Source organism: Amblyomma mixtum, chromosome 10 (genome assembly GCF_055824585.1).
Source record: "Amblyomma mixtum isolate Tamu chromosome 10, ASM5582458v1, whole genome shotgun sequence".
NCBI classification, from domain to species: domain Eukaryota; kingdom Metazoa; phylum Arthropoda; class Arachnida; order Ixodida; family Ixodidae; genus Amblyomma; species Amblyomma mixtum.
Genome location: NC_143021.1, coordinates 134,274,860 through 134,346,948, shown reverse-complemented (window position 1 = coordinate 134,346,948; position 72,089 = coordinate 134,274,860). Strand labels below are relative to the sequence as shown.

The following is a 72,089-nucleotide window of genomic DNA, read 5'->3' as shown; positions in this document are numbered from 1 at the left end:
AAACCAAAAGCCTCAGCTTGAAGCGAACAAAACACAAAACTGCCAAATTTTCATTTCCCAGAAAACACAAAACCCACTACTAACATCTGCCTATGCTAGTGCAGTCTGGCGAAACGAATGGCAAACATCGGGCAATAACCCTGCCGAGATAGGGAAGCGCACCTGAAGTTTGCTGCCACTGCACCAGCGCCACTTCTCCCCTGCCGGTCATTTTGGCGTTTCCGTCCGGGCACGTCGCGGGCGGAGCGCATTGAGCCAGCAGCCTGTCGACTGGTATGCGCGTGCTACTCGCGCAGCTGTCACTCTCTCTTTCATTGTGAGCACGCGCCGTCCTGCTCGCGGGCGCACAAAAGTGTTGTTGCCGCTCGCTGTGAATTCCGCGACGTTCTAAGAGTGGAGAAACTTGTAGTGTCTGGGGCTGTCACAATAGTTCTCTGAACATCGACGGCCAAGGACTGCCCGTGGAATTCTACAGATTTCCTGGAGATGTCCTACATTCTTGGGGGAAAAAATTTAATATTGGAAAATTGTAACGTACAGTAACGGAAATATTGAAGGTAATGGTCCACCCTTTCTATATGCAGCAAAATCTTAAATATTTTTCATCGCTCGTATCGAGCAGTTGACGATAGGAAAAACGTTAAAACGAAAAAAAAAATGCAAACCTAAAGATGGGAGATTGCTATAGTGAAATCTTCCAGTATATGAAAAAAAAAATGCGTTCATACACTTTTTCCTATTAAAAACTGTTTTTGTCCGGTGTATGAAATGGATGAGAACGAGAAACGGCAGGCCTCGATAACTGCTATGGGCAGGGTGAAGTAAGCTTTTGCCTGTTGCTAAACACGTTTGGCATGTTGCACGCGTAATATTATTTCTGAGCAGTTTTTGTTGTAATTCACTAAGCATGCAGTGTTTAGTAAAGTTCGCGCTAACGAAACTCATTTCTTTTGCCATTTTTTATTTTGGAGACTGACAACAGCTAGCGGCATTATGCAGACGCGTGTGAGGCAAGGTCAGTGATCGCCTCAATGTTCCGACTTGTGACGCCTGGCTCAATTTTCGAAGTTGCTTTACATGTAAAAAATTTCTAAAAACAAAAATAATCAAAATGTTTGCTTGCACATGAATGAGCGTTTGCATATGAGCGATGGCTCTGCAAATAAATTGGGGATGCGCGTGCGCTGTAATCGGCAATAAAATAAATATACCAACCGCTTATCTCCGTTGTAGCGATTGACCAAACTAGAGCATTTTTTCTCTTTGCCGTATATAGCAAGAAGCTGGTAGGCGCATTTCGTGAGTGTTTTCGTTTTTCTCCTCAGCCTCGCGTGTCGCCTTAAGGCCATTTTATTTTAAGTTAAAATAAAAATTATTTCCATTATTTTTCATCGAAACACGTAACAAATTCCTTATTATTTGGCCAACAAACCTGCATGTATCTAACTGCTCAGCCACCCAACGAAATTAAGCATCTTGCGAAGATGGCTGCGCCAAAAAAAAATGGTATTTACCTCGAATTCCACGTCTTAAATGACCTCGTCATTTACTTGCGATACACATTTCGCCGTTACGGTACCGGCTTTTTCGTCAACAATCTGCTTCACGTAGTGGGTCTGATCCACTAGCAGTTCATTTTTCAAGTTTGCGCAGCGAAAAAAAAAATTCACTGTCCACTATCTGAGAGCGTACTGCCGCGACAGAAACAAATGCGAACAGCGCAGTGCCTAGGCGCTCCGCTGTTGGAATTTATTTTCGTCACGCTTATACTTGGCTCGCAACACAAATACGCTGGAGACATCCGTGATACAATAATGTACCACTCTAGCGTCTTTTTGTTACTACCGAGAAAAAAACGCATTGAAGATAAATTCCGACTGCGCAGCGCGTGGGCGCCGTGCAGTCCGCATTTTTTTCTAGCGCCCCTGTACATTTTGCTAATCCTCTGAAGCTCGTCAGCGTTCAAGCACGAGGGAAAAAGCTAGCGACTGCACAAAGAGATTTGCAGGCTGGCCAACACGTGCAAAGTACGTGCAGAACTGGCTTTTTTTCAGGAGAAAGCGCGCTGCTCGCGCAGCTACTCAATGGGAGGGAGACCGGTTTGCCCGGACAATAGTGCGGAGTCGGCCGGAGAGGGCGCTTTTCAGTGGCGTCCGCAGCGCCCCCCCTGCGAAGCTGCGGTCCCCTATACCGCTGACGCCGTCAGTCCCGTAGCTACCGGGGTCCTTTGGAGCCGGTGACCTGACGCGTCCATCTCTCGGTCGTCGGAAGCGTAGCTGATGCCGTCAATCACGTAGCTGCCGGGGTCCGTTGGAGCCGGTGACTTGACTTGGACATCTCATCGAGGGATCTAGTTGTTGGGTGCAGGTTCTATCTCACCGCTGGCAACCAGTTATTAGGATCGGGGTGAGCGGGGTCGGGCCGGAAAAGGGACGAGGAAGGCGGGAGACGGGGTTACGAAGAGAATCAGAATCAGAATTTTTTTATTCGTCAATCATTTGTGCATTGTACAATGATATGCAGAAGGAGGTCCCATAGTCGAATGACTGAAAGGGGACCTGCTGTTCATAATAACATTGAGTTAAGTAAATTAAGCGCAGCATTTTAAGAATGAAAGATGTGTAAAGACGAAGACGAACATTCTGTGCAGCGGCGGCAGTGCCATCGCTGCGCGTGCTTTGGGCTCGCTTTGGCTGACCGCAGACTGTTGCCGCCCTGCTCCTTTATTAAGGTCCCAGTACCTTTAATAAACCCCCGTCTTACATTTGGTGGAGTCGCCGGGTAACGATATCGGCTCTGGAGCTCCGTAACCGCACTCTTCCACCACCCGCTATGCCTGTGGACACCCAAAATCAAGCCGTGCAAGCAGGCCCACCGACTGTCATCTGTGCCGGCTCCCTTCGCCAGCGGGACCCGGCTGTCTTCAGCGGAACAGATGAGCAGGACGTGGAAGATTGGATCGCGTCTTACGAACGTGTGAGTCTCTATAACAAATGGGACGACGAGACTAAGCTAAACAATGTCATTTTTTATCTTACCGGTGTCGCCAATTTATGGTACCGCAACCATGAAGGGGACGTTGGAACTTGGTCGGCCTTCAAGACGAAGTTCCCCAAAGTGTTTGGTCGCCCAGCCGTCAGACAACTCCGCGCCGAACAGCGCTTGCGTGAACGGTCGCAGCAGTTCGGCGAAAGCTTCACTAGCTACATAGAAGACGTAATCGCCCTCTGCAACCAAGTGAACGTCAGCATGCCGGAAGCTGACAAGATAAAGCAGATCCTGAAAGGTATTGATGATGACGCCTTTCAAATGCTGCTAGCGCGGGACTTGCGCACCGTTTCAGAAGTCATCACGCAGTGCCAGAGCTTCGAGGAGCTGCGGAAGCAGCGGGTCCTGACTCGTCAGCATTCAGCTCATGTAGAGTCACTTGCTGGACTGACACCCGCAGCTGATAACTCCTCTCTGCTGCAGCAAGTCAAAGACTTTGTGCGTGAGGAGGTGGCCCGTCAGCTCTCTCTTTTGCCTAGCCCTCAGGGGTCGCCACCATATTTGGCCCCGGCTCTCCAACATGCTATTCGCGAGCAGGTTGCTGAGGCGCTTCCGTCCGCCCATTCACCATCACGTGTCGCTGCTCCACTGACGTACGCTGACGCCGCTCCCAGACCTGTCGCCACGCCACTGAGTTATGCCAACGTCGTCCCAAGACCTGCCGCCCGTCCACTGACTTACGCCGAGGTCGTTGCTCAAACTCAGCCGCCTACGTACCCTACGGTGTCAGTGCCCGTACCAGCGCCGGCACCTTATATGCGACCCTCTCCACGAGGCCGAGATCCCTGGCGCACGACGGATAACCGGCCTATTTGCTACACCTGCGGATTGCCTGGACACGTAGCCCGCTATTGTCGTCGCCGTCTCCCAGTCTCGACACCGCCGGCCGGGTACTGGCCTCCAGCGCGTCAGTACTCTGCGTCTGCTGAGCCCCGTCCGTCGACTCGTCCGTTCTCCCCCGAACGCTCACAACTTGCCGATCGCCGTTCCCCTTCGCCGCGACGCCGCTCCATCTCTCCGATGCGTCGCCGACCTAATAGTTCTCAAGAGGAAAACTAGATGCCGCAGTTCCTGAGGCAAGAACTGCGTCCCCGTCGAACTACCAAAGACCTCAGCTGTCACCTGCGAACCTGATTGACGTTTCTGTCGAGGGAATTTCTGTCATGGCCCTTGTCGACACTGGCGCCGCAATTTCAGTAATAGACGCACAACTTTGTCGCCGCTTGAAGAAAGTTAAGGCGCCAATTGCCGGTCTCCCGCTGCGCACGGCCAGCGCTCAGTACATCAAGCCGTCAGCAGCTTGCACAGCACGAGTTTTGATTCAGGACGTCCTATATACAATCGAGTTCGTCGTCATGCCGTTTTGTTCCCACGATGTTATTTTGGGCTGGGATTTCCTGTCTCGTCATGCTGCGGTCATAGATTGCGCTCGCGCTGAAGTCGTATTCTCTGCCTTGCCCCAATCGCTACCGGACGCTGCTCTCTCGTCGCCATGTATTAAAGCCCTCGTCGCCGAAGACATCGACCTGCCTCCGTGCTCTTCCGTCCTTGTGCGCCTCTGTTGTGACCCTCTCCGTGATGACACTGTACTTTTCACGCCCGCTCATACTTTTCTCCGCCGAAAGTGTCTTCCCCTGCCTTACGCCGTTCTGACTATCTGTGCTGGCCTCTCCGTGCTGTGGGTCTGTAACCCGTTCTCCTGTCCTAGTGCTTTGCGCCGTGGCGAATGTGTCGGCAGTGTCCAACCCATCGCGTCTATTATAACCCGTGAGGAGATTGACGAAACATCGCACATCAATCTCACAGCGCTCAGCCCACCATCTTCTACGCCCACTCCTTCCTCTACAAAACTGTTTCTCCGCTCCATCGACACAGATCTTCCTCCGCCGCAGCGCAAGCAGCTTCTCCACTTGCTCCACCAGTTCAGCGCCTCCTTCAACTGCCATCACAGCTCCCTTGGCCAAACGTCGACTGTCACACATCGCATCGACACAGGTGCCCACGCTCCTCTACGGCAGCGACCCTATCGTGTGTCGACAACCGAGCGCCAACTCATTGAAGATCAAGTCGACCAAATGCTCAAGAGCGGCGTCATTCAGCCCTCAAGCAGTCCTTGGGCTTCGCCAGTTGTGCTTGTCAAAAAGAAAGACGGCTCTATCCGTTTCTGTGTAGACTACCGCCGCCTTAACAAGATCACGCGCAAGGACGTATATCCCCTGCCACGCATCGATGATGCGCTAGACTGCTTGCAAGGTGCCGAAATATTTTCTTCTTTGGATCTACGCTCCGGGTACTGGCAGGTACCCATGGAAGAGGCCGATCGCCCCAAAACAGCCTTTGTAACCCCTGACGGCCTATATGAATTTACTGTGATGCCTTTCGGCCTTTGTAATGCTCCTGCCACCTTTGAGCGGATGATGGATACCATTCTGCGTGGGCTGAAGTGGAAGACCTGCCTCTGTTACCTCGACGACATCGTCGTGTTTTCGCCTGACTTTGACACTCACCTCTCCCGACTGAAGCACGTTTCGACCTGCCTCTCTGACGCCGGCCTTCAGCTCAACTTAAAGAAGTGTCATTTTGCCGCCCGCCAACTTACCATTTTAGGCCATGTTGTCTCTAAGGACGGTGTCCGTCCGGACCCGGCTAAACTTCGTGCTGTGGCTGCGTTTCCTCGACCTACTTCTATCAAAGATCTGCGCAGCTTCCTGGGTCTGTGCTCCTACTTCCGTAGGTTTATACGCAACTTTGCCTCAATTGCTGCACCTTTGACACAACTTCTGCCGGGCAGTTCCGATCTTTCTCAGTGGTCCGAAGTTTGTGACGAAGCCTTCGATTCTTTGCGCCGTATCCTCACCGCACCGCCGATACTCCGCCATTTCGACCCAAACGCACCTACCGAGGTTCATACTGACGCCAGTGGGGTAGGCATCGGCGCCGTACTCGCACAACGCAAATCTGGCTTCATCGAATACGTCGTTGCCTATGCCAGCCGCACGATAACAAAGGCTGAATCTAACTACTCGGTCACTGAAAAAGAGTGTCTGGCGATAGTTTGGGCCCTTACCAAGTTCCGCCCTTACCTCTACGGACGCCCGTTTGAAGTCGTGACCGACCGCCATGCGCTATGCTGGCTTTCCTCTCTGAAAGATCCATCCGGTCGCCTCGCGAGGTGGGCCCTTCGCCTCCAGGAGTACGATATCCGCGTCGTGTATCGTACTGGCCGCAAACATCAAGACGCCGATGCTCTATCCCGGTGCCCACTTCCAGCCAATATTTCCAGCCTTTCCGCCTTCGACGCCTCCTCACCGCTGCTTCACATCAGCGCCATGCCTTCGGCGCAGCGTGCCGACCCATGGATCTCTTCTCTTATTGACTTCCTCACCAACCCTACGGCTGGTTCGCCTTCGCGCGCTCTTCGCCGCCATGCTTCCCATTTCTCAATACGTGATAACCTCCTTTATCGCCGCAACTACACCTCAGACGGCCGCAAGTGGTTGCTAGTTATTCCCCGTCACCTTCGCTCGGAAGTCTGCGCCCATTTTCATGCTGACCCGGAGTGTGGTCATGTCGGAGTGTTCAAGACCTACGATCGCATCCGACTACGATATTATTGGCGTGGCATGTACACATTCATCCGCAAATACGTGCGGTCATGCCTTACCTGTCAACGTCGCAAGCCACCTCCTCATCATTCTGCTGGAGAATTGCAGCCGCTACATTGCCCGCCATGCCCATTTGACCGCGTCGGCATCGACTTATACGGTCCCCTCCCGTACACTTCGGCCGGCAACCGTTGGGCTATCGTCGCGGTTGACCATTTGACAAGGTATGCCGAAACCGCAGCCCTTCCAGCCGCCACAGCCTCAGAGGTGGCCTCGTTTATTTTAAACCGATTCATCCTTCGTCACGGCGCCCCTCGCGAGCTGCTGAGCGACAGAGGCCGCGCCTTTCTGTCGGATGTTGTGAAAGCACTGCTCACCAAGTGCAATATTATTCATCGAACCACCTCCGCATATCATCCGCAAACCAACGGTCTCACCGAGCGCTTTAATCGTACTCTCGGTGACATGTTGTCTATGTATGTCTCTTCAGATCAGTCAAACTGGGATCTTGTCCTTCCGTACGTAACCTACGCGTACAATACTGCAACGCAGTCCACTACCGGATTTTCTCCTTTCTTTCTCCTTTACGGCCGTCACCCTTCTGCTACCATCGACACCATTCTCCCGTACCAACCCGATGCTTCCGAGTATACGCCTCTATCTGAAGCCGCCCAGCACGCCGAAGACTGTCGCCGCATCGCCCGTGCTCTCACGATTGACACCCAGTGCAGAGAGAAATCCCGCCACGACCTCAGCCAAACAACACCACACTTCGCCAACGGCTGCCTTGTGTGGCTCTGGATTCCGACGAATACTCCGGGTTTGTCATCAAAATTTCTTGCCAAGTATCATGGCCCATACCGCGTACTGGAGCGCACATCTCCAGTTAATTACACTGTGGAACCTCTCAACCCTTCTTCTGATCGCCGCCGCCGTGGACGCGAGACTGTTCACGTCCAGCGCCTCAAGCCATTCTACGACCCAGCCGTCCTGCCTGCGCCCTGAGTCGCCAGGTTGGCTCCTTTTCTCCCCGGGGGCAATTGTAAAGACGAAGACGAACATTCTGTGCAGCGGCGGCAGTGCCATCGCTGCGCGTGCTTTGGGCTCGCTTTGGCTGACCGCAGACTGTTGCCGCCCTGCTCCTTTAATAAGGTCCCAGTACCTTTAATAAACCCCCGTCTTACAGATGGTACGAAATTAAGACACAGTACAAACATTTGTAGACAAAGAACGCAAACTAAGGAACACAGACTGCAAAGAAAAAGAAAAAAGGAAGATAAAATGAAAGAAACAAAGAAACTAATGGTCAACTGTCTGCTATCAAGAATTGTTTTAAGGTCTGTTTAAAATTAAATACCGAACGCGAGTTTTTAACATTCAAAGGTTAGGTGTTCCATAGGGAAATCGATGAGTACTGAACGGTCTGCATGCCATAGTTAGTACGAACTTTTGGTAGGAGGAAATTGTTGTTAGAAACAAACCGAGTAGTGTTGGAATTCGTGAGTGTGGAAGATAAAAACTCAACTGTTGGTAATTGGTTGTTGATGATTCTGAAGAACAATATACCTAAATGAAATTTTATGAGCTCTGAAACAGTTAGGATATTGTTCATATGGAGTAAAGATCTCGCGTTAGTAATCAATGAGCTGGATGTAATAATTCTTATAGCTTTGTTCTGGATTACCTGAGTTGATGCAAGGTGAGAGCTGTAAGTATTACCCCAGCATGTTAAGCCATAAGTGATGTGACTATGTATAAATGAGTGATATAACGCGATCAATGTGTTAAAGCTAAAGTAGGGTCGTGCTTTGACAAGAATTAGTATCCCAGGTGCCATTTTTTTATTAACATAAGTAATATCGTCATGATACTTCAGATGGTTATCGTGGTGGACACCAGGGAGCGTAGCAGTGTTATAGGGAAATATAGTTTGGTTAGCGATATTAATAGACGGAATAGAGGCTAACTTTCTTTGATGGCAGCTGAATAGCATGAATTGTGTTTTAGAGGTATTAATATGAAGCATATTATCGTTACACCACCGAATAATATTTTGTAGGTCGTTGTTTAGTTTAGAAATGAGACGAGCGAAGTCGTTATCGGAGCTAAATATAGTAGTATCGTCTGCATATAAAATGCATTTTGAGGATGACAGATAATTAGGCAAGTCATGAATATATATAAGAAACAAAAGTGGACCTAGAATGGATCCTTGAGGTACACCTGTATTAGTAATTTGAGGCTTATAAAAAATGCTCGAGATGCAAACTGTTTGACTTCTATCTCGTAAGTAGCTTTTTAGCAGGATAAGCGGTGTTCCATATATACCTATTGATTCAAGTTTAGCAAAGAGAATGTTGTGGATTATTGTGTCAAAAGCTTTTGTTAAATCAATAAAAACTGATGCAGCGGAAGCCCTTCATCTATTGCATTCTTTAGTTGGTCAGTAAGTGTAATGAGGGCAAGATCTGTCGAAAAACCTTCTCGGAATCCGTACTGATGAGGGGAGAGGATGTTAAACTTATTGAGGTAGTTAGTTAAACGTTTTTCAATTAATTTTTCGATAATTTTGCTGAAAAAAGGTAGTACGCATATGGGTCGGTAGTTGGATGGTAGTAAGCGGTCACCCTTTTTATAGAAGGGAATTATTTTGCCTTTCTTCAGTTCGTCTGGAAAAATGCCCGTCTTGAAAATTAGATAAACAAGAAAAGAAAACACATCTGAGATTAGAGGTGCGACCATTTTGATGTGATTGGGGTGAATATTGTCAGTACCAGGACTTGTTGCTTTATTGTTGTTACTAATATACTCCGCAGTACCAGCGTGAAACCGACGGTGTCACGGGCAAGCCATTTATCCACCCAGAGAAGAGATAAGAAAGACAACTTGCGAGGATGCTTAAAGGTGCACTGAAGGAATCTGAACTGCTATTTTTACCGTTGGGACTCGATCTACACGTTCCGAGCGTTCTTAGAAACTAAGAATTGGTGCTCTGCACAGCCGATTTCCGTAATTTAAATCCGATTAAAAATACCGGCTCCCGCCTTTTATTTTAATTCCCCGCACACGGTGGGAGGAGTCGACCAACGCTTGGAGTGCCTTCCAGGCAGTTGCGTGGAGGTTTTGCTTTCGCTTTGGGACGTGAAACCCTCATAAACCAAGCCTTGTGTTGCTATAATTGGATAGAACTTAAGAACCCAGCGGCTTTTCCCCATCAGACGACACCCCTTTCAGCCAATAGCGTTTGCCGATTCTCCTAACCCTGCTAGTGTGACAAAGCAGGGAGTGGTAGAGGCAAAATCTTTTACCCTCGCACGGAGGCTGCGAGCGCGCTCCTACTCTCGACACCAGTCGCCATCTGTCGGCGCGCACAGCCCGAGGGACTGCGGGTCGCGCCGGCGGCGCGCGTAGAACGCATGTTTACATGTTCGCTTCTGTCGTTGTGCTCTATCATCCAACGTATGAAAATGTGTGCTGTGCGTCACTACTCACATTTTGCCTTTACCAGACAGTACTGCGGTTATCTAGCGCGCCGTTACCCGTTAACGTGACATCAGAAGGTAGTCCACCAGGCAGGGTACGGACTGGAAACCGGCACTTCTAAGCAGATTTATGCGCTGGCGTGTCGTCTGTTGTCCCCTTTTACGTGCGCTATCATCTATGATAATTTTATGCGTCAGAATGTAGATTTTGTAAGACGGGGGTTTATTAAAGGCACTGGGACCTTATTAAAGGAGCAGGGCGGCAACAGTCTGCGGTCAGCCAAAGCGAGCCCAAAGCACGCGCAGCGATGGCACTGCCGCCGCTGCACAGAATGTTCGTCTTCGTCTTTACAATTGCCCCCGGGGAGGAAAGGAGCCAACCTGCCGACTCACGGCGCAGGCAGGACGGCTGGGTCGTAGAATGGCTTGAGGCGCTGGACGTGAACAGTCTCGCGTCCACGGCGGCGGCGATCAGAAGATGGGTTGAGAGGTTCTACGGTGTAATTAACTGCAGAGGTGCGCTCTAGTACGCGGTATGGGCCATGGTACTTGTCAAGAAATTTTTATGACAAGCCCGGAGTATTCGGCGGAATCCAGAGCCACACAAGAAAGCCGTTGGAGAAGTTTGATGTTGATTGACTGAGGTCGTGGCGGGATTTCTCTCTGCACTGGGTGTCAGTCATGAGAGCACAGGCTATGCGGCGACAGTCTTCGGCGTGCCGGGCGGCTTCAGAAAGAGGTGTATACTCGGAAGCATCGGGTTGGTACGGGAGAATGGTGTCGATGGTAGATGAAGGGTGACGGCCGTAAAGGAGAAAAAAAGGAGAAAGGCCGGTAGTGGACTGCGTTGCGGTATTGTACGCGTAGGTTACATACGGAAGGACAAGATCCCAGTTTGACTGGTCTAAAGAGACATACATAGACAACATGTCACCGAGGGTACGATTAAGGCGCTCGGTGAGACCGTTGGTTTGCGGATGATATGCGGAGGTGGTTCGATTAATTATAATGCACTTGGTGAGCAGTGCTTCCACAACATCCGACAGAAAGACGCGGCCTCCGTCGCTCAGCAGTTCGCGAGGGGCGCCGTGACGAAGGATGAATCAGTTTAAAATAAACGAGGCCACCTCTGAGGCTGTGGCGACTGGAAGGGCTGCGGGTTCGGCATACCTGGTCAAATGGTCAACCGCGACGACAGCCCAACGGTTGCCGGCCGAAGTGTACGGGAGGGGACCGTATAAGTCAATGCCGACGCGGTCTAATGCGCGTGGTGGGCAAGGTAGCGGCTGCAATTCTCCAGCAAAATGATAAGGAGGTGGCTTGCGACGTTGACAGGTAAGGCATGACCGCACGTATTTGCGGATGAATGTGTACATGCCACGCCAATAATATCGTAGTCGGAGGCGATCGTAGGTCTTGAACACTCCGACATGACCACACTCCGGGTCAGCATGAAAATGGGCGCAGACTTCCGAGCGAAGGTGACGGGGAATAACTAGCAACCACTTGCGGCCGTCTGAGGTGTAGTTGCGGCGATAAAGGAGGTTATCACGTATTGAGAAATGAGAAGCATGACGGCAAAGAGCGCGCGAAGGCGAAGCAGCCGTAGGGTTGGTGAGGAAGTCAATAAGAGAAGACATCCATGGGTCGGCACGCTGCGAGGAAGGCATGGCGCTGATGTGAAGCATCGGTGAGGAGGCGTCGAAGGTGGAAAGGCTGGAAATGTTGGCTGGAAGTGGGCAGCGGGATAGAGCATCGGCGTCTTGATGTTTGCGGCCAGTACGATACACGACGCGGATATCGTACTCCTGGAGGCGAAGGGCCCACCTCGCGAGGCGACCGGATGGATCTTTCAGACAGGAAAGCCAGCATAGCGCATGGTGGTCGGTCACGACTTCAAACGGGCGGCCGTAGAGGTAAGGGCGGAACTTGGTAAGGGTCCAAACTATCGCCAGACACTCTTTTTCATTCACCGAGTAGTTAGATTCAGCCTTTGTTATCGCGCGGCTGGCATAGGCAACGACGTATTCGATGAAACCAGATTTGCGTTGTGCGAGTACGGCGCCGATGCCTACCCCACTGGCGTCAGTATGGACCTCGGTAGGTGCGTTTGGGTCGAAATGGCGCAGTATCGGCGGTGCGGTGAGGATAAGGCGCAAAGAATCGAAGGCGTCGTCACAATCTTGGGCCCACTGAGAAAGATCAGAACTGCCGGACAGAAGTTGTGTCAAAGGTGCAGCAATTGAGGCAAAGTTGCGTATAAACCTACGGAAGTAGGAGCAGAGACCCAGGAAGCTGCGCAGATCTTTGATAGAAGTAGGTCGAGGAAACGCAGCCACAGCAAGAAGTTTAGCCGGGTCCGGACGGACACCGTCCTTAGAAACAACATGGCCTAAAATGGGAAGTTGGCGGGCGGCAAAGTGACACTTCTTTAAAGGGCAACTCCGGCGATTTTTCAGCCATTTTAAGTTAATGGCTGTTTTGTGTTCCTAAGAACCTCCTCTAATGTGTACAATACAAGGTTTTCAAAAGCAACCGTGAAATACTTTTTAAGCAGCAAAAAATGCAAACTGGAAACCGAAACCGCAAAACCGAAACCTGGGAGGAGCCCTCGTGTGGTATTGACTGTGACGTCACGAGCGGGTTCTCCGCGCTGTGAAGTCCCCGAAGATATCACAACTACCCTTAGCCGCGCTGTCGACATGACTGAATGCGCGGAGGACAGCTTTGCCGAGACCAGCGAGTCTTTAGAAGACGACTGATTCGACGATTTTGGACTGGGCGAGTCGCCTTTTAGGTAAGATCCACCGCCGCGCGAGCCAGCCGAGTCACACCACAGGCCGCGTCACCTGCAGCACGGAGACGGTCTGACCTCGGAGAAGTGATTACTTGAGTCATTTCTCGTGCATGCATTTGTGACAGAGTCGTCAGAACAAAAGTTAATGAGATGCTCCCGCCGACAGCTGTTCGTGTGGCCAGTGCCGGCCGACCCAGCCTGATGAAAGAATCTGCTGCCGGAACGTTGCCGCGATGCACACCTCCTTACAGGGGCATGCATCACCAACAGTCCTCTCTGCGAAGCTGTCTACAGTTCTACAATCAACATACCGCTGACGGCCGCGCTTCGTTCAACTGGCCGCTGCGATAGACGGTTGTACTAGAATAACGTTGGCACAGAATATGCCTTCAAGCGCCAGTTGAACGAAGCCTTAGCGAGTCCAAAGCTCTCTTTGAAGTACACGCTGTCTTCATAGCAATCTGGCGCGAAATGTTCCGAGCACAACCGGGATGCTTCCTCGGAGGCCAGTTTACACGGCGGACAGCTCTCACCAACTTGTCGCGAAGGTTCTTATCGCTAGGAAACCTACGCTAGATCACGCCCGTTCTCACAGATCAAGAATTTGTGCACCCCACAGCACAACAGAAGTTGCCATGACCCATCACTCTGGCGTACACATCACATCAGGCACGTTGAGATGGCGCGAAATTGCACAGGTGGTCGAAATAATTCCGGAGAGCTCCACTACGGACCTCTTTCTTCCTTTCTTCTTTCACTCCTCCATTACGTCGCGGTTCGGGTGTCCATTGCTGCCTAATTTACTTTCCTCAAAACCAATTTTCAGTTTTCCCCTGCACTGCCAGCGCCAGCGCGCGCCCAACCAGCTTGACACGCCGCCCCGCCAGTGACGTCACAGAACAGGGTGGCCTGTAGAAGTTGCTCGATCAGTGGGCGCCGCTCGCGTCGAGGAGCGCTCGCCTTCAAAATCACGTACAGCCTACCCTACCAGTGCCTCAACAAAAATGAAATACAACAAGCGGATGCCCTGCTACGCAAAGCGTATAAGACAGCGCTCCGACTACCACGCAACACGTCTACAGAAAAACTCATGGCCCTGGGATTACACAACACCTTTGAGGAGCTACGAGAGGCGCAGCTTGAATCGCAAAAACTCAGGCTGTTGCAAACAACGACAGGAAGAGCGCTCCTGCAGAGGCTCGGATACCGCGAGCAGATGCGAGAAATGTCGAGGACGGCAACGATCCCCGACGAGCTTCGCAAGACCCTCAAGGTAGCGCCAATACCAAAAAACATGGATCCCAACCTCCATCGAGGCAGAAGAGAAGCGAGGGCCGAATTCATCGAGAAAACATACGCTCCTCAAGCCACGACCGCGTATACAGACGCGTCTTGGAGAGGAGGAAATACCAAAATCGCTGTAGCGGCGGTGGTCGATTCGTCTTTACAAGAAATGACCAGCGCGTCTCTCCGAGGCTGCACAGCTGCAGAGTCCGAGGAAGTAGCCGTTGCTCTAGCGGTGGCGGAGGGCTATAGAACCGGGCGGTCACTAACAATACTTACGGACTCTCAAACAGCCTGCCGAAATTACATGAATGGCAGGATAGGTCGTCACGCGCTCCGTATACTCCTCGCAGCGAGTGACGGAATTAAAAACCGGGAAGAACAAAACGACAAGATCCGACACAAAATTGTGTGGGTACCGGGGCACACGGGGGTGGCAGGGAACCGAGAGGCCGACAGGATAGCTCGATTACTTTCCGAGCTTCCGACGAGACCGCGGAACTCGCGCCAGCACCCAGGGAATACTCGGCCATACTACAAAACTATAGAGGCAGAAGAATGCGACATCCCCCACCGCACACATCTCTCAGCTGAGAGGAAGCTGTCACTTGGAGACAATTACAAACAGGCTCTTTCCCAAACCTACATATACTAAACAAAATGCACCCTACGATATACACCAACAAATGTCCCTGGTGCGACGAAAAACCTAGACTATACCACATCACATGGGCCTGCCAAAACATAGACGTGGTCCCCAAAATACAAAACCCGAGTGCGGAGCAGTGGGAGACTCTGCTGTCCAGCGACCGCTGCGAAGACCAACAAGGTCTGGTACAGCGAGCTCAACGGGCGGCAGCGGCCAGCGGAGCCCTGGACTGAGGGCAACCGACCACTGATTAGAGGCGGACGACTTCGACAGAGAAGGCTTCTGGGAGTAGAACCAAGACGTCTCTGAAGATGCCCCCAAACCGCAGGAAAAACCATTAGTGTAAATAAAGTTTTCCCTCCTCCCTCCTCAAAATTCGCTTGCGGAAAAACTACGCTTGTTTCAGGTGCGAAATCTTACATGAGGCATCAGACTATCATAAAGAATACAGACTTAAAATTTCATTTCAATCGATGCACATCGAAAAATCGCCGGAGTTGCCCTTTAAGTTGAGCTGAAGGCCGGCGTCAGAGAGGCAGGTCAAAACGTGCTTCAGTCGGGAGAGGTGAGTGTCAAAGACAGGCGAAAACACGACGATGTCGTCGAGGTAACATAGGCAGGTCTTCCACTTCAGCCCACGCAGAATGGTATCCATCATCCGCTCAAAGGTGGCAGGAGCATTACAAAGGCCGGAAGGCATCACAGTAAATTCATATATGCCGTCAGGGGTTACAGAGGCTGTTTTGGGGCGATCAGCCCCTTCCATGGGTACCTGCCAGTACCCGGACCGTAAATCTAAAGAAGAAAATATGTCGGCACCTTGCAAGCAGTCTAGTGCATCATCGATGCGTGGCAGGGGATATACGTCCTTGCGCGTGATCTTGTTAAGGCGGCGGTAGTCTACACAGAAACGGATGGAGCCGTCTTTCTTTTTGACAAGCACAACTGGCGAAGCCCAAGGACTGCTGGAGGGCTGGATGACGCCGCTCTTGAGCATTTGGTCGACTTGATCTTCAATGACTTGGCGCTCGGTAGTCGACACACGATAGGGGCGCTGCCGTAGAGGAGCGTGGGCACCTTTGTCGATGCGATGTGTGACAGTCGAGGTTTGGCCCAGGGAGCTGTGATGGCAGTCGAAGGAAGCGCTTAACTGGTGGAGCAAGTGGAGAAGCTGCTTCCGCTGCGGCGGAGGAATATCTGCGTCGATGGAGCGGAGAAACAGTTTTGTAGAGGATGGAGTGGGCGTAAAAGATGGTGGGCTGAGCGCAGTGAGATTGATGTGCGATGCATCGTCAGTCTCCTCTCGGGTTATAATAGACGCGATGGGCTGGACACTGCCGACACATTCGCCACGGCGCAAAGCACTAGGGCAGGAGAACGGGTTACAGACCCACCGTACGGATAGGCCAGCAGAAATAGTCAATACGGCGTAAGGCAGGGGAAGACACTTCCGGCGGAGAAAAGTATGAGCGGGCGTGAAAAGTACAGTGTCATCACGGAGAGGGTCACAAGAGAGGCCCACAAGGATTGAAGAGCACGGAGGCAGGTCGTTGTCTACGGCGACGAGGGCTTTAATACACGGCGACGAGAGAGCAGCGTCCGGCAGCGACTGCGGCAACGCAGAGAATCCGACTTCAGCGCGAGCGCAATCTATGACCGCAGCATGGCGAGGCAGGAAATCCCAGCCCAAAATAACATCGTGTGAACAATACAGAAAGACGACGAAGTCGATCGTATATAGGACGTCCAGAATTAAAACTCGAGCGGTGCAAGCTGCTGACGGGTTGATGGGCTGAACGCTGGTCGTTTGCAGCAAGAGACAGGCAATTGGCGTCATAACTTTCTTCAAGCGGCGAAAATGTTTTGCGTTATTACTGAAATTGCGGCGCCAGTGTCGACAAGGGCCATGACAGAAATTCCCTCCACCAAAACGTCAATAAGGTTCGCGGTGACAGCTGATGTCTTTGGTATTTCGACGGGGACGCAGTTCTTGCCTCAGGAACTGCGGCATCTACTTTTCCTCTTGAGAAGTATTTGGGCGGCGACGCATCGGAGAAATGGAGCGGCGTCGCGGTGAAGGGGAACGGCGGTCGATAACGCTGAACGGACGGGGCTCAGAAGAGGCGGAGTACTGGCGCGCTGGAGGCCAGTACCCGACAGGCGGGGCCGAAACTGGGAGACGGCGACGACAATAGCGGGCTACGTGCCCATGCAATCCGCAGGTGTAGCAAATAGGCCGGTTATCCGTCGTGCGCCAGGGATCTCGGTCTCGTGGAGAGGGTCGCATATAAGGTGCTGGGGCTGGTACGGGCACGGACACTGTAGGGTACGTAGGTGGCTAAGTTTGAGCAACGACTTCGGCGTAAGTGCGTGGACGGGCGACAGGTCTAGGGACGACGTTGGCATAACTCAGAGGGGTGGCGACAGGACTGGGAGCGGCGTCAGCGTACGTCAGCGGAGCAGCGACATGTGATGGTGAATGGGCGGACGGAAGTGCCTCAGCAACCTGCTCTCGAATAGCATGTTGGAGAGCCGGGGCCAAATATGGTGGCGACCCCTGAGGGCTAGGCAAAAGAGAAAGCTGACGGGCCACCTCCTCACGCACAAAGTCTTTGACTTGCTGCAGCAAAGAGGAGTTATCAGCTGTGGGTCTCAGTCCAGCAAGTGACTCTACATGAGCGGAGTGCTCACGAGTCAGGACCCGCTGCTTACGCAACTCCTCGAAGCTCTGGCACAGCGTGATGACTTCTGAAACGGTGCGCAAGTCTCGCGCTAGCAGCATTTGAAAGGCGTCGTCATCTATACCTTTCAGGATCTGCTTTATCTTGTCAGCTTCCGGCATGCTGACGTTCACTCTGTTGCAGAGGGCGATTACATCTTCTATGTAGCTAGTGAAGCTTTCGCCGACCTGCTGCGACCGTTCGCGCAAGCGCTGTTCGGCGCATAGTTGTCTGACGGCTGGGCGACCAAACACTTCGGAGAACTTCGTCTTGAAGGCTGACCAAGTTCCAACGTCCCCTTCATGGTTGCGGTACCATAAATTGGCGACACCGGTAAGATAAAAAATGGCATTGGTGAGCTTAGTCTCGTCGTCCCATTTGTTATAGAGGCTCACACGTTCGTAAGACGCGATCCAATCTTCCACGTCATGTTCATCTGTTCCGCTGAAGACAGCCGGGTCCCGCTGGCGAAGGGAGCCGGCACAGATGACAGTCGGTGGGCCTGCTTGCACGGCTTGATTTTGGGTGTCCACTGGCATAGCAGGTGTCGGAAGAGTTCGGTTACCGAGCTCCAGAGCCGATATCGTAACCCAGCACCTCCACCAAATGTAAGACGGGGGTTTATTATATTATAGGCACTGGGACGTTATTGAAGGAGCAGGGCGGCAACAGTCTGCGGTCAGCCAAAGCGAGCCCAAAGCACGCGCAGCGATGGCACTGCCGCCGCTGCACAGAATGTTCGTCTTCGTCTTTACAATTTATTTATTGAACTCAGTGGTGTGGTAACTGGATAGGCGAGCTACAGACTGAAGGTTGTCCCCGACGAAGCGCGTGTTTTCGATCACCAGGGGCGCGATTACGAGTTTCTGTCTCAATTTTGAGACTCTGACGTCAAAATGACGACATCGCGAGTCGTTGACCGCGGAATGAACCAATTAGCAGCGAGGTTGTGGTGTCTAATAGTAGGGTTCCACCCAGGAAGCATTTAGTTGCCCAATAAGGGACTGTATGCTAAAGTTTTTCTGTAAACACGCCGTTAATAATTTGAAGAATGTTTTCTTTCGCTAACAAACTATGTTTCAAACTCAACGACATGAAGCAAAAGAAGAAGCGTCCTCAATTTTGCAATTAAGTTTGCTCTTCAGTCACTTTTGCTACCGCGAGGATGCGCTGACGCTGGAAAAACGTCGGTAGCGGCGGCTAGGCGGCGTGAGCTGCCGCCTGATTCAACGGATTCAGCCTTATCCCTCCACGCACATATTCAGCCATCGTAAACATGGCAGCCAGAAACAAAATCAGCTTATTCGACGGCTGTCATCTTTTTTTACACATTACGCAGAATCAAAGTACTGCGCAGACGTCTTAAGTGCGCGGAAAAATCTGTTTAAAGGCAGTGATTGCTACGAGTCTGCGGAGAACAATTTGGAAGCAGCGCTTGGCTCGAAAACTGGCGAAGGCAGCTTTAAGGCAAGTTCACACTGGCGAGTTGCAAACGTCGCGCTAGTATTCCAGGCGACCGATTTCGGTCAATTAGTTACGGTTTGCCAAGCACATGTAAAGCGGGGAGGGAGCGTAATAAATCGATTTAAGCTTGTCGCGCGACCTCCGCGACTCGCCATTGTGAACTCACCTAGTCTGCTATCGATGGCAAATGTGATCCAAGGGCGATGCGTGATTATATTTATTTTTGTTCAGAAAATACCCGGCCACCATGAATAATCACACTGCAGCAACTGCCGACATACGGAAGCAGACCGGTGCAGCTGATGGGAGCTTGCAATCTCACTGCGGTAATTAAGAGCCGGCACGCCCGGTCACTGCGGCAACGATCACTCTTCCGCCTCGTAACCAACTCATGCCGCCCGCTTCGGGTTAAGCACTTGATATTCGTGTTGGTGGTGCCGTTCCGTTCGGATGATGCTCGGAAGACGCCGCCGGGCGGTGGCGAAAGTTTATGCGAAGGAAGTCCTCCTTCGCCGCCGCCTTGTCTTGGGGGTCTCGCCGGAAAGCGCACACCTTCTGCGACTTAACTTTGACAGTGGTCTCCGCAACTCACCGCAAACACTTGCTCACAGTCGGTTGGGCTACGCCGACGTTTACTTCATTTCCTACGGTGTCTTCAAACCCACCGGCGGCGAAGGCGCGCACAGGCACTTGCCGCTCCACTGACCGCGCACTCACCCGCACACCTCCAAGTTCAACGGAGAGTTCGTCGCACAGCCATTGTGCTCCTTCCTATGTCAAAACGTCGAAACAACTCGTCCGGCACGTCAAAACCGTCTTCATGCACCCTCTTACACCGTTGCTCGCGCGGCCACCGGCCATGTAAACAACCGCCATTTTCTGTCTCAAGCGATTTGAGACCACTCGTTCCAATCCTGCAAAATCGTCTCAATCGGCTCGCATAATTAGGTGAGCAACGTCAACACTTCTGCGCGTTTATGACGTCGGCCGGTGACGCAAAAAAACAATATGGCCGCTGGTCACGACCGACCGATAGGAACAGGGCAAATGAGACACTTTTTGAGACACTTTCCGATTGAGACGATTTCGAGCGACTCGTAATCGCGCCCCAGTTCGTGTTCGGCATCCTTGCGCTGAGCTTGCGCTCGTTCCAGTTAAACACATTTCATGCACAGGATTGTAAGTGCTACCGCTACCAATCTCAGTTGCTCTTTCCGTACGCATGTCAGAGGGATCGTGGGGGTAAAAGGTTTAGCGGACTATATTTCTGGTGTTCGTATCTACCCTAATCATGGGAAAATATGAGCGATTTTGTTACATTCTTTCACTCTTAGCCAAACGCTACGCAACGCTGTAACACGTGGGGAGAGCTCCCGAATAAAATAAACGTGACTTCGGACCTCAGAATTCGTGAATGCTGGCTTCGCTGCTAATATCTATTCAAGCTGTGATAAATTAAGCGAAAATACGTGTTTATGCACCAGGTTGCATAAACCATGACAAAATTTGTTTTCTGTTGGCGCTGCGACTCAGTTGAGCCGACAGCGGTAATTTGCTGATAAACTGGCGCACCACGGAAGCGACAAGGAAGCCCTTTTTGTTCCTATGGCCGACAGGACAGATTAGGAGTGCATGGGAATTGGAACTGTGTACTAGCCGGACACCTAATGCTTGATATTGAACAAAAAGTTTTCTTTGCGATGGAGCACCAAGACGGTATAGCGATATAAGCAATTAGTGCGTTCTAAGCGTCGGCACAATCATCATCATCATCATTTTATTCCAACATCAACATTACAGATGCTGAGGACCGTGAACAAAAAGCCTCTAGCTGGGCTTGACGGGGTTCACGGCCCCTAAAAATCATGGCATTGGCAACAAAACTAGGATACAAACACAACGCATCAGACATGGGAGGATGTGGCACAAATTCAGGACATAAGCAAAACAATTACAAGATTAGTAGAGTGTTTAATGAAGTATACAATGTACGGTGTAATACAGAAAAAGGTAGAAAGTGCAATTATTGTGGCTATGATATATTTACAACAAAAAAAAACAGTATTGTGGCTATGAAACAACTCGTTTGTTTAGAAGCGACGGGAGCATATTATGTAGCATCTGGTATCCATAGTTAGTGCGTGCTCGAGGTATTTCCCGCAGTTCAGTACTGCGGGTATTCCGTGTTTTTCGTTTAGGTGTCAGGTTTGCTATGCCGCCTAAAATGTTTTTATTCTGTTTAATTCCGTTAGAATAACGCTTAAGGAGCATTGTTTTATAAATGTCAGGAAGTGTGATAATGTTTAGTTCCCTGAAGAGAGGTGCAGTATGACTATCGTATGCAGCGTTTGCAACTATACGAATTGCCTTTTTTTGTAGGAGGTGAAGTTTAGTAATATTTGACAAAGTAGTTGTACCCCACACTAGGTGACAGTAGTTAATATGTGAAGTAAAAAGGGCACTGAAAATAAGGCATTTAATGCAAACAGGAGCAAAATATCGCAATTTGCACAGGATCCCTGTAATGCGACAAATTTTAGTTGCAACTGCATCTATGTGAGCATTCCAGGACATATTTTTTTCGAACAGAACACCAAGACATTTAACTTGCGACGCTATCTGAATATTTGCAGTGCCGAGATGGAGTATGGCCTGCGTGTCTATGTTTCGGTTTTTCGGCCTGAAAAAAAAAAGCTTTTGTCTTACTGTTGTTTATGGCAAGCGAATTAACGATACTCCAGGAATGTAGTTCATTTAGAAGTACATTTGCGCGTGAGATAAGAAGCTCGGCATCAGACCCTATTAAAAGTATGCTGGTATCATCAGCGTATATGATGAATTTTGCTGTGTTGTCAATGTTTACCAGATCATTGATGTAAAAAGAAAACAGCAGAGGCCCCAAAATACTTCCCTGAGGTACTCCTGCGTGAACTGCTCGTACATCAGACAAATGATTATTGATAACAACTTGCTGGCGGCGGTATTGAAGATAGGATTTTAGCAACTGAAGAAAAACGCCACAATTAACGTGAATGTCAAGCTAAATGTCATTACAATTGATCAATGTTCTCCCTTTCATAACGTAAATACTTCCTGCAACACAGCCACGCTGTGGAAGTATGCTCGACAATAGAGAGTTTTAGTATAGCGTCACCCTATCGCTTTGGGTCATAGGGGAATAGCGGGACGCCACTGCGCATGCGCAGAACGCTATCGGCCCTTGGGTCTTTGCGTGAGCGGGCGACGCTAACGCTAAATCGGCGAAATAGCGTGCGCCCCTAAGCCGCTTTACGTTGGGTCAACATGGCGGCGCCTCTCGAAGCGGGGCCTCTCGCTTCAACACCGTTCGTCGTTGCCGCTACTCTGTGGCTCACGCTCACGGGAAACTAAAGGCGAACGAGGCTTTCGCTTTGGCTGAACTTGCCTGAACCACAAAATTTAAGCGATAAAACACGCCTAATTTTTAGATTGCTTCCTTGTTTACAGAGCTGCTAGGCTTAGCGAGTACTCGACGACTGACGTCATAGAGCGCGGGAGGTTCGAACTACTGATCTCCACAAACAGGTTTGCAATTTTGGTCTTCCTGTGTGGATAGTCTTGGCTCAGATTGAGCATGTCCGCATTATAAAAAAAAAATATTTGCATCATTTTTTCCATTTCCTAAGTGGAAATTGGTAATTGCAACAGTTTGCATGTCGTTTTATTTACACAATGAAAAAATGCAGCCTATATATTAACTTATTTGTTCTCGAAGCTTCTCTTTCCCGCCGTTATGGCGCTGCCTTCAAACAACGCAAAGCGACCATCCACGACCCTATTCTATAAACAGAAAACGTGAACCCGTTCCCCTAACGCTAAGCGCATGCGGATAGGGTCACCCTATTCGCCACGACGCTATTCTAAAACTCTCTAAAGTTTTTTTAGCGTCCGAAGCGGAGCTGTTGGGTTTGGGACCCCCCCCCCCCTCTTGCCAAGGTGGATTAAGGCAGCTCGCGGTCCCCTCCTGCCTAAGTGGATTAAGGCAGCGGACCCTGACCGGCGAAGGCCGAAGATGCGGCGGGGACTGGCAAAGACGGCAGCAGCGGCAGAAGCAGCGGCGACGTGGTGGCGACGTGGCAGCGTCAGGTGGCCGAGTCGACCCTCGGGTCGACCGACAGAGTGCATGGTGATGTGCTAATGAAAGACGGCTGTGTCCTCGGCGTCTCGTGTTTTGGACATCCGGCAGGGAAGCGTCAAACATGTGCACGAGGAAGGTCGTCCACATGCGGGTAGACTGCGGGAGGTTCATTTCCCGACTCTACCCTTTCCCACCGACCGAGCTGAGAGAGCGGGACAGCCAGCACCGCCCCCGCCGTGGGTGGTACCTCCGGAGTCCACGTCTGCCCATGCGATTGGACGTCATTCTTCGAACTATATTCCCCAGACAGGGATCTGGGGAATCCGTGCGTTATTTAACGGGTGTTGTTTTGAGGACTCCAGTGAGCACTCCTGTTGACTCCTGAAGAAGTTTCCTTCTCCGCTGAGAGTCCCTCTCAGTTACCGTTTTTGTAAATAATGTAAATATTCCTGTATAAAGTTCTCTCCTTCCTTGTTATCTCTTTGGTAGCAGCGGTAGCACAACTGGCACAACCGTTCACTCTCATCTATTCTACGCAGATGTATCGTTGGACGTGATCTTCACGGCGTTAACCCGCGGTGAGGCCTATCGACCATCTACTGGCCTGCGTCACGCCACGGGTCACTACACGTGGCGGTTCCTCCCCCGTGCTCCTATCATCAGCTGGCGGCATCAATATTTTCCATCGCTGAGCGCCACCACCACCTCGGGACTTCGCTATAAAGGCCATCGACCCTGAAGACTGCGACTCTTTGGCAGCAGCGGTAGCACAACTGGCACAACCGTTCACTCTCATCTATTCTACGCAGGTTAGTCATAACCTCAACATTTTGGCTGTCTCGTGCATAGTGCAATACCTGTTCTACCGCTGCTGCCAAGTGAATTGTTTTTTTCTTTCTGCGGGTACTGTTGCCTAGGCTTTGCATACACCATGCCGACAAATGCAGAGCTTGCAAAAAAGATTGAGGCTTTAGAGGCACTACTAGGTGGGATGACTGAGCAGTTATCTGATGCTGTTTTCGGCAGGTTCTTGCTAAGTATGCAGGCACCTGGAGTGGATGTGAAAGAACTGAAGAAATAAGTTGATTGTATAGTGTCCAGTGCTGAGCATATGAATTCTTTGGTCGAAGAACTTAGAGTCGAAAATAACGCATTGGTTGAAGAAAACAAGGTGCTGTAGGCTGAGAATCACTCCTTGTCTCTGAAATTAGGAGAGCTTGAACAATACTCCCGCCTAAACAATGTAGGGGTCAAAGGTGTCCCATGCTCCCAAGGGGAAGACTGTGTTTCCATCCTCGAAGTGATAGGAGAAAAAATCGGTAGTCCCATTTGTCCTACAGACCTTGAAATCGTCCATCGCGTACCCACCCAAACAAATGACCAGAAAAACATAATCGCCCGCTTCTACTCTAGAGTGCAGAAAGCTGATTTTGTCAGCAAGGCTCGTAAAGCCAAACTATGCCTTAGCGATATAGGAATATCAGGCACCGGTTCTGCGTCATCACGTTTTGTTAATGACCACCTGACACCAGCTAATAAGAGCCTGCTTTCCAAAGCACTTAAGTTAAAGAAAGAAAAAGACTGGAGGTTCGTATGGACAGATAACTGCCAGATCAAAGCCAGAAAGACATTTACCAGCAATGTTCTACGCATTCGCAGCGAGTCTGACTTGGCTAAAGTGGAGTAGGGCTCTCCTTCCACTTCGCTTTCTCCTCAATAAAAGAGCCATGGATTCTCTTTTGGACACAATCAGCTTAAACTCCTTTTTGAATGACCATCGTTCCGCTATTCATTTCAATGCTAGAAGCATACGCAAGCACTTTGATGACACAGATAACTATCTTTCTCCACTTTCTACCACATTTTCATTACTTGCTATCACCGAAACATGGTTATCTCCTGACGATAATAATCTGTTTTGTTTTTCTAACTACATACCGGAATACTGCCATAGACAAACCAGTAGCCACGGTGGTGCAGCCATATATGTTTCTGCAGAACTAACTCACAAACGAAGGCAAGATCTCACCTTAGCTGTACCTAACTGTGAATCTGTTTGGATTGAATTAGATTACCACTTTCTTGGCATTGACAACAGAAACTTCATATTTGGCTGCATTTACCGCTCACCATCTACATCAGTAGCTGATTTCTGCTCAGCCCTTGATCATACCTTGCATGCCATCTCACTAGAAAACAAAAATGCCATTATTATGGGCGACATCAATATTAACTTACCGGATAAAACATCACCAATGTATGTCAACTACACTAGCACATTCCAGAGTTCCGGTTTTGAACACCTCATTGAAATCCCTACTCGTGTCGCCCATGACGGAGGATGCTCTCTAATTGATCATGCTCTCTCCAGTTTACTATCTTCACCACTAGCTCGTGTTCTTGACGTCGACATTACTGATCACCGACCTATACTTATCCGCTTCGATAACAATACGAAACCCAGCTCAGCCTCTCGCACTAGGATGGTTCTGCAAAAAGATAAATTTATTAATGCCATTAAACATACCGATTGGTCTGTGATTAAATCACTTACCAATCCACAGGTAGCCTTTTCAAAATTTTTGTCACTAGTCTCAAACTACATAGGAACCTACTCGCAAGAGATGAAATGTAAAAAGGCTGTAGCCTTTCCACATAATCTTTGGCTATCAGAGAAACTCTTATCTGCTCTGCGAAAGTGTGAGAACCTATACAAAAAAAAAAACTAAAAAACAGCCTTTCAACAAGAAGTTACACACCAGATACAAAAAACTCAGTAACAACATTACGACTCAATTAAAAGCGGCTAAACGGGCGTACTTTGAACGAAGGGTATTTGAAGCGGGTAACAATGCAAAGAAAAAATGGGAAATAGTTAACACGTTTCTGGATAGAAATGTACAAAATCGCCAAGTATCCAGGATTTCACACAACGGCGTCAACTATGACCAACCACTTGAAATGGCTGAAGTCTTTCGCAATTTCTTCTTCGCTAACGAGCCTGCACCGTCACCTCACCATATCAGAACGGCTAGCCGCATTTCATGCTCATTTTTCCTTTCTCCAACGTCACCCGACGAAATTTTAACTGCCATAAATAATACCTCGTTAAATAGCCTTCGTATTCCCCTGATCCCTGACTGGGGAATAAACTTCGAAGGATGACGTCCAATCAGACGGACCGTTGTGGATACTGTTGATACCACACACGGCAAGGGCGGTGCTGGCTGTCCCGTTCCCTGGCAGCTCGGTCGATGGGAAAGGGTTTTGTGTTCTCTGGGAAATGAAACACTGCTGTCTTTCACTCAGCACACCGCCACTCTGTTCGTTGACCCGAGGGTCGACTCGGCCACGGAACGCCGCCATCGTCGCCGCATGTTCGGCCTTCGGCGGTCTTTGACCTTCGCCGCTGCAACTATGGTCCCACGGTCCTGGAAGTTCGCTGCCTTAATCCACTTAGGCAGGAGGGGAGGCATCACAGGTGCTACAGCACCCCTCTTTGACCTTCGCCGCTGCCACCATAGTCCCGCTGATTCTGCCGCTGCTGCCGTCTTTGCCAGCCCCCGCCGCATCTTCGGCCTTCGCCGGTCAGGGTCCGCTGCCTTAATCCACTTAGGCAGGAGGGGACCGCGAGCTGCCTTAATCCACCCAGGCAAGAGGGGGGGGGGGCATCCCAAACCCAACAGGGGATAGATCTTATTGCACATGGTAGGGGAAGAAGGCGCTAAACGAATTAAAAAAACTCTTAGCTTGCCCCATGTTTAGGATTATGATGCCAACATGTTACACTCCAACTAGGCTATTGTGGGAGACGCCTGTTTGAATGACCAGATGAATGCAGGACATCATGGGAATTGCGGACGCGTTACTGTGAAACATGCATGCTGCATGATTTATTTCAAGATGCTGTACAAAGAGAGCGAGAAAGAAATTTTAATGAGAGCAAAAAGTGGAGAGGTCGGCCGGTGGTAACATGGCCCTGGCCTGCTACTCCACACAGGGGAAAGGGAAGGGGAGGAAAGGGAAAGTGCGAATGAAGGTTGAAGATGGCACTAAACAATAAGTTTCGTGGGTGATGTCCGCACACACGCAGATTGCTGGCATGAGCATCGCGGTGACTAGGCGCGCGTGAAATTCATGTCTTGAACACACAAACCGACGCATGGCATTAACACATAGTGCAGTAGGGGCTCCTTGTAAACACAAATGTGCACTATCACGCATGTCACACCATAAGCTGACTAAACTGTAAACCATGTAGGTAGTGCACAGACGGGTATCCAGGTCTGTTTCTCAAAAAAACTTGAGCACGTCTTTCGTCACAACCCACCACTCAGCACGTTTCGCCCTGGCGCTGTACATTACATGTCACCAGCCCGGGCGAGGTCAGTAGTAAACGTGTTTACTGATTTCAGCTGCGCCGACGGCCTTATATTCATCCTGCGATGCTGTTCGTGCAGGTCAGTTTCATCCGGACGGGGCTGCCATCATGAACAAGCGGAAGAGCCCAGATGAAAGCGCTGCCTTCAACACTGACCAAGAGGAGGATGTGTCGCCCAAGAAGGTTCCGGAGCACGAAGAGGTTCACGTTCCCGTGGAGGTGCAAGTTCCCGAGGAGGCTGATGTTTCCAAACACAAAGAAGTACCCGAAGACGAGCAGGTGCCCGCCGACGGCGAGGCGCCTGCCGAAGTCGAGGAGCCCATAGGCGTCGAGGAGCTCGAAAACGAGGAAGCGCCCGACAGCGTTGAGGTACCCGAAGACTTTCACGTCACAAAGGCCCCGTCACTGCCATTGGAACAGATGGACGGAGTCTGCAGCCGGTACGGCGGTCTAAGAGTCGACCATCGTCGACCATGCACGAGCCGGGAAGGCCATCTGTGCCACATCGCAACCAACATGAAAGCTTGGAACAGCTTCTTCCGGGCCGTCGGGCTGGAACTACAAGAGGACGCGCCCTCGAAGCTCATCCTCGTTCAGGCGAGTGACAGCGCATGCACGAGGAGCCTCAGCACGATGAAAGACAAGCGCCAAGCCACGACACTTCTGTACCACCTGCTGACTAAGCACCGGTGCGTTGCGGAAGTCACCATCAACGACCATATCCTCACCGGCCGTGAAACAATTATCTGTCTCGCGGTTCGCGACGCGCTGAGGCTGAAGAGGCTTTCGTTGGACTTGAGGTCGCCAGGAGTCATCTCCGGCGCCCTTGCAGCGACTGTAATTTCCTTGACACGGTTGAAATCGCTCGAGCTGTCCGTGGACTTCCACGGACACGTGATTGCCGATCTTGCTCCTCTTTTCGCGGGAACAGCTACCTTGGAGACACTTATAGCCTTGGAGGTCCGTGTGTACCCTGAGGACGCCAGCACCTTCCTAGCAGGGCTGTTCCGGAACAGCAGCATCCGAGACCTGTCTCTCTCGTCAAGGATTCTCAACAGTGGCAGTGCACCCTACGGCATAGGCAACCCGCATGTCGCTCTCGGAAAGTACCTGAGGCTGAATACGTCCCTGAGATCGCTGTTTATTAAAGCCCCTGATGATGGTCCGGACATGGACGTCTTGACTATCTGCGATGCCCTGGCTACTCACAAGGGCCTGGTTAGACTCAAGCTAGAGGTGAGCACGCTCAAGTTGCAGTACGCCACAGCAATAAAGGAGCTTCTGCGCACCAACAAGACACTCAGGCACTTGAGCTTCACGTGCAGCGACAGCCATGATAACGAAGTTGTTGAAGGATTCCATTGGCATGAATGCCGATGGCGCCATTTTCGGCACAACGATGACTTTGTAAAGCACTGGATCTCCGCTCTGCTAGAGAATGACACCTCCATCACGGAACTGACATTCTCAATGTGCGGCTTTAGCTTCTTAGCGTGCCAGAAATTTTGTCGAGCGGTGACCGCGAACAAATCGCTGAAGAAGATCAACCTCGAATACCTCAATTGCCATAGGTGGGAAATCTGCAAAACGCTCTCTGAATGTGGCCTGCAAGACAGAGTCGTCGTCAAGGGCCACTGCTTGGTGGACTACCCAGACGAAGGCCCTCCTCCGGTGGGCTGCCCCTCCTTCGCAGTGCCCTTCGGACTGCTCCAGACCGCTGTGGACACAGCGACCGTGTCCAAAAACCTCACGCACATCACACTGAGGGTGGACTCGATTCTGTGCATTAACGGTGCGACAGAGCCAGCCTCAACGCCGATCGTTCAGCTGATCCAGAGCGCGACTAGCATTACACATCTGGCGCTGTGTCTGGAATTGCCGTTCCGTAACCACTGCTGGAATGTGTGCGGGCCCGCTATATGCGACGCCGTGTGCCGAAATACGAGCATCAGAAACCTGACCGTCATCTTCTCGAGGCAGAATTCCTGTGACTTGGCACCGCTGGCCAGACTCCTGCTCCGAAGTCGAGCCCTGCGTAGTTTCACATTACGCGCTCCCAGTCCCAGAGCTTCCACCGTGTTCATCACAGAGCTCTCAAAGCCGGAGCTTGCGGATAACTACGCTCTGCAGGACATACGCTGTCTTCGTGGTGGCGTTGATGGGATGAGAAAGCGCCTCGACATCCATGACATCCTACACAGGAACCGAGCCTTGGCAAAACGCGCTGCTCGCTTCGTCACCGGCACCCGTGTGAAGTACACTGCAGAGGCTTTTGAGCAGATCTCCTCCTCTCCAACCTTGGTAGACGAGCTTCAGGCGACGGCGTTTGTCGACGAGGCTCAAGCTAAGGAGCTGATTGCTCGGTGCGTGCTCGGACTGCAAGACTTCACAGAGTTCATGCGCCTCGCAGGCGTAGTGCGTGACGGCATAGAGTGCAGCGCCAGAGATGACGGGCAGAGGCAGCTGGATGACTTGCCCGAACCCTGTCTACGTCGCATACGGCATTTCTTGCTCATGAGTGACGTGCGCGTTTCCTCGGAGTAGAATGGTGCCGCACTGAATGTTGTGCACTTGTTCCTGTAAAAATGTGTGCTAAGTCTATGCATTGTCTAAATATCATAATCACTTCGTTCTGCCATGTGCCTACATTTTTATTCTTTAAAGGCGAAAGCTGTTTCAGTTGGTTTAGCCATATAGGCGTGCGTTCTGCCTTGGTATCCCAGCGTCAGCCGTAAGCCCTTAATTACTGAGCGAATTCAATTCGCATAACGGAAGCGATTTCATTTATTTTCATAATTTAAATTCAGTTCATTGGCCATCACCTGCCCTAGTTGGTCGGTAGAAAATTGGAGAGTATTAAATTCCCCTCTTCGTGTTAGCGGAGATTTCAGTCCAGAAGGGAAGATTGAGACAGGGTGGAACACGGCGGATGACCAGGACAGATTTCCCTTTGTGACGGAACAGCGCAAAACACCGGGACAAGAGACAAGCGCTGACTTACAACTGGTTTTTATTTCGAAGAAACACTGGTTCTTATACCTTCTTCCCCCTAAAAAAAACACAACAAATGCGTCACAACCATATCGTTCAAGCGTCCAAAAAAAACATAAGATAAATAATCACAGAGATTAATAATCACATTTTTAACATTTCAAATTCTTTCTTAGTCAAAGCAACAGACGGCGTGCTGACACAATCGTCGCGCAGACTCGCTATCGAAGCTGCCTCGATTATTTCCCTGACTAACTGGTCTTTGTGATTAGCCAAAGCTTTGCATTTCTGGAAAACAGGTGCACAACTTGTTGAAGGGCAATCTCTGCAATGAATTCCCAGGTTCCGGCAAGCTTGCTCGAAATTAGTTTTGTGTTCTAGTAGCCTTTCCTTTATGCACCTACCAGTCTGCCCTATGTATTGTTTACCACATGCCACTGGCAACGAATAAACAAGGCCTTCGGTGCACTCCACAAAGGGTGTTCGATGCTTTATCGTGCATCCCTGCTTCTTTTTGGTCGGGTCGGAATTGACTCGTCTGCACAGACTTTTGAGTTTGTTAGGAGCAGTCATCACTACATTCACGCCAGCTCTTCGACCTATGCTCTTCAGGCGATGAGAAACGTTGTGAATATACGGTATTGCTACTACCGGCCTCCTTTCGTTTTGTTTCTTTGCCTCATCTTGCTGCTCGGGCCTAGCCTGCATCAGGTGCTTTTTCATCTGCTTGGCAACAGAAACCAAAAGGTGCGAGGGGTAGCCCGAGTTGCCAAGCCGTTCAGCCTGGCGAAGAAAGCTCACTTCCATTTTGTGAGCACATGATTTCCTCAAGGCATTTGTGAGGGACAAGTTCACAATAGCCCTCTTGGTCAACTTAGAGTGAGCTGATTGGAAGGGCATTGGCGCTTTCTCCCCTCTGGGCTCATAGGCCCAGCAGGCATGCCCTTTAGCGAACTCAAGTCTCAGGTCTAAAAACCTTAGTGACCCTTGAGCAGGAAGCTCGTGCGTGACAATAAGTGGCTGCAAAGCCTGTGCAAAGCGACCCACCTCCTCCATTACTGTTTCTAACGTATTCGCGCGTTGGCCATCACAAAGAACCAGGTAGTCATCAACGTACCTAAATACCTTTTTTACGCTTGTACCAGCGAGGGTTTCGTTCAGGAACCTGTCTTTTCGCGCCAAGTACAAATCACTGAGTAGAGGCGCTATGCACGAGCCAATGCAAACACCGCGTTTCTGGAGATACACTTTTTCTTCCCAGACGACGTAAGTCGACCTGAGGTACACTGATAATAGTTCCAGGAACCCTCTAATAGACATTCCACAGGCGTTTTGGAATGCAACAGCACCATGCGTATCTATGCATTCTTCTACAGACACCATTAGCTCGTCATGCGGTATGGAATAGTACAGATCTTTTACATCAACTGAGCATGCGGCGAAGTCACTGCTAGAATTGTCATTTAAAAATCTGGCTATATCGTCCGAAGATTTCACCTGAAATGGGTCGTCAATTGTTAGTAGTTTTAATTTTGCTTGCAAGAAGACACCAAGAATCTTTTGCCAAGTCCCACCCTCAGAAATTATTGCCCTCAAGGGCCAGTCTGGTTTGTGAGTTTTTACAGTGAAAAACGCGTCCAAGTTAGACTTCTTGCAAGTTTTTATGCCTCGAAGGTTGGCTTCAGGTTGGCTTCAGGTGCGTTAATGCATTAATCTTTCATTAATCTTTCAAGCGGGCACTTTCGATCCCCAGGGTGATCCAGCATGCCAGACAGCTACACGTTGACGCATGCTTATCGCAAACGTCTAAACAACGAATAAAAGAAAGAAAAAGAATTTGCCTGCTGCGTGCCCCAACCTCTCAGTCTGTTTTATTAACGAATGCATTTATAATGAGTAAATAAGTGCACATTGACTGGCCAGAAATTGCAGAAATTAATCTAAAATAAATGTGCGGGCTTGGAACTATTTCATAGTGGTCGCAACAGCGTAGTAAGGAGGACGCGGGTCAAAAAGTGCTAAAGGACGCAAAAGGGAACGTTTAAACCACGCGCTTATATTTCAAACGCAGCTCCTGTGAAGTGCCTAGGGTGTTCCGGTTGGCTGCCCTGCAACAGGGAAGAGGGATGAGGGTATTTTTAAAGGGAAAGAGAGAAGGGGCGAGGACTGCAGTCTGTCCCTTAAGCCAGTCGCTGACAGGTAGGAAAACAGTGCGGTTTCCTTCCGTGCCGCAGTGTCCATTGATGTGTAGGTTCTCGGATGATGGCTGCGGTTAAGTTGAGCCGCAAGAATTGGATGTAGCGCGACAACTACTTGCAGTGCGCTGCTGTCGTGCGCTGGCTAGAAAGGAGAGCACGGAGGACATCCATAAAGGATGTGAGCATCGTAGTGAGTTGAAGATCTCGGATATGGTCCGGATCGTGGCTGTTGTCTGGATCAGCCGTAGGCGTTGCAGATTGATAGTGCGGCAACCTCCCCGAAAGCTAGTGGGACCAATTAATAGAGACAGTAGGTGACGCCGGCCTCCCTTGATTTAGTGTTGTTGCTTTTGTATTGCATCCGATGCACTGCATGCAGCACACGAAACCTATCTTTATTGCACTTTTTATGTGACCAGGCCCAGAAAAAGCGAGAAGACAATCCACGTTAACCGAGCAATTAATTAAAATGATTCTTAAACTTTGTAACCACGTGTTTCTAACCATTACAGCTAGTGTACACGTGTAGTGCGCACGTGCCCACGAATATTTTCGGGGAATGTTTCGCAAGAATCCGCACGCTAAAAAAAAACAATCAAACCAATACGTATTACTATGTAAAACACGTTGCGGGGCTAGTTGGTTATGCATTTTCCTTCGTTAAAATTTAAGCAGCGCTAACTTTTAGGACGAATACACAGAGGACATGACAGGACGGGCGCTGACCATTCCACGTCTTCAATAAAACACACCAGGTCTAGCCAGTCTTGCAACAAACGCACTTGCCTCCATATCTCTGCCTCCATATCTCAGCGTTAAAATTTAAGCGCTGCTTAAATTTTAACGTAATACTATCCAGCGCAATTTTCCTGGCAATAAACGAGCCGTAAGTTAAACGTAAAATGCTTCTATTTTGGGTTGAATCTGATGTACTACGTGCAACTTACGGAAAGCTATTTTGTGTTTCGCTTTTTATGAATGTGACCAGGCAGAGAAAAAGTGACTTAATTGCCGTTAACCTAGTGATAAAAAAAAATAATTTTTAAACTTTCTAACGATTACAGCTAGTGTACAGGTGTTTACTGGAAACTCTGAGGCTGTCGTTTTGTGGAAGCTGAGTCAATTGTAGTCAAAATTTGAATTATCGCGTATTCGCGCCTTCCTCTCGTCACTTTTTGCGGGGCTGAAATATCGGCACTCCTCCGCCGGCCACTCTCACTCTCTCCCTCCGCTGGCTGCGAAGCGCGGGGGGGGGGGGGGCGGAGCTTGCGGCCGCGGCCATGTGAGCTGCGTGACGTCAGAAAGAAACGCCACGGTGAACCAATCACAGCACTTCGCTGAGACGCAACGATCACTGCTTGACGCATTGAGCACGGATTGGGGCGAAAGCTCTGCAGCGCAGGTCGCTGCAAGGCGTGGAAGGGAGAGTTCTAAAATATATACTGTAAATGATTGCCTCGTTTTTGAGGCCATCTACGCGGCACACCACTCGGTAGCCTGTACTCTACATAATGCACGCGCATTATAGGCAACCTCGAGCGCCCTTTTCAGAGACTTTAATCCAATTTACCGCGCCTTCAAGGCAGTCAGGGTGGCATAGAAACTTTTATTTTGCAGTGAAGTGGTTCCGTAAAACATTTCTTCCATTTGTTTGCCCGAAAGTGGATGGCAAACCGTTATCTAGTTCACGTGTCGGTCTGCACCGTTTGGCGGAAGAAACGGCTTATGACCGACACAGCTTCAACCGCATCGTCGCCGCTTTGTATGCGTACGATTACGGGTATTGAATTGAAACTCGGGACCCATGAGGGTTAAAAAATTCCAACAAAATTAACAAACATGCGCGTTACCCACAGTGTCTTTAAAGTTTGTTCATTTAATCTATTTAAAAAGACACTCTGCCAGAGACGCGCTGGATGATATGCAACAGCGGCCGGAAAACCATCCCGTCTCACGCGAGTCGGTTATGTGTGGTTTATGGAGATTTAACGTCTCAAAGCGACTCAGGCTATGAGGGACGCCGTAATGAAGGGCTCCGGATAATTTCGACCTCCTAGGATTCTTTAACGTGCAGTGACATCGCAGAGTACACAGGCCTCTAGCATTTCGCCTCCATCAAAATTTTACCGCCGATGGAGGTGAAATTGAAATCTCGAGGCGGCTAGGCAAACAAGTACAAGAGATGGCGGGTGATCACGCGTTTTAGAAGCAAGCGCAAGTGGCAGATGGTGATCGTGCGATTTAAACACGTACCGGGCTAAGAGTGCGAGAATTGGCATTATTTGGTTGTTTCGTCTCAAAATAAATGTTCCATTCTTTCCTCAAACCATATTCCGTTTTTTTTTTCCTAATTTCAGAGCAAAGGCAACTGAGTTTAGAGTGTTACAGATGTCAATCGAAATATCGTTGAGGAGTCATTTACTCCGCTACACTCGCAGCAGCATAAGACGCCCCCGAATCAGCCAAGTTGGCCGCTCTGAACACACGCGAACTGCACCGTCCCTCTTAGCTAAATACGCAGCGAACATACCCGCCGAAAGACATTATGGCCGCGGCGAGTGGGGCGCATGCAGGAACGCGCGATCATCCGTTATCACCCGCGCCTGCTTGCTAAACCGTCTCGTTATGCTCGTGAAACTACGGCGGCATGTCGACGCCCTCGCCACCGTCACAACGGCACAAATACAGGCAGCGGGCCCTGGCGGCGCGAGACGATGTTGCAAGGCGAGGGCTGAACAAGGAAGCGATGAGCAGGCATTCCTCAGTTTCTACCGCGCATGCGCACGGGACGCATAACTAAAACCCACAGTCTAACGTTTGATGGCGCCGACTTGCACCGCAGCGCCCTGTCGCCGCGCTCTGGGCAAAGGCTGCTCGCGTTCATATTGAACAAGATGGCGCCCGACGCAGATCGACAACATGTGCGTGCTGCTCCCAGCCCATTCGTGGTAGGCAGCAGTTATTGCCGTGCGAGTGTTGCAAGCAGCATTTTCACTGCAAATGCATCATCATACATGCCGAGGAACACAATGTCCTCATGGAATCCGGGACCAACAAGTGATAACGTCTTGCTTGCGTGATACAGCGCGATGCTTCGACTACAGAGCTTATCTGCAATACTGGCGACGCGGAAGGCACTTCGCTCTTCCCGTGATCTTCAAGACACCGCTTCTGTCAGTGTTTCATCGAGTGTTGTTGCGATGGTGCGAAAAAAATGTCTAGTCGAATGGATGCGTTGGTCGCTGAGGTGCGACAGCTTCGATCCGAGATTTGCGCTCCTGCCCGAAGCTGTGAGTGGCCCGAGTTCTCGCTCTGTCGACTGTCGGGAATGTCGCAACTAGTACGTGTCTGCCGTGGTGACAAACTTCGCTGCCACGAATAGTTGCCCCCCCCCCCCCCCCCCCCCTGACCCAGGCCTCCTTCTGAGTACCAACATACTCATCTGCCACGGCTGACCAAAACGGTGAGCCAGCCTTTCCCTCATCGAGCGTCGTTTGGCACAGCTAAGCAGCCAAGCAGCGATGCTTAATGAAGCGCCCAAATTGCCGACAAATCTATTTTTTTACCGCCTGAATCCAGCTGTACAACAGCGTCGAACATACAGCAACTTTGGCGGATATAGCAGGTAGGGGACAAAGTTATTACGTGTACAAGACTGAAAACGAGGTACAATACGTATTGCTCCTTCCATGTTTCTCTGGATGGGAATTTGTTCGAACTTGGGAGCAAACCTCAAGCGTGTCCTTATATGGTTGCGTATTTCGACCTTCCGGTGGAAACCTGTATTCCTTCCCGCTCTTTGAGTATTCCTAATGGTAGTCTAACCATATCCGAGAATGGCACAAGAAATTAAGTTCTAATATAAAAAGAAGAGTGCTCCGAACTAAAAGGGAAATGCTCTTCGCGAATGCCTACTAATCTTAGTCATGATGCGCGTGACGGAAACATTGCTATAGACTCATCGAGTGCAAGTGCCTCCTATTTCTGTGACGAGTAAGTTGTTTTCAAAGCCCGCAGAATGCATTCTGATGTGCTTAAACAAACGGGTGGGTGGTGTTCTGATAGCTTCCGTTGTTTATCAAGTGCATTTAGAACACCATACCTAGATATACTAAGAATGTTTGTGGTTGGGACTTCCAACACGTGATAGTTCGCACTATCTCGTCGGCTGGGATTACTTTGCGCCAAATACGGATCCTGCCGTTTTCACGGTTAATTCTTTGGATACTAGGTGGAAAGATTGATTTATGAATATTCAAAGTTCACATCTGCCATTCCTTTTGTCTTTTCGTCCAGTGCATGAGGTGCTTACCAGAAAAATTTAGGTGCGCTGTAAAATGAACACCACAATTGCGACTGGCCTCGATTATTTGAGGTACAGAATGTTGAATCAGTCGTTGAGCTATTGACATCACTTGTATAGGGAATAGTGAAGAAATAAATACCATGAAGCCATCCTAGGAATTCTAGATTCCCGTCAGGGTTTGCTTGATATTAAGGCGGAAGCCTTTAATGCCTCATCGTTGTAAGCAGGAGCTGTCGACAAGAAATGTCACGCTTTTCAGTTGGTCGAAACGGTCGTAACGTCACAGTGCGCGAATTTCAAACGGGGCCAATTGTACTTTGGCTACTAACCATGCAACCAATTAAAGGGATCGTATAGTGATGCTCCAAGTAAGTTTGAGTTTAGTTAATTGCTTGCTTAACCAATTAGTCCAATTAACCTTTCTAGTCAGGCCAGATAAATAAATAAAACCGTGTAAGAAATTGGCCGAGCTTGGGAATCGAACCCCGGTCTCCGGAGTGCGAGTCGAGCACACTACCACTCTGCTATGCCGGCTCGATGGTTTGGAATGAACAAAGGTGCGTCTAGTGAATACGGTGTCTTCGTTCACTCCCATCTTCGTCCCTTCCCGTTACGGCGAGGTTGCGGTGTGCACCGAGATATGCGAGACAGATACATTTCCTTTCCTCAAAAAACAATTTACTGACGAGCAAGGCGTATTTGTCCGCGTTTCAGATTGGTCCAAATTGTCGTGATGTCACCATGCGCGAATTTTGACGGGTGTCCACCGAAATATGTGAGACAGTTACTGCGCAAATTTCTTTCGTCAAATACAATTTTCGACTAGTGCTACTGATATATGCGAGACAGTTAATGCGTATATTCCTTTCCTCAAATACAATTTTCATTTTCTTCATTAGGGCCCCTCTTTCTTCTTTCACTCCACTTCCTCCCTTCCTTTACAGTGCGGCTCAGGTGTCCACCGAGACGACAGAGAATTACTGCGCCATTTACTTTCCTTAAAAAGCTTTGCGTTCAAAGGGCAAGGCATCGCGCCGAACGGGTGGTGGCGTTCAATGGACTCCGTGGCAGCGCTACAACACGCTGTCGCGTTCCACTCCTAAAGGCGAAGCTTAAGCGTCATTAATTGGCAGTTAATTAATGCACCAACAAAATGTGAAGTGAACAATCGTGTAGCAGAATGCAGCACTCAGGCTTTCGCCTTTCAGCACTTTAGCCGCTAAAGTTCCTCGTAATTTTTTTTGAGACACTACTTGAAGAAAAAACAGCGGTGTTACAAACTGTTTGTAAAATTAGAATCTTAGTATTTATGTCAAATATATTCATTATGCAGACCACCTGTGAAAGAATCATTTGCACGCGATTAGCTTAATACACAAACTTCTCGGTCAGAACTCCAAGACAGAAGCTAACAGTTTTGGTGCTTTAGTGCGGAAGTAAAGAAATGATAAGGTGCGGTGCTGAAGATGCTTGATGGGATCTGTTTCAAACCCAAAGATGCATACCACGCTATCGCTGATCCTTGAACTCTTGTTTTGTGCGCACTGATAACACAAGTGCTGTTATCACTTTTGAAGACAGCGCTGACTGCTTGGCGTTATGAGAGCGTCTCTGAACATGAGGTTGTACCGGCAGTTTATGAGCTTAATTAAGTGAAAACATTCAACGGGAGTCGATGAAAATCTCACGTTCATAATCAAAGGATGCGCTGGAATTTTTAATACTGTTTCGGCGTATTTGTTCAATTTAACGTTGCGAACTGGTGTTTTTTTTTCGTTTGAAGCTGTCAGTAGTAGTTTCCGTATTCAAGTCTGGCGATGCTTGCGATGTGGATAATTTTGTACCCCTGTCACTGATTTGTTCTTTTGCGAACGTTTTTAAAATGGTAATGTACGAACTCACGAGCTCATTCTTCAAACAAAAGATGTCAACTCTGAAACACGGTTTTTAAAAGTGCGACCCATGGAAACGACTTTATGCATCTATATCGGATAAATAAGCCTCACATGTTCAATCCTCGATAGGTAGACACAAAACGCATTCACATGTATGCGACAGTAGTGAATCGCATCTCCTAGCGTATCTCGCGGATCCAGTGCGCTACTGTTTGCGCGTACGGCATGAAGTCTGGCGGGACGTGACCCTTCGCCCCTTGCTCCCAGCAGAGGGGTCCAGCCGCCCCCATCTTGGGCTAAGTCTGCTTTGTTATCCAGCTAAGGGGTAGGAGAGGGGGGTATTGTATAGTCACGAGAGTAGCCTCGAGCGTTTACATGAACCCGACTGCGGCGGATCGAGTTGAACAATGTCAGCCTCTCTTGACGACTGCGTGTCAAGCTACACCAAGCGTCGAGCAGCGCAGCGCGTGAGGGCAGTGGCAGCCTCCAAATTTGCGGCACGGCACCGCTGTCTCGCAGGCGCGACGGCGTAAAACAGGTTCGCATTTATCCTCTCCCCTCCAACTAATCCGACTCTTCGACTCGATCCGGTTTACGTGCTATCTACGGTTGGGGTCGAGCGAGTCAACCCACCCCCTGCAGCGGAGTTGACTGCGCTCTGTCGACTCCCGGAACCGACACTGCGGTGTTTACATGAACCCAGTATATGAACCCAGTGTTTACATGAACTCAATCCCGTCATGTAAACGCCTCTAGTGAGGAGGAGGAACACATCCAAACATGTTTCCTTTCACCGCTGAAGCCGAATTGCCATTCTTGATCGGCCCCCGTCTGGCGCATTAATGCGACGCGCTTTGCTAGCCCATTATCATCGTTTACGTAAATGCGATGCTGTCCTGTCGCACTCATGTAAACGCGGCTGTAATCTACTTTGAGATGACTAAATCTTTCTTGGCGGTTTCCCATGAGGTACTTCTGATGAAGATGGGAAAAATATGGGCTTTGAACATGTTCTGCAAATGGCTCAAAAGGTGCTAGCTTGCAGCCGTCGCAATCTCGTTTGATTTTCCGGCTGTGTGTTCGACGAGCTTATATCATCGGGAGTGCTTCAAAGCTCCCACTTAGGACCGCTGTTGTTTGTAGTATTTATTAATCATTTGCCGTTACTCGTCATGAACACGAGGATTTTGCACTTTGCAGATTATCTTATATTCCGTAAGGTTGAGAACTCAGAAGACTGCCACCGTTTGCAATTAGACAATGAATCGAATTAAATTAAACATTAAAAAAAACTTCTCTTTTCTCGCTGACTAGAAGGTGTGACGGATTTAAGTTTGATTATGCCTTTCTTGCTGTGAAAATGTCTCGTGCTGCCCGTGTACAGGATCTTGCTGTTGTTGTGGACTCAAGGCTTGATTTCCGATTGCATGCATTTTTTACCCGCCGCGGTGGCTCACTGGTTACGGCGCTCGGCTGCTGACCCAAAAGACGCGGGTTCGATCCCGGCCGCGGCTGCCGAATTTCGATGAACGTGAAATTCTCGAAGCCCGTGTGCTGTGCGATGCCAGTGCACGTTAAAGAACCCCAGGTGGTCGAAATATCCGGAGGTCTTCACTAAGGCGTTCCTCGTAGCCTGAGTCGCTTTGGGGCGTTTAACCCCAATAAACTAAAGCAAACCAAACCTATGTTTCGATTAGTCGGTCATTCTTTATGCACATGCGGGCCTGCCGAATCAACAGGTGGGCTTGTAGGGCAGTGGCTCGCACTGGCCGGCATCATTCAAGTGTATCTCGCAGGAAGTACACAAAAGTACGTTATAGAGATCACTGAAGAAAACTCTTTGTATGTAAAAAAATACTAACTCTAATCGGTTTTCTAGTGTTCATGTGGAATCTGACAGTCTGTTTACTGTTGAAGGAACATAATATTCCGTGACTCGTTCACCATATCAAGTGCGTGCACTCGGTACAACAAAATGATTGCGTGGGCACGTACTGGTTTGTACACAGAACATTATTCTTTTGTCCTCATATATCTTAATGCAATCGTTTGGGTGAATAATGTAGTAAAATCAGGCATTTGTGGTCGGTTTATGGAGTTTAACGTCCTGTAGCGTCTCAGGCTATGAGGGACGCCGTGGTGAGGGTCTCCGGAAATTTCGATAAGTCAAGGAAGGCCATTGATCAATGGTCCCTTCTACGCCGTCAACTTGACAATGAAGCATCGCTGGACCAGCTGGTTGTCCACGTTGTTGTTTAAACATGGAAACGACGCTACCAGCCTTGGCAACAACGAGTTACAGCGAACAGGCAACCATGGTGTGCAAACTTCTGCGACGGGCTCAGATACGCTGTTTTGATTGGTCCCACCCAATGTCCTCACTGGCAGAGTGAAATGGGAATGAGAAGCATTGCGAAAATCGAGTTGAGGACAGCATTTTGTTTGCTTGTATTTTGAAAGTTGTTCATTGAAAAACTCCGATTCTTATGCGCCGATTCACGTAATTCTTTTTGGGTCAGCATCTATGTGACAAGGAATTCACCTCAAGTATAGCCGGCATCCCTTCAAGAAGTGTTTCACAACGCCTTTAACGAGGCACTGAGGACAACGCATTAACTCGTGGCATGTTTAGTACTGTCATGCCAACATGTTTTCCAGGAAACCCTAAACGCCCACATGGCCATTGCGGGTCATACTCGGGATAATCAGGTGAATACGACGTACGACGTACCACAACGGTGATGCGGACGCGTTGCAAGACCCTTGAAGCTGTGAAAGACCAGTAGGAAACGTGTTGCGTCATATGCGTTGCGCAAACGTCCTTATGTCCATCCGCGATGCTTTTCTTGCAGGACAGTTCCCGCCAAGCCGGTGCTGCCGCCATGCCCAAGTGGAAGCGCCCCAATGCAAGCGCTGATTTCAGAGGAGAACAGGTGGAGATTGCGGAGCCCAAAAAGGCTGTGCTGTCCGGAGAGGTTCAGGATCCTGTGCGGATGCAGGTTCTCGAGGAGGCGGCGGTTGCCGAAGGCAAACGAGTGCCCGAGGACGAGAAAGTGCTCGCCGTCCTCGATGTGGCCCCCGAATTCCAGATGCCTGCAGGCGTCGACCACTCCGCAGCCGTCGAGGAGCTCGCTAAAGGCGAAGATCTCACTGGCGTCGAGGAGCCCGAAAACATCGAGGTGGCCAAAAACGTCGAGGTACCCGAAAGCTTGCAGATGCCCGAAAGCTCGCAGGTGCCCGAAAGCTCGCAGGTGTCCGAAATCTCGCAGGTGCCCGAAATCTCGCAGGTGCCCGAAATCTCGCAGGTGCCCGAAATCTCGCAGGTGCCCGAAATCTCGCAGGTGCTCGAAAGCTCGCAGCTGCCCGAAAGCTCGCAGGTGCCCGAAAGCTCGCAGGTGCCCGAATGCTCGCAGGTGCCCGAAAACTTGCAGGTGCCCGAAAACTTGCAGGTGCCCGAAAACTTGCAGGTGCCCGAAAACTTGCAGGTGCCCGAAAACTTGCAGGTGCCCGAAAACTTGCAGTCGCCAGAGGCACGGTCACTGCCACTGGAAGAGATGGACGGAGCGTGCAGCCGGTACGGCGGTCTAAGAGTAGACCACCGTCGAGCATGCACGGGCTGGGAAGGCCATCTGTGCCACATCGTAGCCAACTTGAAAGCTTGGAACAGCCTCTTCTGGGTCGTCGGGCTGGAACTGCAAGAGGACGCCGCCTCCCGGCTCACCCTCGTCCCGGCGAGTGACGGCACGTACACGGGCTACCTCAAAAAAGTGAGAGAGGCGCCAACTGCGACACTTCTATACCATCTGCTGACTAAGCACCGGTGCGTTGCGGAAGTCACCATTAACGACGACATCCTCGCCTACCATGAAGATATCGTGTGCCTCGCAATTCGCGGCGCTCTGGGGCTGAAGAGGGTCTCCTTGGTCTTGACACAGAACGTGGTTATATCAGGCGCCCTCGCCGCGGCCGTAATTTCTTTGACGCGATTGGAATCACTGGACCTGTCCGTAGAGTTGCACGGGCACTTGCTTGTCGATCTTGCGCCTCTGCTCGCGGAAACTGCTTCCTTGAAGGCGCTCGCAGCTCTGCACGCCCGCGTGCCACCCTACGGCCACCAGCACCTTCCTGGCAGGGCTGTTTCGAAACAGGAGCATCAGTGACCTGTCACTCTCGTCAGACATTCTTAACGACGGCCATACACCGTACGGCCCAGGCGACTCGCATGCCGCTCTTGGAGCGTACCTGCGGCTGAGTACGTCCTTGAGATCAGTGTACATAACAGCCCATAAATTTGGTCCAGAAGTGGACGTCAGGACTATCTGCGATGCCCTGGCTACTCACAAGGTGCTGGTTAGACTTAAGCTAGAGGTCAGAACGCTCAAGTTGGAGTATGCCGCAGCAGTAAAGTGGCTTCTGTATAATAACAAGACACTTAGGCACTTCAGCTTCCCGTGTAACTGCAGCCATGGTTACGAAGAGTTCGACAGCGAAAGTGAAGATGAAGGCTTCCCTCTGCCGGAGTGCCGAAGGTGCCGCATTAGGCACTTCGATGACGACGACCATGTAAAGCCCTGGATATCCGCCCTGCTCGACCACGACACCTCCATCACGCATCTGACATTCTCAATGCGGGGCTTTAGACTCTCAGAGTGCCAGAGATTTTGTCGAGCGGTCACAGCGAACAAGTCGCTGAAGAAGATCATCCTTGAAGACCGTGTTAGATCTGCGGAACCCTCTTTGAATGTGGCCTGCAAGACAGAGTCACTGTGGACGGCTACTGCACGGTGTATTACCCAGACACAGCCACCCGTCCGACTGGCTGCCCCTCGGTCGCCGTACCCTTCGGCCAATTCCAAAGTGCTGTGGAAATAGCGACCATGTCTCGTAAACCCAGCCACGTCATGCTACGAGTCTACTCGATACTGTGCGTTACCGGCGAAACAGAGCCAGCCACAACGCCCATCGTTCAGTTCATCCAGAGAGCGACTTTCATCAAACATCTGGTGCTATCTTTGGAATGGAAGTGCTGCAACCGGTGCTGGAATGTGTGCGGTCCCGCTATATGCGAGGCCGTGCGCCGAATTCCTGGCATCAGAAGCCTTAGGTTCATCTTCCAGAGGCGGTGGGGCTATGACCCAGCACCGGTGGTCAGGCTTCTGCACCGCAGCCGAACACTGAGGAAATTCTCATTCGAACCTCCCGGCCAAGAAGCGTTAGCAGTGTTAATCACGGAGCTCTCAGAGCCGGAGCTTGCGAATAACTACGCTCTGCAGGACCTGAGCTGTTTTTATTATCGTGATGAGTGGATGAGAGAGCGCCTGACCATCCAAGACGTCCTGCACAGGAACAGAGCCTTGGCAAAGCGCGCCGCTCGCTTCGTCACCGGCTCCCGTGTGAGGTACACTGCAGAGGCCTTCGAGAGGGTCTCCGCCTCTCCGACCTTGGTAGACGAGCTCCAGTTGGCGGAGTTCGTTGAGGAAGCTCAAGCCAAGCAACTGATTGCTCGGTGCCTGCTCGGACTGCAAGACTTCAGAGTTCATGCGCCTCGCAGGCGTAGTGCGTGACGGCGTAGAGTGCAGTGCCAGGGATGACGGGAAGACGCACCTGAGTGACTTGCCCGAACCCTGTCTACGTCACATACGGCAGTTCTTGCTCTTGAGCGACGTGCTCGTTTAACCGGAGTAGAATGATGCCGTACTGAACGTTGTTCCTGTGCCTCCTGTGATGCTCTTAGCTAGGTTTCTGCATCGTGTAAAATATCATAATCAATTCATTCGTTCTGCCAAGTACTTACATTTTTATTCCCTCACAGCGTAAGCTGTCGATAAGCTTACCAATAAAGTGGTGCCTCTCACGTACTCGGTGTTCTTTCTGTTAGACTTGTAGTTGGGCGTTCTCAGAATGAGATTGCGTACGCGTCGCTTACTGCGTTGCGGACGCTGTAAACGGCCCAAACACGACACCTTCAGTTAGCCGTGCCTTAGCGACCCGTCCGATTCACGTGTAAACAGTTGCGCCATCTAGCGACAAGACGTCTAAGCGCATCAAGGCTGTGTTGAAGAATTTTTTTTCTGTAATTATTCTCAACATGGGTGGGTGCACTGCGCGCCTTTTTTTTTCCAAGTAGAAAAAGTACGCGAATAGGAGAAAATGTAACAAGTAACTAAAGGCTAGAGAACTGCTTCGCCAGGTGTCGTTGCTAAAATGAAAACACTTCGTTTAATTAGGCCGAAGAGCTTTAAATTTGCCAAATTGTCATTAAATCAGGGGCTCGTAGTCGCTCAAAACTCTACATGTGGGCGAGAGTGTTAGAAATAAACGTGCATTTCACCCATTTGCAATTTTATTTCATTTTATTTGTACATACTGCACCCCTGCTGGGGCTATCGCGGGAGTGGGCATTACAGAACATCGTAGATACAGTCAAAACTGTAAGACATGGTAGCAAAAATTAAAACACCGAAGTTGGAAACATAGGGGACACTACACAAATTGGTAGCGTGGGAACAGTAAGATTATGAGTCAGTTATGGCACGCATAAATCTGTCTGTTGGGAGGGAGCGCACTGGAGCGGGCAGTCTAGTCCAATTTTCAATGGTAGCAGGAAATAAACTATATTCAAAAACGTTCGTGCGAGAAAAGTAAGCTGCGAGATTAAGATTATGATAATTATTGTTGACGCTGGTATGGCGTTCGTGGTATATCTGTCGCTTGAGAGTCGGTGGTGCGTATGAGCGACACAGTGCGAAAATGTGAACGATTCTGGTTGCCGGCGAGTGGCGAGGGAAGTTATTTGTAATGATTTGAAGGCAGATGAGGGCGAAAAATCATGGCGGAATGGGCTACCGCGTCGAACAACGCAGCGACATGTATTTATTCGAAGCGGGCGAGCAGGGCGCCGCCATCTTGTCAACGCATCCCGTAACGTGCCCGTGGGGCGCGCACGCTATGGATTGGTTCGGTTTGGTTTAAAGGTGTTTAACGTCCCATTGCGACTAAGGCTATAAGGGACGCCGTAGAGAAGGGCCCCGGAAATTTCTACCACCTGGGGTTCTTTAACGTGCACTGACATCGCACTGTACACGTGCCTCTGAATAGTGGATATTCAAAATTCCTCAAGTATACTTTCCCGCATAACTTTGTACGCGCGCGCCACTGGCGGCGGCGCGCGCGTCCCTGTCAGGAAGGCGGGGGCAGTCTGACAGCTCCCGCTGTGTTGCGCGCGCCGTCGCGAAGCATTTGTGCCCCTCCTTCCCGAGCACAAAATGGCACATAATAACAGCAGGACACACCTCTGTGCTGCAGGATGCAATAATACATGTATAAATTCGCCTCGGGCAAGGTTTTAAGGATTTCCAACGCGACATTGGGAGACGGCCAACCCTTCGCGGCGGGCAACACTCGCGCGCGGTTTCTGGTCAAACAATGGACAAACCCATGTGGAATACGCTTAATTGACTCATGCATTACCTCCTAGACAGGTTTTTGACTCATGGCAAATTCAGCAGACTCGAAGGAATGCTAATGGCTCTCTGGGAACCCTTCCCTCTTCTTGCACCCACAATTTCCGGTCACTGACTTGGCTGTCAACATTATGTGGGCTTAAAAAGCCACGCCGAAACTCACCCGCAGTCCCACCTTAGGAAGGAGACCAAATTTTGCGCTTTACCTTAGTTCCAGCTATGCGCAGAATCCTTGCTCGCTTCCTCTGCGCCTTGTCGTCCAGCGTCTTTTTCGACAGTAAAAGGCACGTTTTCAGGGAAAACGGCAACATACTCCTGATAAATCTTTGCCTCCACGTCTCAACGACTGGGTGATAATTTAGTACAATAACCATATATCCTAATGTCGAGGAGTCAGGGCACTTGTACTAAATGCGTAGAAATTAAACAAACCTTACAATGAAATTCCGCTTTTTGAGCACAAGCTTTCTGCAAGAATGCTGCACGAAATAGCCGGGGTACTCCTTTTTTGCAGAATCCCAGTCAAAAAGTTTTGTTTTCCGCAGGAGTTTCAGTGCGCACAGGTGCTTCGCCGCAGCCTGCTTCTCTTCTGCTTGCAAAAGCTGGTTCATTGGACATTTCTTGTGACCAAAATACTGACGCACGTGTTGTAGCGATAATGGCCTGACAGTTGCTGAAAAAAGAGAAAACATGAGTGGCAGATTACGCAATGGGCACATGATTTCAAGACATAGTTTGAACAGGGTAGTCCACATCGAGCATCGAAGGTGCGGCAAACGAGAATGTTATGAAGTCAGGTTGCGCCGTTCGCTCAGAAACTGGAGTTTTCTAATTACCTTCAATGTTGTTCCGCCTGGCCGTCTTTGAAAGTTCAGGGTAAGCCTTTCTAAATGAAGGAACACCCCAGGATTGCTGGTGGCTCGTTTTGGAGAGCGTCTCACACCGCTACAAAAACACGGTATCGGCAGCAGCAGCAGCGTGTTTACATTTGCCTGCCTAGCAACTGCAGCTCGCGGCTACAAGCTGTCTACTGGAGGAGAGCTACATAAAAAGAAATTGTGTGAGAGTGCAGCGCTGACATGCATTAGATAAAAATATTTCTTCGCGTTAATTTGGTTGTTTTCGGTGGTGCAGTGATGCTTGTCTGCGCAATGCACCGGGCTGCTACTTCGCTCCCGTCGCACGACACCACCTTTTTCACATTGTGTACATGGCCTGCTTCAAAAAGCTTCGTTCCTTTCCTGACGTTCGCTCCTCGAAAGAATTTTTCAGCCTCATGATCGAATAGGTCGAAATCCCGCCGCTACGAACAGCGGCAGCCGCTAGCAGACGCCATCCCTACGAAGTCGCGGGGCGAGCCTTCCTGACAGGGACGAGGAACTGGCCGCGCGGGGGAGCTGAACGCAGCCTCGACGTACCTCGACGGTGGCGGTGCCTGGCGGGTGCAGGGTGCTTATACACCATTTTGCGAGGAACGGGCAGGGGAGGGAGAAATACTCTCAAACACGTGCGCAGCGCGACACCCCGCTGTGGCCGTCCTCCCCTGGGCTGATAATCCGGCGCGCGTAGCGACGTCCGGCCGCTTAGCCATCGGTCAAGCGCGTGTTTGCGTCTGTACAACAAAAGCAGCAATGCTGTACAGAACGCCGTCCTCTAGACATCATTGTTTTATTGCCGGTTGCGACATTTGTCAACGAAAGTAGAGAAAAAACGCCCCAGTATGTACGCGCAGCATGTTATGCGAAGGAAAGGTCGCCGCGCGTCTGCGATGTCTCTTTCTTTACCGCTTTCTCGCCGGTCTCGAGTTGCATTGGCAGTGGACGTAGCTGAACAAAAAATGCCTGCGCCAACAACAGTCTTACGCATCAGCGCGCTTTGTGAATGAAATGCATACAGAAACAAACTCACTGCCTGTGCTTAATATCGGGCGCGGAACGATGCGCACAGCCTGGCTTGCCAAAACTATACTCTGTGCATAATTTTAAGAGATGAAGCTTTTTGACGTTCTTGGCAAAGCTGTTTTAATTGAACAGTACACGATGCAAGGACAGCACAAATTTCCCACAACTTCGTTTTGGCACCTTACGTGATCGCCAACGTCGGGAGCGTGTGGGCATCGCCCTCTGAAAAAAAAAAACATTTCGTTTGTACAAAAATACTAATTTAATTTCCACAGCACGGTATGAATGAAAGCGGGGACAAGAAATTTTACCCAACTGCAAAGTGAGCAAATATGCTTAGGAGGGTAGATGTGTAGGCCAGTTGGTGAGACATGAAGGAGCTAGACACCGCAGCGGACACGGGACAGAGAAAGAAGACGACACCTGTGTCGTCTTCTTTCTCTGTCCCGTGTCCGCTGCGGTGTCTAGCTCCTTCGAGCAAATATGCAGCTACGGCAACGTAAGAAGAAAAAAACACGGTATGCACGTGACGGTAAACTCTGTCATGCATTGTACTAAATTATTCGACTGAAATCAAATCGAATACACAGTAAAAAAGTCCACTATGCATAACCGTACCAGAGATACAACAAACGCAACGACTTGAGCAGTGCCCCTACCCGATTGAGATCGGAATTCTCAACACAGGTGCGGCGATTCGATCGGCCTGTTGGTAAGCGGTAATAGCGTTCCATTAGCGTAGCAACCTATCGACAGTATAACTGCACATTTTCTGGTATTTGTAAACCATCGAGTACTGGCCGGAGTGAAGTAGGCGAGAATGCTAATTGCTTTCAGTGAACTGGCTTGTATCGCTCGTAGTATACGAACAGTCCAGCGCGAGCGAGCGACAAGGGGGACCAAATTTAAATTTCATCGCGCGTTTCTCCGCAAACAAACATTGCAGTGATCAGACGTGGACTCGTCTCGGTCATGTACTCGATGTTGTTTCCGTAACGTTCAATTTTTGAGCGGGGGTACTCTGTCGCAAGCTCTGCATCTAAATTGTCACACTCACCATGGCCAAGCAGACACCGAAAGCGTTCATAAGAAACTGCTTCACGAAAAACTAGATATTCGATTGCTCTCCGCGACCTTGAGTTTCAACGCATTTTTCTTTCGTTTTTCCAACATGCAACATCATACCATATTCGCCCTAGAGGCAACCGGCGACAGAAACTACACGCGCGAACTGCGAGCATGGCACTCACCGTTGCTACCGTTGCTGATCGCTCCGTCGAAGAATGGCCGCCTGCTCCCGGTTGGCTGTTGCAGTCGCTAATAGCATAGCACACACGTGTATGAACACGAGGCGAACCACCACGCACAATTTCTATGCTTGCAAGGAATAAAACAGGCGGGTGACACTTGCAGAGATCACACGCTGCTTCGTCTGCAGCCCACCGGCTGCAAATTATCAGCCCACGATGGCGTCGGCGGTAGGCGGCGCTCGAGTAAAACAAACATGGCGGCGCCCAGGTTTCGAAACTAAAATCATGTATAAAGATACAGGAGAGGCGCTTAGGTTGTGTACAGAATGTAAGAAACGTATTTTGGAAGAGGCAAACAAAAAAACTAGTCCTTCTTGCTTTGTTTCAAGTGGAAACGCGTGGTAAGTCATCTTGTCTTGGAAAACATTGTTATGCGGGAAAGCGCACTTGCGGAATTTTGAATATCCCCTATTTCGCCACCAGCGAAGTCCGACCGCCGCGGCGGGGATCGAACCCGCCTCGTCGGATCAGCAGCCGATCGCCATAACAATTGAGCAACCGCGGCGACCGCGCGCTATTGCTTATAACGTGCACCTGTGCCAGCGAGATACAACAAGGCACGTAGTGTTCGGCTCATGCGCATTCGCTACCCACAGAGTCCCTGCATACGCTCATTTAAAAGCGTCTGTCAATTGCGGCCTACCAACACGCAAAACAGCGCTGCTTCAGCACCGATTAGAGCGCTCCTCGGTCTTCTTGGCGTTTTCGAACCGTTGGCTTCAGGTGCAGCCGCAGACGGTTCGTACAGCTTTCAAGCAGGCACTATCGATCCCCAGGGCTGCACAGCATGCAGCACGATGCTTATCGACAAATTTGCCTGCAGTGTGCCTCGGTCTCTTAAAGGTGCACTGAAGAGGAATATGAACTCGATGTGCACGTTCCTTGCATTCTTAGAAACTTGGAATTATTTTCCTGTGCGGCCGAATTCCGTAATTTAAATCGGATGAAACGTTCCGACTCCCGCATTTTTTTTTTAACTCACCGCTGACGGTAGGAGGAGTTAACCATCGCGTGGAGTGGCTTTCAGCCAGTCCCGTGTCGGCTCTCCGCTCTGCCATCGGCGGAGTTATGCGTAGCGATCGGCGGAAACAAACAGTCCACGTGTATTTTTTTTTCCGTGAGGCCTAATTTGCAGCAGCCTCTGACTGGATCTATTTATTCAAGAATAGCTGAAAACAAAATAAAAGCGAAAGCCAAACCGCCAGGCGACTGCCTGAAAGGCGCCCCACGAATAAGTAAATTGCTCCTACCTCAGCGGTGAGTAGAAAAAATAAAAAAAGGCGGGAGCCGGAACGTATAGTCCGATTTAAATTAGGGAAATCGGTCGCACAAGACAATAACTCGAAGTGTCTAAGAATGCACGGAACGCGCACATCGAGATCCCGCGGTAACAAGACGAGTTCACATTCCTCTTTAATGCATCCTTTCAGCTTTGGAACGGAATGCGTTTTTATTGAAGTAAATCAGGGCACAGTGACTGGCCAGCAATTTGTAAATTATTCTAAAAACACTACACTATAAACACAAATACGCGTGTATGGGAGTAAGAAACTACGGGGGCACTTCGGCAGCCTAAAGTGCGCTAGGCGAAAGCCTTTGTCGCGCTACTTTAACTGCCAATAACTGCTTATGTTTGTTACGGCTGCACCTCTTGGGAGCCATCCTCCTCCACTGGAGCGCGCGGCTTAGGCAGTCCCTACACAAGGCATTCCTTTTGGCTCCCTACAGAGCCGCGTTCGTCAGAAGTGTCCACTTGCTCGCAAGAATGCGACGGGGATCGTAAGGAACGTGCTTCTCCACGGCGGCCGCATCCGCCAGGCGACGGTGGCCACGGCAGAATTCCCGTTTGTATGCGCCCGCCTGCAATACGCCTTACCACGGCAGACAGCATTGCAATGAAAGGAAACGCTCTTTTTTGCACTTTGCAAACGACGTTTCCAAGAACGAAATGCACAAAAGCGGTGAATCACCGCAAAGCGCCACTTTGGTGGATGGGGTGTCTCCAGGAAATTCGGCCGGCCGGCGAACAGGGCTTACCGGATCCACGAACGCTGTTTGTTTATTCTTCGGGTCCCCGAAAGCTGAGATGCCGAGGCAACGCCCCAGCAACCTGTCTCGTTTCTCTGCCGTTCGTGCAGTGTGACAAGAATTTGTGGGACGAGTTGGTTAGGTTAGGTTGACGGCTCGCTTGTGAACGTGTTTGGGTGATGTCATTGTTGTGTTCTCACAGTGTGACGCGGGCTTAAGGCACCGTGAGGAGGCTTCCTTTCTAAATATTTCCCACATGTTCTCTATGGGGTTCTGGTAGACCATTTAGGTGGCTACGACAGCTGACGCACGGCGTAGCGCTCCAGGAGGTCGCTCACAGCGCGCGCTTTGTGCACGGGGCTGCGGTCGTGCTGGAAGATGTAGCAGCCATCCTTGAGTGGCCCGTCCAGGGCGAAGGGATTCAACTGCCCAGTCATGATTTCGCAGTACCTCGGCCAGTCCAACGAGCCCTCGGTCTGCAAGAGTGGGCCGAGGCCGTCCGTGACATCTGGCTATTTCTACGAGTTACGCGCACTTGAGAAGTTGCTTTGCCTGCAAGCGTCTCGACAGCGCATGTGCATGTATTTTATCGCAATGTTGCCAGAATTCGTTCGGCCACAGTGGTCAGGTAAGAGCATTTTCGAAATTCTGAAAACTGATATGGATATTACTGTGGGATACACGCATCCCAGTATTGTTAACCAGCCTGCTAGTCCTAGGATTGTTACTGTATTGTTAAACAGCAAGCACATCTTAGCTGTAATGCACTACACCGCTTACAGTGCTATGTCGAAAAAAAATGCTTTTTTCACTTAAAAAGCCCATTTTTAAAAATTGGGTTAAGTCGCAGGTGAAACATACTGTATATCCACAGTGCAGCGATGCTGTAGCGCGTACACGCATGAACCCGTGAGCTCGAATGCCGCAGCGTGCTGAACGGCGCTTGTATGCTCAGGAGGAAAATATAAAAGCAAACAAGGCTGCCGAGTCACGAGCACGTCATGCATTCCAAAACCACGCGTGTGGCGATCGGTTCAAGCAATTTATCCTTGCGCCGAGCCTCTGATTTATCCTAGCGCGCGGGGCACGGATAAATCAGCGGAGTCAGCGGGATAATGTAATCGCCGCTCCACTAAAACAGTCGCGCAACTCTGCTCCCTGCATGCGGGAGCACACATGGCAGCACTAATCAATCCTAGGGAGCTTGTAGTCTCCTAGGTACGTACATGTAGGCTCCCAGCGTATATGTAGGTTCTCTAATTGGATGGATGGATGGAAGATAGGAGCGCCCCCTTTGAAACGGGGGGAGGGGAGGTGGAAAAGGGGGGAGGGGTTTCGGCTTATCTTTCTTTAGTTTTGTTTAAATGTGTTGTATATTATAAAAATTTGCCATTTTCTTTAAATACTGCGGCAACCCATTACTGGCACCGCCTAGTAGTCGCGCTCAGGAGGCTGGCACGCGCTCTTCTTCGCCCGAGAGCTCGCTCGCGAGTCGGTTAGCCGGCCGGGCCGTTTCCGCTGGTGCTGGGGCGTTGTGGCAAATATAAACCTGCCTACCTGCTTCTGTGACATTTTGGTGGAGCTTGCTGGGTACATCCCATGTCCGAAGAGCTTTTGGGTGCCTCCGAAGCCCCGCTACACACCGTGGACACACCTGTGCACAAGGCCAGCCGCCGCTTGAGAGGCTTAGCCCCCGAGTGTGGTCCCCTTCTCTCCTTACCGCGAACCATGACGACTACAGAGGCAAGCCAGCCAATTCACCTTCCAGTGAGTGCCCAGCCGCTGTTCTTCCATGCTCCGCGTATGCCCACTCCGTTCCATGGCGACAAATTTGAGGATGTTGAGGACTGGTTGACCAACTACGACCGGGTCGCTCCGTTTAATGCGTGGCACGAGGAGCGGAAGTTGCGGAACATTTATTTTTAACTTGAAGACGCCGCCAAGATGTGGTTCGAAAACCACGAGACTACCATTACCACCTGGCAAGATTGCCGGCAAGAGCTGCTCAGCACATTCGGCAACGACGCAAGAAAAGAGATGGCTGAACTGGCTCTACAGTCCCGAGCGCCGCGGCCCAATGAGAGCGTCGCCATGTTCGTAGAAGAAATGACTCGGCTTTTCAACCGCGCGGATCCGTCCATGTCGGAGGCAAAGAAGGTGCGCCATCTGATGCGTGGCGTTAAAGAACAGATCTTCGTCGGCCTTGTACGTGACCCTCCATGTACTGTGGCTGATTTTAACCCTTTAACTGGCAAGATAAGAAAGATCAATGCAATAATTTTTTTCTTGGTTTGAATTTCATTTTATTAGCCTAAATATGCAGCAAAAAAGATGGGAAAGCTTTTAAGGAAGGATTTAGAACAATACAGAACGTCAACAATTTTGTTGATCTGCCAAGATAGGGAACAGAAAGCAGAGAAACTGCCCTGCGTCAATAAGTCCTACTTGAGGTGGAACTGGAGAAAACAGTTCCCGCTTTTCAGGCACAAAAAGACGTTACATTTGGTGCACTTGAATCCTGACACCCCTTTATGGCAGAGAGCACAGCGCCCCCTATCTTGATGGGTTGAATGCGACTTCGGGTGGTGCTCGCTAGCAGCCACCGGCCAGTGGCTTATGTTGTCATACCTGGAGTCATGTGTGGGCAATGCATGTTTTCGCACCACAGTTCCTGGCTGAAGTCTGCGCAAAGGGGGTCTTCCAAGAAGACGAGGGCTCATCACCTGCTGAGCTGACTTGTGTGCATTTCCGACTGCAACACGGAAAGCCTTCAATGGCATCGCTTTCTCTGCTAACGCTGCGCAGTCCATCTTGTAAACAAGCCAGGAATTTGCGATGCAAACATCAATTGCATATCCAAAAAGAGGAAGATGCCATCTGTGAGATTTGGTCGGGGTCTTGTACAGGTGAACCAGCATATCAGAAAGGTCAATGCCGCCCATGTGTTGGTTGTATTCTTTCACTACCGCTGGGCAGCTCACGGGGACTTTTGACTTATGTGCACCGCTGTATCTTTGTACAGTGCCAACCGGCTCCACACCATGGGCGTTGCTTAGAAGGGTCACGCATTTGTTGTCGTGCCATTTCACTGTAATTATACCGTCTGATGAGCAGAAGTCAAAAGATCCACGCGCTTCCTTTGACAGTTCTCTGTCACTTTTTAGGACGTCGTTTGCTCCGCCTGTTCTGTTTCCGCGAACAGTGCCGACGCAGTGAATGCCAAACTTTTTCTTCATTAGGTGGATTAAATCATAGTTAGTAAAAAAGTTGTCGAAAAATACTACTTTGGTGTGGGGTTCCTCAATGGTCTTGGTGAGCGTCAAGACGATTTTTGCACCCAGAAGGGCTACTTCATCAGCCGAGCCCGCTGGCACGTCGTAGAATGTGCTTGATCCTTGATACATGATGATGTCGTGGATTATTCCGTTTGAGCTTGACCGACAGAACAACTTGTAGCCCCACTTATCAGGCTTGTTGGCAACGTATTGCCGCAGGCTTCCGGCACGTGTCCCCTTGTAGGCAACCATAACTTCGTCGATGCTTTGCTTGTTGTCTGCTGGGATCTTCAAGAACTGCTCCCTAATTCTTTTGAAGAGTGGCCTTACTTTGAAGAACCGGTCGCCATCTGGAACATAACTGAGGTTATCCACGAAGTGGACATGCCGCCTGAGCGCCTGGAACCGCTTCAGCGGCATTACATCGGAAACTGGTGGAAATCGCCCCTCCAACGACCAGTAGTCTTCAAGGGATGGAAATTTATATACTCCCATGAGCACAAGAATGCCAAGGAAGCGCCGAATCTCTTCTGGCGACGCGTTGAGGCTCTTTCCTTGCTGTTGAGTCGAATACAGATTTGTTTGGTAGGTTATGTGCTCCACCAGCTCATCCGTGAATAATGACTTGAAGTATGTGTACGGGGTGCACACATTTTGCGGTGAGGTATGACCTTTTTCGGGAATTTGTATGTTTGTGATGTCTTCTTTCTTCCAAGCCCTTGGCTTCTCCCGGCTTCGCTTTGCTTTGAAAACCTCTGCGTCGTCCGGTTCGTCGTACACAGGGACGAGGACACGGGTACCTTTCTTGGCTTTCTTTGTAGACAGACCAGAGCAGCTAACGGACGAGCGTCTCTGACGTGCGTTACTACAACTTGGGATATTCTCATGGTCATCAAAAGGACTGCATTGCGCGTTCACACTTTCCTGCTGTGGTTCTCCTTGCCCATCTTCAGAAGCGTCGTCATCGCTGGAGTCCAGCTCCGAGTCGCTCGGATGCAGTGGCACAAGTGCGACGCCTTTATCCTTCCTCCGTGCACCATAAAACAGTGTTGTTTCCATGGCTACAAGAAGAGAAATACGCCACTTGTCAGCAAAAGAAAAGAAAATTATGAAGTGGTGACAAGCTAACGTTCCACGGTGTCAATTTTATCATTACAATAATACGAGTACTCAGATTCCTATCATAAACAACACCCCATAAAAAGAAAAAAGCAGCTCACATGCAAGCGGTAACATAGAGGTAGTCCTCGGCTATTTTTTCTACGTGTCATTACGTTCATCGTGCAACGTTAAAACTCTATTAGGTATATACAAGTAAACAGCCGAGTGCATAACACTGACGGTAATTTCGTACCGTATTCAGGCAGCTCAACAATTTTGTAGACTCTGCATAGTGTCCTGCACGACCACTTGTGTTCCAAAATGCGTTACGCGCTTTTTAGCATGCCACGTTGAGAGGTGCTTCTACAAGAAGATAAAATATTGGCCTTCCTTACCTTGGAATATTCGCTCCTGTTGAAGCCAGAACTCGGTCAACCCGGCGAGCGCGGGAAAAAGATGACGACTGCTTTTCTGGGATGAACACGGTCACTACGTGCCCTCTATCAGCAACTTTTACAACTACCACGCAACCTACTTCATAAAAAAAAGCTAAATTTAGACGGACAGGTTCTGAATTTTAGAGATAGGCGTTTTCAGGCTGTTTATAGTGGGTCAACAATATTGTTGATCTCCTGGTTAAAGGGTTAAGAAGGAGGCGACAAGTATGGAGCGTGCCCTTCAACAGCGATTCGTACAATTTGATCGTTCTGCGAACATCACTGCTGTTTACTTCCGCTTGCCGATGAACGGCAACGAGAGTGGCGCCCTTCGCGAGCTTGTCCGAAGCATCGTACGTGAACAACTGCAAAAACTGCCCTTTCCCGATCAACACCCGCGTGTTGGAGGCATCTCGGATGTTATACGTGAAGAGCTTCGGCAAGCAGTGCCATCAATGCCATCCCCCTAGCCGCCTGCGCCGCACGTCATGTCCTACAGCGACGTGTTGCGTACCCCTGCGCCAGCACTGCCAGCACTGCCCTATAGGCCCGCTCCTCTCGTCCGTCCTGCACCCCGACATCCAGCTCCGGCTGATGCGCCCGACACTCGACCGCCCGTTCGCAAAGCACACGTGTGGCGTACGCCGAACAATCTACCTCTGTGCTTCCACTGCGGCGAAGCCGGACACGTACTGCGCCACTGTCCATACCGTCAGATGGGCTTGCGCTGATACTCACCTGATGCCCCTCGGCCGCGCTATGGTGAACGACCTCGGGACATCGACCAGTACCTCAGCGCCACCGTCCCACCTGCATCCCCACTGCATCGCCTGTCCAGGTCGCCATCGCCGCGACAGTTTTCCCCCAACCGGCGTACTTCCTTCAGGCAGTCCCCAAGTCCACGCCGGGAAAACTGAGGACGGCGACTCTCCGAGGTAGAGCCGCCGCCGATGAGCACAACGACCAACATCCTCCATTCGCCGATTCGATCAAACATTCCGACCTCCGACCCCCCGAACCGACCAGCAGTCCGACCACTTTCCGACATTCGCCGCAGTTTTGCTCCGACGCCTCCAATCGACCCACCGAACGGCCAACGAGTCCGACGACCTCCCGACGACCACAGAAGCTTACCTTCGACGCCGCAATTCGACGGACTGAACGACCCGTTAGTCCGACGATCCGTGATACGGCGCACTTCGTCGGCGGTGAGCTTCTTTCCGCTGAGATACCGATCGTCGTTGACAACCACCATACGACCGCCCTCTTAGATTCCGGCGCTGATTTTTGCGTTATGAGTCGTGGACTTGCTACAATCCTAGGCAAAGTCCTGACTCCTTGGCACGGCGCGCCGATAAGGACAGCCGGAGGGCATGTACTGACGCCTCTAGGCGTGTGCTCCGCTCGAGTCGAGATTCTCCACGTAACTTTCTCTTGTTGCTTTGCTGTGCTGGCGGAGTGCTCCAAGAACCTGATCCTCGGTCTTGATTTTCTTCGAGAAAATGGCGCAATCATCGACCTCCGTGACCTCATGGTGACTTTTTCGACCCAGCGCGCAGTTTCCGACGACTACACAGCAGAGGCCAGTTTTCCGGGTATGCGATGATCATGTCACACTACCTCCACGCACCAGCATGTTTGTTACAGTGCACTGCAACAACCCTCCCGCCCTTCAAGGCCTCGCGGAAATGAATGTGAATTTATTGTTGAGCCTACAAGTCTGCGTCGCTCGTGGGGTCTTTTCCTTGAGTAATAAGCGAACTGAACTGCTTTTAACGAACTTTAGCGCCGAATACCGCCATTTACCGCAAGGGGCAGCCATTGCTTACTTTCATGAAGTCGGCGAGCCCTCAGCCCACTGCGCCCTATCGTTGCTAAACAAGAACCCTCCCGAGAGCACTGGCCATACAGTTCGAACTGACGTGAATCCTGCTTTGCCTTTTGACCGGAAACGCCGCCTTCAAGCAATTCTTGACTCTTACCATGACTGCTTTGCCGTCACGTCCAAGGTGAGACAGACGTCAGTAGCAAAGCATCGCATTATAGTTGACCCCACCGAACGCCCTATCCGCCAACACCCCTACCGAGTATCGACTAAGGAACGCGAGGCTATTCGGGCGCAAGTTGATGAAATGCTTCGCGATGATGTGATCCAACCGTCCACAAGCCCATGGGCCTCGCCTGTTGTCCTGGTCGCTAAAAAGGATGGAACACTCAGATTCTGCGTCGACTACAGGAGGCTCAACAAAATTACAAAAAAAGACGTCTACCCACTCCCTCGAATCGACGACTCGTTCGACCGACTCCGCCATACCCGATACTTTTCATCGCTCGATCTACGCAGTGGCTATTGGCAGATCGAAGTCAATGAACGTGATCGTGAAAAGACGGCGTTCATTGCTCCTGACGGCCTCTACGAATTTAAGGTGCTTCCCTTTGGTTTGGGCTTCGCCCCCGCGACCTTCCAAAGAATGATGGACACTGTCCTAGCCGGCCTCAAATGGCAGACGTGCCTCGTCTACCTTGACGACGTCGTCATTTTCTCTGCGACTTACGACGAGCATCTCAAGCGCTTGACGGCCGTCCTAAATGCCATCTGCGCGGCCGGCCTCTCACTAAAACCGGAAAAATGCCACTTTGCATTCCAACAGCTGAAGTTTCTGGGCCATGTCGTCAGCGCTGAAGGTATTAGTCCTGATCCATAGAAGACGGCTGCCGTAGCTGCTTTCCCGACTCCTACTGATAAAAGTTCGGTTCGACGGTTTTTGGGCCTCTGTGCTAAAAAAACCACTGACTCGTCTAACAAAGGACGACCAACCTTTCATCTGGGCCGACGAGCAGCAAAGGGCTTTTGAGGAGCTTCGCACACGCCTTCAAACAACGCCCATACTTGGCCACTTCGACGAGGAGGCGAATACAGCATTGCATACCGACGCCAGTAATGTTGGCCTCGGAGCAGTTCTCGTTCACTGGCAAGATGGTGCTGAGCGGGTCATTGCTTACGCCAGTCCCACCCTCTCTCGTGCCGAAGAGAATTATTCTACTACCGAAAAGGAGTGCCTTGCAATTGTGTGGGCGGTGACAAAATTTCGGCCGTATTTGTATGGTCGGCCGTTTAGAGTGGTCAGTGATCACCACTCTCTCTGCTGGCTAGCAAATCTTAAAGATCCTTCTGGCCGGTTAGTCCGCTGGAGTCTCCGCTTGCAGGAGTTCGACGTCACTATTGTGTGCAAGTCCGGCAAGAAACACAGTGACGCTGACTGTCTATCCCGAGCCTCTATCCCGTGTTCTTCACTTGAAAGAGATGAATCCGTTTTTCTCGGCGCTCTCACGACGCCTGATCTCGCTCAACAACAGCGAGCTGCGGCCCCTCATCGATTACCTCGAGGGAACCGTCTCATCGCCACCTCACCTTTTTACGCGTGGCCTGTCGTTGTTCTGCTGGCGGGACGGCGTCCTTTACAAGAAAAACTACGCATCCGCAGTCATTCAGTACCTGCTGGTGGTCCCAACGCCGCTCCGTCCCGACGTTTTGCAGGCATGCCACGACGAGCTTTCTGCCGGCCATCTTGGTTTCTCACGGACCTTAGCTCGCGTACGACAAAAGTACTACTGGCCCAAGCTTGCTGCTATTGTCCAGCGCTATGTTAAGACGTGCCGTGATTGCCAACGTCGGAAGATGCCGCCTGTAAAGCCGCCCGGACTGCTGCAGCCTATTGGTCCTCCTCGAGTGCCATTCTCCAAGTCGGTATGGACTTGCTCGGGCCGTTTCCTACTTCATCATTGGGCAACCGCTACATTATAGTCGCCACTGATTACCTCACCCGCTATTGTGAAACCAAAGCTCTTCCCAGCGGCACTTCTACTGATATTGCGAACTTTTTCATCTTTAACCTAGTCCTTCGTCATGGTGCCCCTGCGGTCGTTTTAACTGACAGAGGCACTGCATTTACATCAGCTCTAACCCAGGAAGTTATGCGGCTCAGTGACACTTGTCATCGCAGGACAACAGCTTACCATCCTCAGACGAATGGCCTTACTGAGCGACTCAATAAGACCATCGCCGATATGCTTTCAATGTACGTCGACGAAGACCATAAGAACTGGGACCAGGTACTACCGTATGCAACATTTGCGTATAATACCGCAGTCCAGGAAACGACCCGCTTCACACCGTTTCGTTTGGTGTACGGTCGCGAAGCCGTTGCCATGCTGGATGCAATGTTACTTCCCGATGTCGCCCTCCCATCAGTTGCCGGCGCTGACCAATTCGTCCAGCACGCTGAGGCCGCCCGTCAGCTAGCTCGAATGATACTCCGGACGCAGCAGGTTAAAGACGCTCAACGCTATAACCTTCGTCACAGGGAGGTAATTTACAACCCTGGCGATCAGGTCTTTTTGTGGGTTCCTGTTCGCCAGCGGGGTCGCTCCGAGAAGCTTCTGCGCCGCTACTTCGGCCCGTACGAAGTGCTGCGCAAACTCAGCGACGTCACCTACGAAGTGATTCCCCAAGGAACTGTTCGTACGTCCCGACGGCAACCACAGTCGGAAGTCGTACACGTTGTCCGGATGAAGCCCTTCCACGCCCGCTAGGTCAAGCCTACGCAGCAGACCTCGCCACGCAGCATCGGGACGATGCTTTTTCCACCGGGAGGGGTAATGCCGCAACCCATTACTGGCGCCGCCTAGTAGTCGCGCTCAGGAGGCTGGCACGCGCTCTTCGCCCGAGAGCTCGCTCGCAAGTCGGTTAGCCGGCCGGGCCGTTTCCACTGGTGCGGGGGCGTTGTGGCAAATATAAACCTGCCTACCTGCTTCTGTGACAATACGTTTTCCAACACTTCTAACCTTATGTCTCCTCTCTGCATTTTAGCCACGAGTCTTCCAATCGCTTTTTGCTAACTTCCACCGCTGATTTGTTTGCATTGCCATTGTTACCTGTAATCCCTAGGGTTTTAGGTAGAGTGGCTGTGGCTACATCGACATCCGGATGGATACCATCACATTTGAGTATGAGGTGTTCAATTCTTTCTACAGATTTACCTCACACAGCGCATCTGTAATTTTCCTTGTTAAATCTCTTGTTGTAGCTGCGCGTTCTAAGACACCCTGACCTAGCTTCAAAGAGAAGGGCACTGCCTCTTGAGTTATTATGGAACGATTCCTTCCTGATCTGCTTTTTCCAGTATCGATATGGCATTCTTCTTCCATTCATGCATGGAGCGCCGCCTAGTCCATGGGAGAAAGAAATGCAATCTACAATGGGGATGTCTTTCTTTCCTCCTGTTTCCTGTTCCGAGAAGGGGGACAACGGACGAGCTCGCTCCCTCGGGGGTCATCCACCCTAGCCATGCTCATACCTAGAGAGCGTTGCACGTGGGGCTTCCTCCTCGCACACCAGAGCTTTCTGCCCTCTCTTTCCCCTTTGTTTGGTCTTCGGAGGCCTCTCTCCACACGCGCTTCCACGCCAGTTCTGCGCGGACAGCCAGTCGGTGTTTTGTGCCGCCCGCAGTGACGCGACATCGCAGCGTCGCTCGCACGTGGACTATTGAAGAAGACTTCGGCACAGCGCGACATACGTCTTCTTGCCTGCCAGACCTCCACGGTAAGCGAAAACAAGTTCCGGCCAAAGTGGTCCTTGTCGCGCAGAGTGGATAAGATTTTCTTGTAGCATCCAGGGTTTCTCACGGACAAGTTATGTTTGTGTACTGGACAAACAGACGGTGTTCGCGCTTGGCCACATTTTTTGTCATTTTGTTGAGCGCATAGCATCGGCAGTGCCGGCCGGAGCTGGACTCGATAGTATTTTATACACGCCGGCAGCCTTTCGCACTGCTCCATAGACAGTAAAATGGCGGCTGCTTTGTCGTTGGAAGCGTCAAATGTTTTTGCTCACAGCGCAACAAGAACGGGACACGAGGGCCGAGGCTAAAGAATGACACAAACAAGCGCTGACTCTCGATCGGTTTTTATGCTGATAGCGTTAAATGGGCGGTCTAAAACATTCTTCTCGGAATGAAAGGTTTCTTCTGTTCTGCTGCACTTTCTGCATCAGTTCAGGGAGTGCAGCACTTTCGCATTCGTTTTGCAAGGGTGCCAACCTAGTGCACCACGTGTTCTTGGCTGGCTTGCACTCTCCGAAATAGAAGATGAGCCGTAGTGCAGCAATATGGCGGCGTTCATGTGTAGGTCGGGAAAAGCGAAAATATGGCAGTAATCTCGTAATCTCGTAATAAAATCATGACAGTTCTTTGTTGAAACGAGGAGGTCAGTGACTATTGGCGGCGTCATAACTGTAAACTGAGGCGTTCAATTCGAGCAGCATGGGCACCGTTTTAGCCCATGTGGCATGTGGCTATTCCAGTGTGCCCGTCTTGACTTATCGGGCCGAAGGAGTTACACGTGGCTCTAGTACTCCGCTCTTTTCACATTTGCTTTGTTGTATTTTGTTTAGTCGTTTATGTCCACAACAGGCGACTGCATCTCAAATCTATTCTGTGCTTCGGCCACTCTGTCTCCACACACTTTACTCGCTGCTGCTGCTGCTGTTGTGCTGTGACTGAGACCACCGTCCCTATTTCCCTCCCGTCCTTTCTTTTTTTTTTCTCTTTTTCCTTCTGCCCGTTTTATCCCCGGGATCTCAAACGTTGGTGGCGGGCGACGACGCCTATTCTCCCCCTTCCAGTTCCGGTTTTCTTTCTTTCTTTTACGTTCAGTTTTTATTTTTTATATATATATTTTCGTTTGAGCCGTTCTTCTCTCCCGCACCGTTTGCTTGTTGTTTTGGTTCATGTATGCGGCACCTGTACAGATGCAAACCCTTTAAGAGAGAACGAAGAACCCTGTATCTTCAGTCTTGGAAAAGGACAGGCTCCGTCCGAAACGTCCGAAAGTTTTTTCCCTAACTAGCATCAAGAAGTTTAGACGTTTTTGACGACAGCAAGAACTTTAGCAGCAAAACAAAAAAAAAGCAATCCTGCTTGGGGGAGATCTGCGCATATGTATTACGCGATAGCGTATGCGGCTCGTTCTGTCAAAAAGCCGTCGGCGTAGTCGGCAACGCGTGTCGGAAATAATCGTGCGCTGTGTAAAATAAATGCATCATGGTAATGCGTTGTTCTAATGATTGATGATTGACGCGTATGTGATAGGCGCGGACGAATTAATGAAATCATTGTAATGAACTGCTTAATTAAGAAAACAATAAATTAGGAAAAGGGGCTTCAAAGGTGACAAAATGCCCAGAATTAAAACGCAATGCTTGATGCTAATTAGAGGAAGAAATTTTGTGTGCAATTGAACAATTAATTGAAACAATGGAAAAAAGGTGTCAAACTGCTCAGAATGGAAAGCTTAACCCGCTACGCTATCGTGTCATACCCTTCAGGCGGAGCTTAGGTGTCCGCTGTTGTGCCTGAGCCCTCATTTCGATGGCCTGTCTGGGAACCGAAGTCGTGGGCCCGCCGTCGCGCAAAGCAAGCCCGGACTCGCCGCCATGGCACGGCTTGCAACGAGTCATCCTGACTCGCCCAGACCCTTCCTCCTCCTCCTCACTAGCGTCGGCTCGAGCCAATCCTAACACTGGCCGGTGGCGTGACCCTATTGGAGCAGAGGATCGCAACGGTCACCGGCGTCTATAAGAACAGAGCCGCACTGAGACGCAGTAGCAGACGGGCAGCAGACACGCCATCGTGCCAAAGAGACGCTCTCTGCAGGGCCTCGTCCTAGCCCGTTGTGCTCACGGCTCTTCTACATATCTTGTAACAAGCCTTCTGAATATTGTACATAAACGTCAGTTCACTTACCGTCGCATCGACCGTTCTTCGCTCAGGTGTGCTGAACATAGGCAGCAGACTGAGACACACCATTCGTAACAGTGGTGGCAGCGGTGGGATGTCGCGTGCCAACAGTGGTGACTAAGGGGAGATGCCCCAGTCCCAACACCGCCTATTATTTTTCATTGAAATCTTGCAGTATAAGCAAAAATTGGGTTCAAGAAGTCTTTCCCGTTGAAAAATTCTTTTGTAGAGAATTGTTTGGTATTCCTGCTGCTTCGTTTGGATTCTCCACTTTCTACCATAGCGAAAGTTTTGTTGTTTTATCTCAGAATTGATTATTTAAGACTGCTCTGCTAGTTGTACGGCTGCACAATAAGACTTGCCGGTAAAACGCGATGTTTCGTTTTCCGGTATGTTTTGTTCTTTGTTGCCTTCTTCAGGGTGTATTCTAAAAATGCCGCCATTTAATAATGTAGCAGGGCATGTTTTTTATTTTTTTAGTTCGTTCTTTCTTATGTGTGTACGCATTAGAGAAGAGCGCGAGTTCGTCGTACACCTCGCCGCATACCAAATACATCTTAAAGGGCCACTGCCCAGGGTCCGGACGTTTTTGAAAAACAAGCCCACTGCATAGATGAGGCATCGAAGATAACCTCTGCAAAATACTAGAGCCATGCGCGCCCCGAAAAGCTGCGAAAATTCAAATCAAAGCCCGCTCGTTCTTTCCTTCAACAAAAAATTACCGACGATTACGTTACTTCCTAATGCGAAATTTGAGCGCAGCAAATAAGCTGTTTCACCTTTTCGATAGATTTTGACGGGTGTCCACCGAAATATGTGAGACAGTTACTGCGCAACTTCCTTTCCTCAAATACAATTTTCGACTAGTGTCTACTCAGATATGTGAGACAGTTAATGCGTAATTTCCTTTCCTCAAATACAATTTTTATTTTCTTCATTACGGCCCCTCTTTCTTCTTTCACTCACACTTCCTCCCTTCCTGTACGGTGCGGCTCAGGTGTCCACTGAGATGACAGAGAATTACAGCCCCATTTCCTTTCCTCAAAAAAGCGTTGCGTTCAAAGGGCAACGCATCGCGCCGAACGGGTGGTGGCGTTCCTTGGACTCCGTGGCAGCGCTACAACACGCTGTCGCGTTCCACTTCTAAAGGCGAAGCTTAAGCGTCATTAATTGGCAGTTAATTAATGCACCAACAAAATGTGCAGTGAACAATCACGTAGCAGAATGCAGCACTCAGGCTTTCGCCTTTCAGCACTTTAGCCGCTAAAGTTCCTCGTAATTTTTTCGCAGTGGCGAACGGCAGCGGCAATTTCGGCTCGGGCGGTGCACATATACAGATCCGCCGCCACCGATCTGGCTCTCTGATTGCCACCGCACAGGGCGAACGGCAGCGGCAATTTCGGCTCGGGCGGTGCACATATACAGATCCGCCGCCACCGATCTGGCTCTCTGATTGCCACCGCACAGGGGTTGCATTGGAGGGGGAGCGAAGAAAGGAATTAAGTTCGAGCCGGCGCTTTGACAACCGGAGACTCGCAGGAAGAGGGGGGAGGGGGGCGGCGTGTACACCCAGCGGCAAACGATGGGGGCAGAAGCGCGCGCAGCAAGCGGACAACACGACAAAGGGAGGAGGGAAGAGATAGCAGCGACTGACTGATGCCGCTGACGCCGATAGCGCTGGGAAGATGAAAGGGGGGCGGAGCTGATTACGATGCCGACGACAACGCCGACGCCGACGACGACGCGAAACCCAGGAACGGACGCCAAAGAGCTGCGCTCTAAAACGGGCCCGGCCCACTACTCTGAAGCCCGTTGACGTCATGGGGGGTTACTTTCGCTGAAGGCACTCCATTGGTGCATCGTTAAGACTGACGGGAGAACATTGGGCGTAGCCTTGGCGTAGCGTCGTCTGCACAACGCTTTCCGCAGCGCCTTCTGTTCTGGCTCATGCCTACAAACCCGCATGAAGGAACAAAAAAAAAAAACTGCGGAGGGAGCGTGCGGCGACAGCCTTGAACCCTTGCCATAAAAAGTAAAAAATAGTAAAACTGAGGGAGTTGGTTCGCCCCCCCCCCTCCCCCCGCCGTGATCACCTCACGAGACGCTCTGCGTACGCGCTCCCTTCTCAGATTTTTTTCTTCTATGCAAGCCCCCCAAAACAAGGTTTTAATTACTAGTGCAGCAGAGCCTTTCCCTCGCTCGCCCACTTGACCGCTCCGCACACACACCGCTTATCTTTCGTGCATCTTGCGTACGCCTTGACTCCAATGAATGACATATGCTTTGGAGCGGAGAAAAGACGCAAACACACAGAACACAGACACGCATGGAGAAAAGCAAACGGGCTGTTGCCGGGTCCGCTCTTCGCCGTGTGTTTCGAACACATCCGACTTCCGCCCCTCCGCTCGTGAAACGGTGGGGAGGCCTAAAAGAAAATGAAAAGGTGGCTCGTTAACTGGGAATGGCAAACAGATGTATGAAAGGATGCGCTCGCTAACAAGTCTAGGTGGTCGAGCCGATCGCGCCTCTCGATCGTTCAGTGTGCGGAGAAAATGCAAAAACCAAGAAAAGAATTCTATTGAAGGCGGGGCCATGACGTCGCCCTGTGACGCACTCCACAGACACCACGCCTCCGGCTTACACCGGAGAAGGAAGGGGTGATTTTGCCTTGCCGAGCCTACTCGACGAGGAGCGGGAGAGAAAAATTTCGAGGAGGGCATGGAAGGAGAGGAGGCTCGCTCAAAGTGAGGTAGAGAGTGTTTGGGGCCATGGGGTGGGCAGGGGCCCTTTAAGGCTAAGCAGGGTACTGGAGTCAGGGTTTGAGCACAGAAGTGCAAATGTCATACCACGGCAGAATATGGTCCTGAAGATCTTGACGACGCCAACACTTTTATAGAAAGGATTATAACCCTTCCTTACAGCTTAGAGAACTACCCCACCAAATCCTTGCAAATATACGATTAGACAAGTGAGTAGAATGTGGCGGTGACCGATTTGTGTCGATAACAGAAGCTTCGTTTCCCTGAGCGGGCGGAAAACACCCTCGTTTCCTGAGCGCTACATGGCGCAGTGAGGGCGAGGGGACAAAGGCCGGTCTCCTTCCCAGCTTTGGCTGCAGCGCCACAGAAAACTGACCCTAACGAAGAGATCGGCTATGCCTTCTCATTCGACACAGTCCGACTAATCGGCGTGGTGGTTCGCTTATAATCGATAGCACGTGGGGTAACAATAAGAGCTGACTATTCCGAGTGTTAAGAGTCGACGAGCGCTGGAAGACCCTGGTGTTCTCATTTTTTAGTTATCACTGTGCGCAATTCCTTTGCTATTCTGAAAACTGTTAAACTGCTTCCAGTGCGCGTTCTTCATTAGCTTGCGGAATTGCAAGTTCCCAGCTTGCGGTCGTGATACTGTGTGATAAGATAGTGGGCACCATCAAGAGGACGAGGTTCTACGATTTTGTCGCCTCAGAAGGCTAAAAAATGGAGCGTTGGGTTTTGAGAGGCAGCAACCACCACGTCCGCCCTCCTGTTTCTGTCTGCCTTTCTCCCGAACACGGAAATATAGAGGCTCAGCTATTAGCAACAACCAGCAGCGTATGGCTTCTGCGCTTTCTTTTTTGACCGGACACCATTAGTTGAATTCCTCAGCAAAAACCCGCCCTCGTCAGACAAGCCCTGGCACAAACGTGGCCCTTCATAATGACGTCATCACTCCTCCAGGATAAATATGTCATCAAAAGGCAGGGGTAGATGGTGAAAGGCAAGACAACTTCCGCGGTCAATGCAAGCTGGTTTTTTGGTCTTTTCCTTCGGTGCTATACAACACCCTTATCAGCTGGATAACAAAGCAGACTGCCCTCAAGACGGGAGCGGCTGAATGAACTCGTCGTTCGCGTGCACTGGCAGAGAGGTCACCTTCCCGCAGACTTGGATGTGGTAAATGTGCGCAGTCGGTTCCGCGAAAAGCGCTAGAACATACCCGGGGTTTGTCGCTTACAACTACAAGGACAACTGATTTGCTTATGCAAAGATGGAACCAGCGAAACAGACGCAAGACGAGAAGGAGAAGGCACACACACAACACCGCTGTACTTACAACTGATTTATTCCGAGGTATTGAGCCACATTTCTGCATGCTCCCTGCGCAAGCCCACACTTTGGACAATGTGAGGGAAAGCTTTATGAAGGCAAAAATTGGAACTCCTTTTCAGTGATTATGATTGAAGGGTCGCTTACGCATATCTGCTTGTTTTTCCTGATTATAAACGCTTCCAGCAGCTCACGCTCACGTCTTGATTTCCCCCGACCGATAATACTGACTAGGTGGAGCCCAGTGGAACAGTAGCACTCCTTGACATGCAAGGATAAATTGCTTCCTGTGCCCGAGCCCAAAGTTGCTCTGTGCTGCCTTAAACGTTAATTTAGGCACGCTCCAGTTTGCCCCAATATATATTTTGCCGCAGGACAATGGAATGGAGTAAACCATCCCCACTGCGCACTTTGTGAACTTTGTCTGGTGTTTAGTGACGCAAGCGCCAGTCTGCTGCTGGCCACCACAAATTTGGGCGCACAAACCGGATAGCTTTCGCCGGACAGAAAACATCAAATTTTTGAACCACTTTTTCTGCCCATGTAACGTGTTGTGAAAGTAGGGGACCACTTCGATCTTCCTATCTTCTTTCACTGGGCATGCGGGCTTTTCTAAACTTTTTCATTTTTTCCCCCAATTATTCGCTCACCTCCAGCAAAACCGAAGAGGGCAACCCGGAGGTCAAGAGGTCAATCTGCTCCACTTTATTGTTGTTGCATGCAACACTCATTACCCCTCGCACTCACAATGACTCACTCGCGCTCACAACCATTCAGTCACCCTCATGTTCACTCACTCTCATTCACGTTCACCCACTCTTCCTTGTTTGCTGACAACAGAGGGGATGGGAGATTTACTGCAGCGGCCGAATGCCCTCGCAGCTCCCCTAGCATAGCCTGGGTCGCAAAGATGTGGTGGTGAGCCGCCCGGTTTCTGTCGGGCTATTTGGCCAGTTTTCACAGTTTCGATGCTCGAAGAAAGTGGTCCCTCATCACGCATATTCCATGCACCGAATGCTACGCACGTGTGCTCCTGCACTCGCTGCTGAGACGATGAGTGCCTGTTAAGCGTCACCTAAGAATGCTTAGACAAGTTTTTGAACGGTGTCCATAGGCGTGCGCAGGGTTCTCCATGAAAATGAGCCAAGTTTCAGCACAGTGTCTCCCGCCCCAATTTTCTCTCACGTAGGCCCCTACGGCCAAAACGGAGCGCAAATATGAGAAATGATTATGAAACATTTATTTTCATGTGATAGAATTGCAAAATGTACAAGATATTATTCGGCAGTAGTTTTTATTTTAATCTGTAACATCGGCAGAGGAATATATGGTATGGAGAGGATAAGCAGCGGCATTTTTGACGCTCAAAATGTGAACAAGGGAGGGAAAGCCTCCGGGTGCTTGCCAGCGTTTTTACAAGAGGTCTTGTCCAGACAAAGGCTGTCCTCTTGTTGAAACGTTCGCAAGCACCCTGACGCTTTCCCCTCCCTTGTTCACCACGTGACTGCCAGCAGAGGAAGGCAGTCACTGCGTCGATGGAGCATCAGTGCAACATCGCGCTTCCGGAGTAATTTCGATTCTCTCTAGACCCCAGAAAATGTAACAGGTTTTAGTTTTTTGGTTACTGATATTGCAAAAAATGACTTTTAAAGAATGCCTCAAAATGACCCGGCAAGTAAACAGTTCTTGGGACGCAAAATCATTGGTCCTCGGCCGTTAACAAACCTGATTGGCCATAGCACTGCACTGTAGACAATGACGGAACGTGTCTGACAGCATAAATGTATAGGGAAGACTTGGAGATTGGGGAGCTTAGGGCGTCATTGCATGACGCTGAGGGGAGCTTTTCATGACCACAAAATTTTTTTTTTTTTTTGGACTGCGGGGAAAGCATCGGGTACTTAATTTTCAACGCTTTCCTGTTCTACCAGAATACTCCAGTGTCGAACAAGCCGGCACCCTTCGACCTGTTTATGAAAAGCACCTGCCCCCCTCCCCACTTCTGCCCTCAGTTTTCTGTTCTCTTCTGGTCACATTTTTGGCTGTGGCGTCAGTGGGACGTTTTTTTCTTCGCTGCCTTCTCGGTATAGACCGTTTACAGTGCGCAGTTATTCCGTTTGAGACCAGATGGCGCCACAGGTGCACTCGGAACACGGCGTCATTACTTGCCTCGTAAGTCGCCGGCGTGTACGCCCCGACGCAGCAGTGGAAATGTGGAAATAGAAAATACATGCTCTGTTGTGGATTGCAAGAATTGCGACAAAAAGTTAATGGGGCGGGATGGGATCGTTTGCTAGCTTCACGGAACCGACCTGCACAAGGACGTACTGCCCCTAGCTGTTCGCGCCCGTTGGACATCCACCCTTTCCGAACGGGCGAACGCAACACACACGTTCGCCAGCGCTAGACAGCGAATATAGAAGGAAAGGTCTCGATCTTGGAAAATCTGCGACGGTAAGTGCGCAACATAGCCGCATGAACAAGCTGTCCCGCCACCGAAACGTCACAAAAAAAAAAACGACTTACGCTCCTATACCGCTAGTGCATATTGTGCAGTGCATAGCCGTGCGAGCGGACAACGCTTACCGTCAGTTCGTCTATTACACACTGTCTTGGTGCTACTGTTGAACTTCGCTCCAAGTAGCGCGGTTTTTGTGGACCACAATCGGAATAAAGCATTTGTGTTACGGCTGCTGTGCTCTGCGGTTGTCATTTCCTCGCGGTCCATGCGAGACAGTCACTAGAAGTGACTCCGGCTGAGTACTTACAACCAACGAGGCCTCGAGCATTTTCATGACCGCATATCGAGCAAGGAGCGTACCACAATTTTATAATATGTGAGGCTGACATAAATGTGAACTTCTTGTAGTGAACGCTCTGCCATGCGCGCGTTATAACAGTTATATCGCGGAATCCTTGTAAACGATTGCATGCAAACTTGCGAAGGCTGTTTGATGCATGGTACTGCTTACATGATTGGGTAACATTTGTTTGTTTATTTATTCTTGTAGCCTTCCTTTGTTTAGCAAACGAACAGAAAATATTTTAGGCTTCCTAAGCACCTTTAACAGGTTGTAAAGAAATATGAGTACGATGTGCATGTGAGCGTTTTAGAGCAGCCTCCGCATGCATGTACACAATACGACAACGACCTGCGCAGCCGCAGGGTGATTAAACCTTCCTGTTTTAGATAATAACAATAAAAAAATATTAAGCAAAGCCTTCAGCGGCATTCAGGTGATCCACCCGTTGCCTCGAACAAGCGGAGAGCTCAGGGGCTCTCCGCGACATGAAGCCCGATCACGTTTTCACGCCTAAAGTGATCAAATTAGGGTTTTCACATGTCCTTCGAAGCTTCGGACCAACCACAGTGTCGTCTTCCCGCTCCTTTGCAACCGTATCAGCCGAAATACTGCCTGTCGGAACCGAAACATCAGACGCAGCAGCCGTCGCGACGAGGCGCGCGCCGAGCGGTCAGGAGGCGAGTAATGGCGGCGTGATCACGTGATCAAAGATGGCAGCCCCCATGATACGCCGCTGTAAAGCGTCTATTGCCAGATTGAGCAGCAGCACTCGCTTGCACGATAATTTTAGCCTAAACGAAAACTGTCGGCCTAGCTTGATTTTTATTAGCTTCCATCCGATTGTACTGCTTTTCTTTCGTAGTTTTCTTTTATCGAGCGAAACGGTGACAACACTCGGAGACATTCTATTTTATATCCCTTTCGCCCGTAGATAAAAATTAAGTTCAAA

At 50.3% G+C, this 72,089-nt stretch overlaps 1 pseudogene; it reads left to right on the top strand.

The window, feature by feature from the left end:
* The first annotated feature begins 41,613 nt into the window (after positions 1 to 41,613).
* LOC149327010 (uncharacterized) lies at positions 41,614 to 44,613 on the top strand (annotated as a pseudogene).
* The last annotated feature ends 27,476 nt before the right edge of the window (positions 44,614 to 72,089 follow it).